At 48.5% G+C, this 71269-nt stretch overlaps 3 protein-coding genes across 5 annotated transcripts; 1 reads left to right on the forward strand and 2 right to left on the reverse strand.

Annotated features, from left to right (window-relative positions):
• Nucleotides 1–8499: 8499 nt before the first annotated feature.
• Nucleotides 8500–43646, reverse strand: hivep1 (HIVEP zinc finger 1). Of its 3 annotated transcripts, none has more exons than XM_047018527.1 (9): nt 43502–43646; nt 41141–41288; nt 20428–20481; nt 13200–19066; nt 12964–13100; nt 12681–12856; nt 11809–11907; nt 10557–11071; nt 8500–10274 (listed from the first exon to the last, which is right to left on the reverse strand). In XM_047018527.1, exons 2-9 carry the CDS (start codon nt 41178–41180, stop codon nt 9084–9086), a joined length of 8079 nt encoding a protein of 2692 aa, XP_046874483.1. In that variant the 5' UTR covers nt 41181–41288; nt 43502–43646; the 3' UTR covers nt 8500–9083. The 3 variants fall into 3 exon arrangements, with proteins under 3 accessions (XP_046874483.1, XP_046874481.1, XP_046874482.1); XM_047018525.1 differs by having other exon boundaries at nt 10557–11074; nt 43502–43645; XM_047018526.1 differs by having other exon boundaries at nt 10557–11074; nt 43157–43645.
• Nucleotides 43647–52539: 8893 nt separating this feature from the next.
• Nucleotides 52540–60121, reverse strand: tmem170b (transmembrane protein 170B). The gene is made up of 3 exons (XM_047019913.1): nt 59462–60121; nt 57174–57344; nt 52540–55616 (listed from the first exon to the last, which is right to left on the reverse strand). Exons 1-3 carry the CDS (start codon nt 59622–59624, stop codon nt 55486–55488), a joined length of 465 nt encoding a protein of 154 aa, XP_046875869.1. The 5' UTR covers nt 59625–60121; the 3' UTR covers nt 52540–55485.
• A 2724-nt stretch (nt 60122–62845) lies between these two features.
• Nucleotides 62846–67432, forward strand: LOC124467443 (extensin-like). Its single transcript, XM_047019727.1, has 4 exons — nt 62846–62966; nt 63087–63356; nt 63556–63804; nt 67359–67432. Exons 1-4 carry the CDS (start codon nt 62846–62848, stop codon nt 67430–67432), a joined length of 714 nt encoding a protein of 237 aa, XP_046875683.1.
• Nucleotides 67433–71269: the final 3837 nt, after the last annotated feature.

The following is a 71269-nucleotide window of genomic DNA, read 5'->3' on the forward strand; positions in this document are numbered from 1 at the left end:
GGGGGTATCTGAACCCTCTGGTGGAAACCCCCTCCAAGGCAAGCCTTCTAACTGCAGTCTCTCTCCTAGTGAAGGGCTGATGTTGCTGTTTCCACCGGCCGGCCTGGTCTGGCCTGGGTTTGGGAACAACTTCTACTGCTGGCAGCATAGCTTGTCTGGCTTGTCTACATTCTTCATGTCAACTGTATTTATTTTGTATATTTTTTTGACACTTTAATAGGTTTTTTATATATTATATACAAATAGTATATAAAGTAAAGCACTGCGGAAGATGAAGGATCAGAAGTGCAGAGTTCTAACAGTGTTCCACTGGTCAGAGTCAAGGAACCGTCTGCGTTTAGAGTTCTAACAGTGTTCCACTGGTCAGAGTCAAGAAACCGTCTGCATTTAGAGTTCTAACAGGGTTCCACTGGTCAGAGTCAAGGAACCGTCTGTGTTTACAGAAACTCAACAGCAGTTGTCATGGCAGTTTAACAACAGTGTAATCACAGTGTAATGATAGTGTAATAACAACATCACAACAGTGTAATCAATGTAATGATATTGTTATAACAATATATTAGTGTAACAACAGTGTAATTACAACATAATTACAGTGTAATAACAGTGTAATAACAGTGTAATAACAATGTAATAACAATGTAATAACAGTGCAATAAAGGTGTAATAACAATGTAAGAACATTGCAACAACAGTGTAATAATAACACAATTACAGAGTAATAACAACATAATAACAGTTTAACAACAGTGCAATCATAGTCATTGCTCCATGGTAGCTTCGTAGACAAGCTTACGTTTGTTGAATCAAATCAAATCAAATCAAATTTATTTGTATAGCCCTTTTTACACGCAAGCATGTCACAGAGGGCTTCACATGCGCCCATAGAACTGCCCCTCAACCAACCTAAACCCTCAAGGAAGACAAGGAAAAACTCCCAGAAAAACTCCCACCGGGAGAAAAAATGGAAGAAACCTTGGGAGGAGCAATTCAGAGAGGGATCCCCTCCTCCAGAGACGGTTGGTAAGAGAGAGGAGCAGAACACAAGCTAAACATAGTCATACAGTGTCAATGGGTTTTGAAACACCAAAATCCATTGTTCGGCTTTATAGACGTTGGATGGGACCGGGAAACTCGCTGTTGGCCGTCATGGAGACTGGATTCCGGCTGACGACCTGGTTCAGCGTTGGCAGACCGACGACCAAGCAGGTCCTGACAGCTCAAACCCCCCACACCACAGGGAATGTGTGGGGGGGGGACAGAGAGGAGAGCAGGGATTAGAGAATGCCAGGAGCAGCTAACAGTTACAGTCAAAATAGAATGAGATCCCCACCGGTCAAGTGTGGACTAGTGCAGCAATTTAACAGAGCAAAAAGGGTATTTGATGCAGCCCCACACACCAAAACAACGACAGCCCCCCTCAGTTGGAACATGAAATCTGTTCCAGGGGAAAGAACTCTAAAGTAGGTTATACTTATACGAATAAGGATGAAAACAGCCAGTCCCCCGTTGTCTCCAACTAGTAATAAAAACTATAACAGTAACAATATACAGCAACGGAACTATAATAATAATAATACTAACAATATACAGTAACAGGTTTACTTTATTTGTAACATCTAGCTGGGCAATGTGAACATAAGCTATAATTAAAATTTAAAAGTTACATGTGATACACACATAGGCAAGCACACATCCCAGGTTTACATAGAAAGTACACACATACTTCCCTTTAACAATCATAGAATTGACTAAACAAGAACGTTTTTAATCTAGTTTTAAATGTCGAGACAGTATCAGCTTCCTTAATTGAGATGGGTAATTTGTTCCAAAGAAGAGGTGCTCTATATGAGAACGCCCTACCTCCAGCAGTTTTTTTCTTAACTTTGGGTATTACCAGATAGCCGGCATTTTGAGATCTTAGAGACCTTGCGGGGCAATAGGGTGCAAGGAGACCGGAGAGGTACAGTGGTGCCAATCCATGCAGAGATTTGTAAGTTAGTAGTAGAACTTTGAAATCAGCTCTGGCTTGGATAGGGAGCCAGTGTAAAGAGATAAGAGTCGATGTTATATGATCAAACTTTCTAGTTTTAGTCAATAGTCTAGCAGCAGCATTTTGCACCCGCTGTAAGTTTTTTAGGTAGGTAATTGGGAGGCCAGAGAACAACACATTGCAGTAGTCCAATCGGGACGTAACAAAAGCATGTATTAGTTTTTCAGCATCATCCTTTGAGAGGAATTTTCGTATTTTGGCAATATTACGTAGATGGAAAAATGCTGTTCTGGTGATTTGCTTAATATGGTACTCAAATGAAAGGTCTGGGTCCATTGTGACTCCCAGATTTTTTACCAGCTGGCTTTGAGATACTTTGACGCCGTCTAAGTCTAAGGTTAGATGGGATAAATTATTTCGGTGTTTTTTCGGACCAAAAATTTGAACCTCGGTTTTATCCGAATTAAGAAGAAGGAAATTTGCAGTCATCCAAGTTTTCAACCCGGAAACACAGGTTTCCATAGCATAGCTGTTGAGCGTGATATCCGGGAAATGGAAAAGGCGCGCAATGACATGAAATAATATAGGTCATGCCCCCAAATGCAAATTAAAACTAAAGTAATGAGCATGGTTTGAAAATGTAAGAATTTGAAAGTATAGATATTAGTGTAAAACATGTAAGAATTAGAAAGTATAGATATTAGTGTACAAAATGTAAGAATTAGAAAGTATAGATATTAGTGTAAAACATGTAAGAATTAGAAAGTATAGATATTAGTGTACAAAATGTAAGAATTAGAAAGTATAGATATTAGTGTAAAACATGTAAGAATTAGAAAGTATAGATATTAGTGTACAAAATGTAAGAATTAGAAAGTATAGATATTAGTGTAAAACATGTAAGAATTAGAAAGTATAGATATTAGATATTAGTGTACAACATGTAAGAATTAGAAAGTATAGATATTAGTGTACAACATGTAAGAATTAGAAAGTATAGATATTAGATATTAGTGTACAACATGTAAGAATTAGAAAGTATAGATATTAGTGTACAACATGTAAGAATTAGAAAGTATAGATATTAGATATTAGTGTACAACATGTAAGAATTAGAAAGTATAGATATTAGTGTACAACATGTAAGAATTAGAAAGTATAGATATTAGTGTAAAACATGTAAGAATTAGAAAGTATAGATATTAGATATTAGTGTACAACATGTAAGAATTAGAAAGTATAGATATTAGTGTAAAACATGTAAGAATTAGAAAGTATAGATATTAGATATTAGTGTACAACATGTAAGGAGGGAATGCAAAAAGTTGTCAGAAAAATACTGATTCTAGAAAAATCTACTTTAGTACAGTATCAAAATATTTGTACACAAATATCTGTACTTTCTTCTTGCTACCATGAAGCAAGGCAGAAAGCAACACGAAGAATGGTTAACATTCTGGATGAGACAGAGGGAGTTAGCAATGTCGACATGACTGAGAATATAGACATTCCTGATCACCCATGGCCCAATTATCTGAGTCAAAAAGGACTCCTGTTGAATGTGCTGCGTGTCTTTCTGTATTCACGTATTACAGTTTTTTTTATTCACTTTGGTACTATTTTCACAAGTAAGGTGTACATTTTCAAAACTCTTAGTACAAAGATCCAAACTGATCACACTTGTAACGCAACTAGTCATTCTTTCAAAACCTGATGGAATGCTTTCAGTCCACATAATCATTGTTTCAAACACAAGATTAATGTAATATGTAATGGGAACATTTGATTTAATCACTGAAACACAACAGTGTGATCTTCTTTCAGTTTAGTACCTTTAACAATCAGTTCATCCAACAGCAAACAATGCAAGACACAGGTTTCAAATCAGCATTAGTAGTGCTGAAATTAATATGCTACAGTACTATGTAAAAGACAGATTACACAGTTTCACATTGGGAAATACCATTAGATTACTCACATTTACATAATTTATAATTTCCAAAATATCAATCCTATGTGTAATATAAGTGAAGGATCAATGCAGACATCGTCTACAATCATTTGGGCAAATTCGTTTTTACTATTTTTCAGATATACGTAAATGTAACATAGGTATACTTTCTATTACTGTATGTAACTAAATGAGAACAAAACATAACATTTAGAGGCCCCGTGCCCACCTCTCTGACCTCTATATTGGTGCCCATGCCCACCTCTCTGACCTCTCTGTTGGTGCCCATGCCCACCTCTCTGACCTCTCTGTTGGTGCCCATGCCCACCTCTCTGACCTCTCTGTTGGTGCCCATGCCCACCTCTCTGACCTCTCTATTGGTGCCCATGCCCACCTCTCTGACCTCTCTGTTGGAGCCCATGCCCACCTCTCTGACCTCTCTATTGGTGCCCATGCCCACCTCTCTGACCTCTCTGTTGGTGCCCATGCCCACCTCTCTGACCTCTCTATTGGTGCCCATGCCCACCTCTCTGACCTCTCTGTTGGTGCCCATGCCCACCTCTCTGACCTCTCTGTTGGTGCCCATGCCCACCTCTCTGACCTCTCTGTTGGTGCCCATGCCCACCTCTCTGACCCCTCTGTTGGGGCCTATGCCCACCTCTCTGACCTCTCGGTTGGTGCCCATGCCCACCTCTCTGACCTCTCTGTTGGGGCCTATGCCCACCTCTCTGACCTCTCGGTTGGTGCCCATGCCCACCTCTCTGACCCCTCTGTTGGTGCCCATGCCCACCTCTCTGACCCCTCTGTTGGTGCCCATGCCCACCTCTCTGACCTCTCTGTTGGTGCCCATGCCCACCTCTCTGACCTCTCTATTGGTGCCCATGCCCACCTCTCTGACCTCTCTGTTGGAGCCCATGCCCACCTCTCTGACCTCTCTATTGGTGCCCATGCCCACCTCTCTGACCTCTCTGTTGGTGCCCATGCCCACCTCTCTGACCTCTCTATTGGTGCCCATGCCCACCTCTCTGACCTCTCTGTTGGTGCCCATGCCCACCTCTCTGACCTCTCTGTTGGTGCCCATGCCCACCTCTCTGACCTCTCTGTTGGTGCCCATGCCCACCTCTCTGACCTCTCTGTTGGTGCCCATGCCCACCTCTCTGACCCCTCTGTTGGGGCCTATGCCCACCTCTCTGACCTCTCGGTTGGTGCCCATGCCCACCTCTCTGACCTCTCTGTTGGGGCCTATGCCCACCTCTCTGACCTCTCGGTTGGTGCCCATGCCCACCTCTCTGACCCCTCTGTTGGTGCCCATGCCCACCTCTCTGACCCCTCTGTTGGTGCCCATGCCCACCTCTCTGACCTCTCTGTTGGTGCCCATGCCCACCTCTCTGACCTCTCTGTTGGTGCCCATGCCCACCTCTCTGACCCCTCTGTTGGTGCCCATGCCCACCTCTCTGACCCCTCTGTTGGTGCCCATGCCCACCTCTCTGACCCCTCTGTTGGTGCCCATGCCCACCTCTCTGACCTCTCTGTTGGTGCCCATGCCCACCTCTCTGACCCCTCTGTTGGTGCCCATGCCCACCTCTCTGACCTCTCTGTTGGTGCCCATGCCCACCTCTCTGACCTCTCTGTTGGTGCCCATGCCCACCTCTCTGACCCCTCTGTTGGTGCCCATGCCCACCTCTCTGACCCCTCTGTTGGTGCCCATGCCCACCTCTCTGACCCCTCTGTTGGTGCCCATGCCCACCTCTCTGACCTCTCTGTTGGTGCCCATGCCCACCTCTCTGACCCCTCTGTTGGTGCCCATGCCCACCTCTCTGACCTCTCTGTTGTTGCCCATGCCCACCTCTCTGACCTCTCTGTTGGTGCCCATGCCCACCTCTCTGACCCCTCTGTTGGTGCCCATGCCCACCTCTCTGACCTCTCTGTTGTTGCCCATGCCCACCTCTCTGACCTCTCTGTTGGTGCCCATGCCCACCTCTCTGACCCCTCTGTTGGTGCCCATGCCCACCTCTCTGACCTCTCTGTTGGTGCCCATGCCCACCTCTCTGACCTCTCTGTTGGTGCCCATGCCCACCTCTCTGACCTCTCTGTTGGAGCCCATGCCCACCTCTCTGACCTCTCTGTTGGTGCCCATGCCCACCTCTCTGACCTCTCTGTTGGTGCCCATGCCCACCTCTCTGACCCCTCTGTTGGTGCCCATGCCCACCTCTCTGACCTCTCTGTTGGTGCCCATGCCCACCTCTCTGACCTCTCTGTTGGTGCCCATGCCCACCTCTCTGACCTCTCTGTTGGAGCCCATGCCCACCTCTCTGACCTCTCTGTTGGTGCCCATGCCCACCTCTCTGACCTCTCTGTTGGTGCCCATGCCCACCTCTCTGACCTCTCTGTTGGAGCCCATGCCCACCTCTCTGACCTCTCTGTTGGTGCCCATGCCCACCTCTCTGACCTCTCTGTTGGTGCCCATGCCCACCTCTCTGACCTCTCTGTTGGTGCCCATGCCCACCTCTCTGACCCCTCTGTTGTTGCCCATGCCCACCTCTCTGACCTCTCTGTTGGTGCCCATGCCCACCTCTCTGACCCCTCTGTTGGTGCCCATGCCCACCTCTCTGACCTCTCTGTTGTTGCCCATGCCCACCTCTCTGACCTCTCTGTTGGTGCCCATGCCCACCTCTCTGACCCCTCTGTTGGTGCCCATGCCCACCTCTCTGACCTCTCTGTTGGTGCCCATGCCCACCTCTCTGACCTCTCTGTTGGTGCCCATGCCCACCTCTCTGACCTCTCTGTTGGAGCCCATGCCCACCTCTCTGACCTCTCTGTTGGTGCCCATGCCCACCTCTCTGACCTCTCTGTTGGTGCCCATGCCCACCTCTCTGACCTCTCTGTTGGTGCCCATGCCCACCTCTCTGACCTCTCTGTTGGTGCCCATGCCCACCTCTCTGACCCCTCTGTTGGTGCCCATGCCCACCTCTCTGACCTCTCTGTTGGTGCCCATGCCCACCTCTCTGACCTCTCTGTTGGTGCCCATGCCCACCTCTCTGACCTCTCTGTTGGTGCCCATGCCCACCTCTCTGACCTCTCTGTTGGTGCCCATGCCCACCTCTCTGACGGATCCCTTGTCCACGAGCTCTTCCTATTCCCTGCTGTCTATCCTGCTCCATGTTGAAAGAAATTGCCAGTGTTTACGCCCCAACTTTTACGTATATCTAATGACCAATTGTGGTTACCCCAATTTGAAATCAAGTAGCAATAACGAGTATTCATCATGTGTGGTTAGAGTAATTTATATGTTCGTGCAAAAACACATTTTATTTCTGTAGTTCTCAAAATTAATATATACTGTTTATTGCTGAAATGAAAATATATAGGTTTACCAAAGTCACCAGTTCAGTGATTAACCATTAAAATCAGTTGGATTAAGTGTTGGTCAAATGTATTTACACAAATTAGAAAAGAAGCATATCAAAAGTATCGTGAGCATTGCATTGTGAAAGACAATTACTTCAAGGTATTTCTTTGATGACACACTGAATAGCTGTGGTGAAAAAGTGATTGTGTATTTTGTGCATTGTACTTTGTCAATTAAACATGTGATTACATGTTTGAAAAAACTGACTTTTTGATGATCTGCTTTGAGTTTTGTACTAACAGTTGTGAGGTTTTACCACATACTTGTGAAAATAGTACCAAAGCGAATAAAAAAACTGTAATATGATGTTTAGTCCAGTTACCAGCGTGACACAAAAACAGGAAGTAATGGCTCACCTAAAAGTGTAGTCATTACTTCTACTTTTACCATAGTCTTTTTTTAAATGAGTGTCTGTACTTTTACTTGATTGAAGGATGTGTGTAGTTTTGCCATCTCTGCACTGTTGTTACAGTGATGTTACAGTGAGGTTACAGTGATGTTACACTGTCATTACATTGTTATTTTGTTGTCAATTAAGTATTTGTACTTTGTTACTTCCCTTCTCTGTCGTGGGCGGCAGAGGTTTCAAACACGTTGCACCCGTCACTGAAGCTACAGTTTCCTACAATAAGAAGACTACTCTCTTTCCTCCACAGAGTAGTGCTATTATTCCTGTATGAAACACCACTGTCATAACAGACTTGGGGCTCCTTGAAGACGGTGCAGCCCCTTTGATGCAGCGACATTGCGACTCAGCCTCTACCAAGTTGTTTTCATTTTGCACCTCTTGAAGGTTTACGGCAGGTCGTCTGCCCACTAGGGGTCGCTGTTGTCTCATCTCCGTGGTTACCTGACTGACAGGAAGAAGACAGACGGATGAGTCATCGCTGCCCGGCGGAAGGAGGGGGGCTTTTCTGTAAACCTCGAGATGAATCCATAGCCATGCCTGGTGGATTCTTCCCCTCCAGGTCATATTTCCATGAGTTTGGTTGATACAATGTAATTTAATAATATACATACTGTGTTGGTGGTTCTGGACTACCATGGTTTTTTTTATAAATATCAGAGTGATGTGTAAACAGACCTAGAGAGTTGTGTGAATGTGAGCCAGGTGAGAATGTTCGAGAAAAAAGACAATTGTACCACTTGTACGTTTGTAAACAAAGTTTTACTGATACAGTTGATAATATTGATACCGCAATGTAAAGCAAGAATATTACACATAGCTGGGGACATGAATCATCACGGGCACTAGATGGAATATAATAAATAGTTGAACACAACATCTGTACACAGAAACATTGCCCCAAATCCATAGAAATATACATTTACCAGTACAACATTTAGTTTTCCATAAATTTATGAATGACATTTTTTTCAAAATAAAACTGATATCCTCTATTTCTTGTGTCTTGACTGCCACTGAAATAAACACAAGCAGTTACTGAATCTAAAAGGTTTTATTTACAGGGTCCTAAACAAGAAACTCCAAAAAGGCACAATTGTCTATACAACATGTACAAAAAAATAAATTGTCTGTTGCTGACAAAAAGTTAAAATAAAATGATTGGTCATAATCATCATCATAATAATTAGTCATTTATGATTGCACATACACTATGAATGTCAGAAACTGTGCTTTGACAGGTTGATTTAATCCCCTGAAGTGTTTAATCTTACAAAGTGACATTCCAAAAGGAGAAAAAAGAGCTTGTTCAGATTGGGGGGTTTCAGGTGGCAATGACCAGTCTGTCCTCGTCATCGCTGGAGGCCTCGCTGTCCTCAGTCACCGGCTGCCTCTGAGCCTGCCTCTGAGGCAGCAGCTCACTAGCCTGCCTCTGAGGCAGCAGCTCACTAGCCTGCTTCTGAGGCAGCACCTCACTAGCCTGCTTCTGAGGCAGCAGCTCACTAGCCTGCTTCTGAGGCAGCAGCTCACTATCCTGCCTTTGGGACAGCGCCTCACCAGCACCCCCTACTGAGGGCGTCTCAGTGCTGCCCAGCCCTGCTCTGGACGCAGCAGAGTTACCTGGTGTGAACTCAACCTCTTCCTTCTCTTCTCCCACCTGTGGTGACCTTGCCTCCCCCTCCCGTGGGCTGGGCCCTGATATCTGGGGGCCGGTGACCAGCGGAGGGCTGCTGCTGGGAAGGGAGGCTGAGGGGCAGTTCCCCCGGGGCCGGTCCGGAGCCTGCGGGCTGCCCCGCGTCTCTGAGGGTCCAGGGAGCGGGCTGAGGGCGGCCAGGGGGCTGAGGGCAGGGATGAGGGCTGGCAAGGCGATGTTGAGGATCTGCAGGCCGGGGATGTGAGCCTGGGGGGAGCTCTGGGAGGAGGGGCTGGTGGCCAGGACCTGCAGCCCCAGGGCAGCGTTGAGGGCGAGGCCTTGCTGGGAGAGCAGCTGGCTGGAGGCCAGGCCCGTGTTGGTCAAGCCCATGACGTTGAGCGGCTGCAAAGTCTGGGCCTGCAAGCCCGTGACCTGGCCCAGGGGGAAGCAGGGTAGGACACTACTCAGGGGCTCCTGCACCACCAGGGGCTGGCTGGTGGAACCTTCAGGCTGGGGAGAGGAGCTGGGGCCCAGCAGGGGGCTGGAGTTACGGTGGAGGACACTCATGGCTGGGATGGTGAGCTGGACAGGCCCCGCCTGGATGGGGAAGAAGGTGGAGTAGGCCGCCAGCCCAGCCGGCACCAGCTGGATGCCCCCCACTGGGATCATGCTGTAGGGGGCCTGGCAGGGCTGCTGGGAGTGCAGGGGCAGGTGGCTGAAGAGGTGAGTCTGGGTCTGGCTCCCAGTGCCTAGGTTGTGGCCCAGGCCACTGGAGGGAAAGTGCAGGGTGCTCTGGGGGGCGAAGGAGGCTGTTTGGGTGCCCCGGTCAACCGGGACACCCACCTCACCTGCAGGCAGAGTGGAGGAGCCCGGGGAGCCAGCCTGTTAGAGACACAAGAACACATTACAAACAGCATTATTACAGAAAACCCCAGGTGACACAATAACGGCCAGTGATGAAAACTGATTTTAAAAACAAGCCTTGCACAACAAAACCCCAAAAGCCAGCTGGATCCATATACCTTTCACAACAGCTCTGTGGAAGTTCCTTGCATGCAGGAGTCAAAGGAAGGGTAAGGATGTAAAAGCAAGCACAGGGAGGCAGGAAGGGAGGAGCGATGGAGAGATAGGGAGAGAGAGGGAGGGGGAGCACACGCGTCTCACCTGGCAGAGCTTGGAGCCCCACCCCGGGGGGGGAGGACTAGGGGGCACCTCAAAGTCTGGGTAGTCGATGGACATCTGCCTGCACGGCGAGACAGGACTCATCATGTGGACGGACTCTGTGTCTGAGGTGTGGGAGTCGGAGGGGAGGCCGGGGGCTGCAGGAGGGGGGGAGTAGGCCAGGGGGCTGGAGCAGGCTCCAGCGATGGACATCTGCCTGCAGAGGGACACTGGGCTCATCATGGGCACAGAGTCAGGGTCAGAGGGGTGGAGGTCTGAGGCAGGGGGCTGGGGGAGGGGGGCTGGGCTGATGGACATCTGGGCCAGGAGGGCGCTAGGGGCACCCTCGTGGTTGGAGGGGAAGTGCAGGGGGCTGGCGGACACAGAGGGGTTGGTGGACAAGCCCGACTCCGCCTGGCTGTCCTCTTCCTCCTCCTCGTTGTCGTCTTCGTCGTCGGGGCCTTCCGAGTCGTCCCCGTCCGAGTCGGGGCGGTCTGCGCTGCCGCCGTGGTAACGGTCTTCTGGGGAACCGAGAGACGGGTGTGTTAATATTCCCCGTTCCATCCCTTCAACACCACTATAATATTCCATTTACATTTTTGGGGGGGATTTTATCAATTGAGAAAGCAGCTATCCTGTTTTGTGTTTTACTTACACAATAACAACATCTGCTGGTGAACAGCATTTGAAAGGGTGGAGCCTTGCAGCAGTGAGCATACACTACCAGGGCCCATAGCCTCATCACAGGCAGATAGAGAAAAACAACTACGCTTTCAGCGCCAGGACCATAGAAAGCTTTCAGGCAGCAAGCAGCCTCTCATTTTTTTTTTTTCTAAAATTAGACGCAGCAATTTCCTCTCTGTAAACGCTGTGCAGGCTGCCCACGTGCTCCCAGTTAACAGGGAAGAAGCTGCTTTTAGAATTTCTAATTAGACCGTAGCACAGCTACTGATCAATGGCATAGCTGCAGAACCAAGGGCAGGGACATTCCACATCTCCTAGCCGTGAAGTCATTATCAGGGACAACTAAAGAAGGGGTGATTTAGTCTTCAGAATCCATAGGAGGTCTGTGCTGAACGAGTTATTCAACAACACATTGGCATATACAACATCTGCCAAATTCCTTTGATCCAGCAGACATGTGCTGCTGTTTCCTCAGGGGCATTTTATATCTGGGTTTGGTCTTCGTAACTCACAGGGTAGTCATGTCTTCATACGTGTACATGTGTGACAGGGTGTGGAGGCTGGAAGCTACCTGAGTCTTCAGCGTCCTGGTCGTCCAGAGACACAGACACCCCCATCTCCAAGCACTTCTTACTGTGGGCCTTGGACTTCATGTGCTTGGTCAGGTTTCCTGTAAGAGAGGAGGTGATGAGGCAGGAGGGAGGACACAGAACACAGTCCCTGTCTCTGGGCAAGCTGGAACGGGTGAGTAACTGACAAAGAAGCTTCTGCAGGAACGTGGGATGAACTGACACTGAGAGCTGCTCTGCAGATTCGCGTGGGTAGGCAGGTTCTAGAACGGTGAATCATCCAGACTTTTTTTTTTTTTTTTGAGAGAATAAAAAATCTTTAAAAGTATGGGCTTTCAACAGGAAAAAAAGATCAGAGATCAGTAACATTCTGAAGCGCACTGTGGCTTGTTATTCAAGTTAATGAGGTTGTTTTATACCGAGAGGATGAAACGTTTAAGGAACCCTATGTGCCCACACATCCTTTCAAATATATTATCTGTCGTATGATTGGCTCTTGGCCTTTCAGTATGTTCTCCTAAAAACCTCAGACTGCTCTCTGTCCAACCAATCAAACCACTCACTGCTCTCTGTCCAACCAAATAAACCTCAGACTGCTCTCTGTCCAACCAATCAAACCACAGACTGCTCTCTATCCAACTAATCAAACCTCATTAGAATCCTAAAATAAATAACTGATCAACAAAAGTTTAAATTGAAAGGGAGCTATGATTGTTAACTGATCCATATTTATGTAGTAGTAAATATCTGCAACAGCTACAAATATATACTTACTTATGCCCTGGTAACTAAATCATGTCAATAACTGAATGACTAAGTAATGCATTAATGGTTCTGACTTCCTTCAAAAGCAGCCATTTCGCTGAACTCTGACCTTTGGTCTTGAAGGAGAAGTTGCAGTGTGTGCAGTGGTAGGGCCGGACATCAGAGTGGGTTCGGATGTGTTTGCGCAGCATGCTCGGTTTTTTACAGCGGATTCCACACTCCTCACAGATGTATTTACCCCGACCTCGTCCACGCACATACACGTAATCCTCATTAGATTTGAACCTAGGGTAGGTAACAAAACAGCAATTTAACAAGATTACATAAATCGGGTTTATGATCTTTGGGAGTAATTCCACAAACGGTGAAAAGGTAAAATTTCGGAATCGCACCCTCCGTCAAATATTTTCACACGTCTTGGCTCCGTTTTCAATGCAGATTGATCCTTGTCCGACTCGCAACTTGGCTGAGTTTCAGTCTGTCCTTTGTTTTTTTTCTCAGAAGTTACTGATTTCTGAGAGAGAAGGACCTACACAGGGGGTAAAAAGACAAGTTAAGTCGTAATGTCAAACAACATCCATCTGGGGAAGCACATTTATGGAGGACGAAAATGTGTGGATGTAGATACCTTCGACATGATGTCTTTAAGAGAGCTTGAATAGGACAGGATGTCTGACTTGACGCTGGTGGTAATTGCTGGGGTGTAGTGAATTGTTTTGGACTTCTGCTTTGAGTCAAAGAGAGACATCAACACTTTGGTGGGCAAGCCCAGCGGGTTGGGGTTGTTGGGGTTGACAGCCCAGGAGGAGTAGGCCGAGATCTTCTGGTCTGTCTGAGGAACGTGGAGAGGCTTCCTCTTCATCAGGTAACACCAGGTGAAGGTGGTGGCTGTTTTGAGGCTGGGGAAGGACAGCCTGTGGCTGTCTCTTGTGTTGACTACAGACACAGACGAGGCCAGTTTCACCTGACCATGGAAGGTCAGCGGTCTTATGGGCGACTTTGACGCCGTCCACCTCTGCTCCTCACTCTTGTCCTGGGGTTTTAGACAAGCCTTGGTGGACATGGGCGATCCCTGGATACTTGGAGAGGTGTTTGACTGCTCCTGAGGAACTACGGTGAGTGGTTCGTTCCCTGGCCCAGTGCTGTCTGGTGACATCGGCTTGCTGTCATCTGCCGTCTCTTGAGACTCTGCCTCGTCGTCTGTCTTCTCGTGCTGCAGAGGCGGGGCCTCAGTCTCTATTGGACTGTCTGCTGGTTCAGTAGTGCACACCTGTCTGACAAGCATCAGCTTTCGCTGTCTTGTAACCTCAGCCATCTTGGAGTTTAGATAGTTTACCGACCTGCCGTCGGTGAGACAAGCGGCACCATGTTCATCCTTGACTCTCTTCTGGTGCTTCTCCATGGCGATGTCCAGGCTGTTGGCAGGTGAGAGCATTCTCTTGCTGGATGCAGTGGGCTCTTGGTGAGGGAGGAGGGTCACAGACGGCAGCTTCTGGGCGCAGTGAAGAGATCCATGCGAGGGCTGTCTTTGTTTTTCCGTAGTTTGGTTCTGGATGTTGAAAACGATACTGTGTTTTACTTGAGGACAAGCTGAAGGTTGAGGCCTGTCTTTACTAATGACCGGGACACTATGTATGTCACCATCTAGACTGTGTAAAGTTGAGAGGCTGCCCTTACCGACAACAGGGGGGGTGCAGCTGTTCTGTTCTTGAGTTATCAGGATTTGTGGCAGTGGGACAGGCCCTGTCTGGCTCTGGTCACTATGCGGACCCACTGGAAGGACAATGGACCCGGCAACCTGATGGCTCTGCTGAGCAATATAAACATTGTGGAGTACATCTGAAGACTTTGAAATACTCAAGATCTGATTGGCACCTGGTATGGTTAAGACTGGCAAAGCTATCTGAGTCGCTGGTGTGCTGGAGAAACAGTACGTTTGGCAAGTTCTCAGAGCAGGACACTGTAGTTGGTATTTCGGCACAAAGCTTTTCTTCTCCTGGGGGTCAGAATGCTTGTTCTGAGGATCTACTTGGCCCACTAAGATGCTGGCTGGAGGTTGCTGTGAAAGTTGGACTGACTGAACCTTAGATATCTGATGCCATGGATGAGGAAGGCCATGGATTTGAGGCTGTAGGGTTTGGCTTCCCAAGTTAATGCTTTGCACCATTTGTCCATTCTTTTGCAATAGTGCATCTCCAGAATGCAAAGTAAAAGGTTGAGCAATGGTGTACTTCTTGGCAATCTGATGAACCCATTGGTGAGATAGAGGAGTCCCACATGAAATAGTGAGCCTCTCCAGGGGAATGGTCTGCTTCCTGGTGTGTTGCTGGCTCTCCGGGCCCAGCTTCAGAGACATCTGGCGCCCTAAAGGGCCTCTTCTCCTCTCGATAAGAGGGATCGGTGAAACCTGGGAGGTCTGGACAGAGTTCAGTTGTTCCATTGGTGACAGCGACCTACTAGGAGAGACGCTGCCATAATCAAAGGATTTACTGCGGTAGTCGCATGATACCTCCACTGAGGGCTGAGTGCAGCTGATCTGCTCCGATGCTGCGCGCCTCATCACGCCAGGAACCCCGAGGGTGTTAAAAGCTGCGGGTAACCCTTGAGGCTCCGCGGTTTTGCTGACACTCTCAACTCTGGAGGGGCTCTCTGACCTTGTGGGTTCGTCTCTGTCAAAAGAGGCTGAAATACTGGAGCACCTGGACAGGCTACTGTCCCTGCTTAGGCTCCGAGACAGAGACGACTCAAAGCTGGATTCTCCTGACGAGTGGTCCATCTGCGCTAAACGAATCCTTTTCTTTTTCGGTGGAAGCTTCTCGGCAGGAAGCTTGGACAGACTTTCACTCCTCTGAGGCCAGTTGAACGTGTCTCCTGGTTTCTCTACTGCTTCCGTAATCTGGGCTTCATGGTCCCGATCAGGCTCCTCGGTGACAAGGATCTCAGGAACCTGAATGTTGTTCTGGCGAACCAGGCGAGACTGCTGTGCGGGAGAAGAGATCTCTTTGGTTGCTGCCACTCTGCCATCAACAACTTCTGTTCCTTGTTTTCCATGGTCGGCACACTTAGGAATGGACATCTTCTCATGGTAGCTCTCCAATGAAACTTCTGTGCTGGTCTTTACTAGGTTTTTGGAGTCCTTTTCAACAAAATCAACAGGTGAAGCTCTGTCGATAGATTCCGATGTTTCAAATGAACTGGGTCTGCTGAGGGAGTTGGTGTGTCTGATGACGGACGTCCCACTGCCTTGCCTCTGCAGCTCCCCACCCTCTTTACCAGGTCTCATCTGGGCCTCTCTTATAGGCGACAGCCGGGATTCTGAGGCGTCTGTGCCTCGGGCTACGAGCTGAATGTGAGGTACCTGTGTTGGGATGCTCTGTGGCTGCAGTTCAACCATGACAGCATGCTGAGAGAACCGACTTGCTATGGCTGTTGGTGGCTGGCAGGAGTCAAAACTAGCAGGACACGGAGGAGTGGTGTCAGTTGGGGACTGGTCGTCATCATCACCAACACTCTTCATTTTCCTCCTTTTTCGAATGGAAGTCTGGTTTTCTAGGATTCCCGGAATACCAGTTGTTCTGGGGGCCATGGTCTGCTGCATATTGGTCTGAAACACGTCATTCTCAGGGTGACTAGCAGTTACGGGCTTGTTTTTTGGGCCGTGGAGTTCGGAGCAGTAGAATTTCTTGTGGTTTTCAAAGTTTTCCAGTTTCCTGTACCTGTTTCGGCAGGTTTCACACTCGTACATGGTGCCTTTCCCCTGCTGGGGCTTTCGGCTGCGATCCAGAGCATGCTCAAAAGATCTGCTTCTTTGTATGACCTCTATGGACATGCCAGATCCATGGTACCCTTCATCCATGGAGCGCACCGAGGGAAGGCTGTGCCCGTCGCTTGTGGAGGAATCCTCCACTGCTATTTGCCTTACAAGAGTACGAGGATGTATAGCTGGGTTTGGAGTGGAGGGGGCAGAAGAAAATACATCGTCATTCAAAGAACCAATTTTGTCATCAAATGACTGACAGATCCGTAGTGGGTGTGGTTGAGGGGCAACGTTGGGAGGCAGGGCTGAGTGCCCCGGTGTTGTGGGCATGGAGTTGCTTCTTGTTATTGGTAAACAGTCCATTGGTGGATACTGAGGAGGAACGGAGAGCAGGAATACTGGTTTGGACTTGTCTGTGGGCGTGTACGGGGACTTGTCTGTGGGCATGTACGGGGACTTGTCTGTGGGCGTGTACGGGGACTTGTCTGTGGGCGTGTACGGGGACTTGGGGATGTCTGAGCTGGAACTTGATCTTCGTCCCATTGGTTTCAGGTCAAACTGAAAAGAGTCTTTAAATATGTAGGACTTGGGGGAGTCGATACTGCCTCTCCTGGAAAGAGACGTTCTTCTGGGTTTGACGCTGTCCAACTGTTTGTTGTCAACCACTGCCTCATTGTCAGATATCAACTTTGATATCCGCTCCTCCAGAGACAGAGCTTTCGTCTCTAGAGGGGGACGCATTTGTCCTAGTCCCACGCATGTCTTGTCCTCTGCGGTCACATGCATCACCGTGGAAACCACAACAGGGAGACTGGGAACTGCGTTTTTGGACACGTCCATGTCTGTTGGCGGGGTTATCTTCACGAAGGGGCTTGGGGGGCTTAAGGCCTGGTCAGCACTTTCAGAGCGCGAGAAGTAGCCCGAGTCTGTACTGCCCAGACTGCGAGGACTGAGAAGGCATTTGCCCTGCTGCTGCTGGGAGAAGTCCGTGGCTTGCTGCCTCTGGAGCTGAGCATGTCCACCTCCGAGAGGAGACTTGCACTGCGGGTCATCCTCCTCCACCAGGTCGTCCTGCAGAAGGTTGGAGCAGTCCACCTCCCTCAGGGAGGACAGGACAGTGGAATTGGACCTCAGGTTGGCAGTCTGGAAGTCTCGTTGCCTCTGGACAGCGGCCTGTTCCGGAGCTGACTCTGACACCCTGGGACTGTCTGCTCGCAGTGGGGACACGTTGACGGGGTACACAACCACTTTGGGAAGGGCGGCCGTCCCTTTGGGCTCATAGCCTCTCTGACTGGACGCCAGTTTAAGAGCCTCAAAAACGTTGGCGGGCTCTCCTTCCCAATGGCTGCCTTGCGTTGTCCCCGCACTCTGGAGGCTACTCTCGGACAGAGCGGTGACGCTGCTTTGGGAGGAGTCAGGGTCCAAGTCTGCGGTGCTGCTTTCCTCGTCGCTGTCTCCACTCTCCTCTACGTCTGAATGAGCTCCCAGCACTTTGTCAGACTCCTGCGAGAGGGATCCGCTTCCAGAGTCTGAGCGAGCCACGAGGCCCAGCTTTATAGCGTGGGCGTGGGACTTCTTATGCTTGTACAAGTTGCTTTTGGTCTTGAAGGAGAAGCCGCATGTCACACAGGGGTAGGGTCTCTCTCCTGTGTGAGAGCGGATGTGCTTGAGAAGCACGCTGGGTTTGGCGCATGCCCGACTGCAGTACTCGCACACATACTTCCCCTGCTTCTTGGGCTTGTGGTCTTTCGTGGAAATGTTACACATCTGGTCCGGCCCAAAGTTGACAACGGTTGCCATCTGGACCGTGTTGTAGCCTGGCGTGACGGGGACCTGAATGGTGCTGGGGACGCTGGCGGACAGGGACTGGCACGTGTGCACGACGGGCGGTTGGCTCTGAGGTAAAGTGCTGGAGCCGGACTGGACCGGAGCGTGGCTAAGCGTGGAGGAAGAAGGCCCGGCACTGAAGCTCATGTGCAAGCTGGGCTTGTCACGACCGGTCACAGAGGTTACGAAGTGCTGAGGGCTCTGCAAGTGAGCCGGCTGGGTAGAAGGCTGCATGCTCCTCGGTAAAGTGGATGTGATGCCGATGTAGTTCCCCTGTTTATCCACGTAGTATGTCTGCATGTGGGGCGATTGAGTTTGGAGTCCAAAATTCACAGCGGGCATGGCACTTTCGTCTCCACTGGACCGAGCGGGAAGAGGGTGCCGTGGTTTCTCAGCGGATGTGGCTTGGAAAGAGTTTTGCTGCTGGGTTAGTGTGCTGAAGTCAGGCTCCATCGCCTTGAGCAGCACCTCCAGGGGGGCGCTGGTGTGGAAGGAGGAGTCCCGCTCACAGCTCACCTCCCGGCCCCTGGCCCGCCCCTGGGACGCCCCGGTATCAGACGAGAGTCCGTCTGGAGGAGCGCCAGCAGGCTCTGGAGGCTGTGGCTCTGCAGGGGGAGGAGCCCAGGACTCTAGTCTCTCATGTTTGACCCCCTCTGAGGATGCAGCGACAGGCTGAGCATCATCAGCATTATGTTTCTGGGTTGGTGAGCTAGTGGGGTCAGGGCTGGGGCTGCTGGAGTAGGAGCAGGAGGGGGTTGTGGAGGACGGCCTCTGGGCCTCTGAGGTCTTGGCCTGCGGGGGCTTCTTGACGGGAGACTTGGGGATTTTCTTCAGCTGATTCTCTCCCACAACCTTTTTCCTCTTCAGCCCCTTGATGCTGTCGGCACTTCTTCCACTGCTCCCGTTGAACCCTGGGAAGATGCAACCACAACAGCTGAGAAGGTGAAATTATTAAATTATAACAACCAGATCTCAATGTAAGATTTACCATCCAGATCGCTTAAAATCATAGTTTGTTGTCATTTTAAAAGTCAAAGTTAAAGTATTACATCACTTAACATCGCCACATTATCATGATAGTTGAAAGAGGTTAAGTCATCTACAGCTTTATCATTAAAGGTAAATGTCTGTACTCTACCTGTGTTCAAAGGTTTTGCTGCTGGTTGAACATAATTAGCATCGGTGGACACCCCTTTCTCATACAGCTAAACGTTCACCATCATCCCTGCCTGCTGTCTCCCTCAGCATGCTTCTGCAGCCGTCTTGTTCCTGGGCTCTGGGAGATCTCCTGCACTGCTGCGTCTGAAGCCAAGCAGGCCCACGCATCCCTCCAGCTCTCATCCCCCCCCCTCGCCTTTCCTCCTACCTCTCCCTCTCTCTCTATCTCTCTCTCTCCCTATCTCTCTCTCTCTCCCTATCTCTCTCTCTCTCTCTCTCTACAGCACGCTCCTTCACCCGCTCCATCTTAGTCATGTGACTTGTGACTTTGTTAATGATACACAATTTATTTTAAGCTGTTGTTTACCAACAGAAATACTAAATATCAGAAAGATATGATGTCATTGTTGTTCTTCATAGGTCCTTTGTGTTCTTCCAAAGCCAATATGGTGAAATCATGATCTGTCCCTGTGCCACAGTCCCTTTCGGGGGCATTTTCGTCTTATTTGCTGTTGAACAGCAGCTCAACAGCTAAGCACCACTGTTTTAAACAGAGCAGCGTGGACTCAAATGACTTCATTGGGCTTATTTTAGGACCGAATGTTTTTCCAAAAACAGTTACATAAATTAAGCTCTGTTGTGTTTTTTTGAAGGCATTTCCCTGTGATTTAGACAAGCTGATGATTGCAGTGGAGTCCTTTTAACATCACGCTTGGATGATAGGAGCCAACGGGGTCCTAGTCTAAAGGTATGTGCTGGCATTGTAGCATGACAGCACTGTTGATAGAATGAACTACTTTAACAAGCGGCTTGCCAGAAGATTTCTGAACTGGTAGCCCTGGTGACAGTTCCCAGCTATCTTCATTCTAAATGGAGACCCAGAACCCTAACCCTAACCCATAACTCTAACCCTAACCCAGATCTGTCCAGAAATACCCTCCTGTAAGTGCTCTACCCCTGTCACTCACCCGGGAATGGGACAGGGTTTAGGTTCAGAGCCACAGCCCACAGCCCACTGTCCACTGTCCACGTTGTTCATACATTCCTATTAGAGCCTAGTACTGTAAATACAGGAGCCATCCACGTTACGAGTAATACGTTTTAAATGTGGTACCTTTCTGTGATGCCTTGGGATCTTTGAGTTCTTTCTGTGCTTCTTCTATCTTATCTGAAACAAATGAGGAAGGGGATTACTTTCAGAATGAAAAGTAGTGCAAGCGAAGCATTCTGAAAAACACCTTCAACAGCAGACAGTAACACATCACATGTGAATATGTAAAAGTTGAATATGGTCATTTAAAACTGTGTTTATTTATTCTAATCAATATTATAACCTTTAACACTGAGTGTTGACCAACGGATTGATTCAGTTGTTTATTTGCTTGTGTGGAATCTTGGTGGTGTGACTCTATACAGCTGCCTATCATACGTGAGCTGTAGGTGAGCTGGGTCACTTGCACTGTAGGTGAGCTGGGTCACTTGCACTGTAGGTGAGCTGGGTCACTTGCACTGTAGGTGAGCTGGGTCACTTGCACTGTAGGTGAGCTGGGTCACTTGCACTGTAGGTGAGCTGGGTCACTTGCACTGTGGGTGAGCTGGGTCACTTGCACGGCGGGTGAGGTTGGTAACTTGCACCACACATTCATGTGGGCGGAGTTACCTGGGAGCCCTGACTGTATGTTGCCATAATCAGTTTTAATTATATAAACAGGCTTAACGCTTCCAGCATGAAGAGGAGGATGGATGGAGAGAAGGGGAGGGAAGTAGACATGGAGGGAGGATAGATGGAGGAGGAAGGGAGGGTGGGTGGATTAAGTGAGGATGGAAGATATAATGCCAATTACTGCCCCCTGAAGGACACAGATTTTTTCTGTCTAGTTAAGAAGATTCTGGGCTTTCTAATGGTGTCACGAACGTGAACAACATCAGGAATATTTATGTAATTCCAATTAATTAAACAATAGATGGATAACTATAACAGATCAATAACTATAACATAACGTCTTGTCCTTTTTTCTCCGTGGGGGTTTGGAGTCTATAAAGGACTAGAGGTTACTGACGGTCGTGACTGACGAGAACTATTAGTCAGTCTTCTAAGATCTGACTTGAGTGTAACAGAGGATATTCTACGATCCACAACAAGCCTCCTCTGCCAAGAAGGCTCGGTGGAGGGAAACCCGACCAGGCCAGGGCTGTGGAGGGGATGATGTCACAGCCAGGCCAGGGCTGTGGAGGGGATGATGTCACAGCCAGGCCAGGGCTGTGGAGGGGATGATGTCACAGCCAGGCCAGGGCTGTGGAGGGGATGATGTCACAGCCAGGCCAGGGCTGTGGAGGGGATGATGTCACAGCCAGGCCAGGGCTGTGGAGGGGATGATGTCACAGCCAGGCCAGGGCTGTGGAGGGGATGATGTCACAGCCAGGCCAGGGCTGTGGAGGGGATGATGTCACAGCCAGGCCAGGGCTGTGGAGGGGATGATGTCACAGCCAGGCCAGGGCTGTGGAGGGGATGATGTCACAGTGTTTGCTCCAGTCATCCATCCCCCCTGTCCCAGGAACTCACCACAGGTTATATAACGCGTCCACACCCCAACCCAGCTGCAGAGCACAACAGAGAACCTCCATCAACACAAACACACCCAGCTGTGCAGTGCTGTTGCGCTGTGTGTGTCGCTGTGTCTGTTGCGGTGTCTGTCATTGTGTCTCTCGCTGTGTGTCTGTTGCTGTGTGTGTATTTCACAGTGTGTGTGTCTGTCACGGTGTGTGTGTGTGTCACGGTGTGTGTGTCTGTTGCTGTGTGTGTCTGTTGCTGTGTGTGTCTGTCACGGTGTCTGTGTCTGTCGCTGTGTGTGTGTCTGTTGCTGTGTGTGTGTCTGTTGCTGTGTGTGTGTCTGTTGCTGTGTGTGTGTCTGTTGCTGTGTGTGTGTCTGTTGCTGTGTGTGTCTGTTGCTGTGTGTGTCTGTTGCTGTGTGTGTCTGTTGCTGTGTGTGTCTGTTGCTGTGTGTGTCTGTTGCTGTGTGTGTCTGTTGCTGTGTGTGTATAAATGTCAGTGTAAACGAGCTCACACTGCCAGGGAGCTGAGCTTGGTGAGTCTCCAGAAAGATCAGAGAGAGACCATCAGTCTTGGGGCAGGATCAGAGAGAGACCATCAGTTTTGGGGCAGGATCAGAGAGAGACCATCAGTCTTAGGGCAGGCCTTTCAGCTCTGAGTCTTCTACTTCCGTCTTGTGTCTGATAACACTGTCAGCCTGGTCCTGATCCTCAGACCCTACAGCCATGAAAACCTTCCTAGTGGGAAGGTAGGGTCTGGGGCCAGGAAGGACTCAGATCAGATTACTCCTCTTACATAAGCCACAAACAGGACCTCTACTTGCCAGCACACAGTGAGCACAGCTAGACCCAGTCCCTGAACCACCCTCTGTACCTGAACCACCCCCTGTATGGAGGGTTTTGAACCATGAAGAACAAAGAACAGGGTGAACCGAGCAGAAAGTGGTGGAGGGAGGGCGAGAGACTGAGAGAAGGAGGAAGAGAGAGAGAGAGAAGAAGGGAGAGAGAGAGGAAAAGAGAGAGAGAAGAAGAGAGAGAGGAAGGGAGAGAGAGAAGAAGAGAGGAAGGGAGAGAGAAGAAGGGAGAGAGAGAGGAAAAGAGAGAGAGGAAAAGAGAGAGAAGAAGAGAGAGAGAGAAAGCAGGGCAGCACTTGCCTTGTTTAAAATCTGAAATATTCCATCAGAATTCAGGGGTTATTAAGACAGCAGGGACTGATGATGAGGTTGTTCATATTTGAGTGATTATGGTTGCGTGCTGCTGTGTTTATCACAAGGGTTATGACAGGAAGCATGTTTCTAGACAGGCTTTAATGATGTGCAGGTGGTCAGAGAGACCGCTACATCATGCCAGGGTGCAACACATTCGTCATGTGATCTCACATGCATGTAACTGTCCGATCCCTGGGAGACAATACAAAAAGAATCAATGCATGTTGCCAGTGAGGAAAAGCAGAACACAATTGAAACGTGATTCAATTGTGGATGGAATTAAAGAGGGGAGTGTAAGTGATATTTAAAAGTACAGGACTGAACTATGTCAGAACTATTGACGATAACATACCATGTGCCAAGCATCCAGTTTATGACAAACTCTCCAGCATGGCTTATTTAAGACAGAACAGCCTCTAAAATACTCAGAGACGCAGTAACTATTAACATTAAAATACTTTATGTTTGCACCAGAGGGTGCTCTGGAGAGTGTTGGGTAGCATGGTGTGTGTTTTAGAAAGACGTGTGTTGGGTAAAACATGTTGTGTATAGTTGCATTTGTGTGAGTGTATATGTGTGTGTTCTCCTGCAGGATGCTGTGGGCGGTGGCAGACTGGAGGCCACTGATTGTTGGGACTGCGTGGGCCCCTAGTGAAAATCTGATGTACTGTAACAAGTCAGATGTGTGTGTGTGTGTGGGTGTGTGTGTGTGTGTGTGCATGCGTGCGTCTGGGGGTCGGGGGCGGAGGGTGGCAAATGGCAGGGAAGAGCTGCCAAATGTGAACCTCCAGTTCCTCCAGAGGCATATTGACTCTCCTCCATACACACACACACACACACACACAGAGACTGCCAATGACAGCATAGAAACACCACAGAAACACCACACCACGTACAAACAAACCATAATCCTTCTACATGATAATGACCACTGCTGCAAGCCTACAGTTACTGCATATAGACACATCATCCTCTGGATAACAGTTAATAAAGACAATAATAATCATTTTTAAGAAACGGGGATAAAATATCAGGAAGAAGAATGAACCACTGGTTCAGACTGCACTACAGTACACAGCCTACATGCTAACCAGACTGCACTACAGTACACAGCCTACATGTTAACCAGACTGCACTACAGTACACAGCCTACATGCTAACCAGACTGCACTACAGTACACAGCCTACATGCTAACCAGACTGCACTACAGTACACAGCCTACATGCTAACCAGACTGCACTACAGTACACAGCCTACATGCTAACCAGACTGCACTACAGTACACAGCCTACATGCTAACCAGACTGCACTACAGTACACAGCCTACATGCTAACCAGACTGCACTACAGTACACAGCCTACATGCTAACCAGACTGCACTACAGTACACAGCCTACATGCTAACCAGACTGCACTACAGTACACAGCCTACATGCTAACAGGGACGTGCACAGGTACTGGCTATTGTTGCCCGGGCAACAGCCCGTTGGCCCTGATTGGCTGATCTGCCCCTCGAGAAAGTAAATATTAAAAAAAAATTGTGGTTGCATCAATACGATATGTCCATCATTAGTAAAGTTAAATACAATTAAATTGTGGTATCATCCAGTTCTGTGTTGATTTATTTTGACACCATAACGTCAGCGTTGCCCTCTGCCCCCAGTCACATGACATTGTCACATGACAGTTTGTATTCTGACCCCGGTGCACTGCGAGTGAAGGACAGACTTTTTGAAATAATGGAGATAATGACAAACGCCCTGTGAATAGTAAACAAATATATATCCACTTGTGTCTCGAATCACATGTTAGCCGGACAGGATACACAGAACTGCTTCAAAAGTATCTTACAATCCAAAAAGACTGGATTTCCAGATCTCATTTTCTATTTGAAACTGAAAGTACCGTTGCTTTAAATCCTCTACTTCAACCTGAACAGAGTACTGAGTTACAGACCCACTTCCTGCACGCACGCGCACACACACGCACACACGCACGCGCACACACACACACAACTGCCACCCAGGCCTGCAGGCGTCTAGTACACATGACTAGGGCTCGACACAAGCATGACCTCCCCTAACCCTACATGCTACACCCCTTTTTTGTCACTAAGTTTGTCTTAATCCCACAGTCCGTCCTAATGTCACCATAGAACAGCAGCAGCTTTCTGTTCTCATCCATCAACAGTCACCAGCTCTGCTGGCCAATCAGCTGAGGGCAGGGAGTTAATGCGGTTTCCTCAGAACAACTGTGACGAGGAGGGGAATTCCTGTAAGAGCAGGGAGGGGAGGAGGGAGGGGAGGAGGGAGGGGAGGAGGGAGGGAGGGGAGGAGGGAGGGGAGGAGGGAGGGGAGGAGGGAGGGGAGGATGAGTGATAGCAGGGAAGGGAGGGCTAGAGGGCCTGCCCAAACAAGCAGTATCAACATACTGCTAGAGAACCCTCCAGGTCTCCTTCTCCCTCCCTCCCTCCCTCCCTCCCTCCCTCCCTCCCTCCCTCCCTCCCTCCCTCCCTCCCTCCCTCCCTCCCTCCCTCCCTCCCTCCCTCCCTCTGCTTCTCTCTCCTTCTCTTCCTCCTTCCCTGTCCCTCTCTCCTTCTCCCTCCCCCCTGTCTGGAGGGTTCTTCTGAAGTGCCAGAGGGTTGTAGGTGGTTCATAAGTCCTGCTGACTGTTGTCTCTATCAGCAGGCTGGGAGGAGATACAGGTGTGCAGTAAGCTGGTTTTCCACACTAACGCATTTATGAACAACAGAAGCACAGAAGTGTGGAAGAGACATCACATGCAGACAAGCTGAACGAGGTGAGAGAGAGCAGGAGAACAGGTTTCAGTCCTCAGGAGAACCCCTTAGAGACGGAGCCCTGAGCTACAGCATACCGGGGTCAGGGGTGGTGACAACGTAACCCTCCCCCCCCCGGTCCCTCACATAGACAGGTACAGGAGAACAATCCCTCCTGTTCTGGTCTGGAGGTTAACTGGAGGGCTTCAGGGAGGCCAACTACCAAACAGGATTAGACAATCAGAGAATAACCCAAAAATGACCAACATGAGGAACAGTAAATGTGGCATGACCAAATACTTTCTGCACTGTCACTCTGAGTATCAAACTAAATACAGAACTTGTTGTTTAAGGTCACTGCCATTAAAGCAACATTTGTGCTTGTGTAAAAAGAAAACGTTTCTGAACAGGACATCTGGACTATAGATGTAATGTGTCAGCATGTAGCCTGCGCTTGTTAATGACTGAGGAGACTCAACCCAACACAATGAAGCTAAATGAAACAGCTGAAATCCCTCTTTCTGCTTCCCAAAGTTAGCATGTAGCAGCATGCAGAGAGAAGCTAGTATTACTCTCAGATCATATTCACATCGTCATCTTGCATTTCAAAAATACATTTACAAATCATCAAAAACGACAAAAAAGCAGATAAAAATAATAATAAAATGACAATAAGAATGTATTCCAGGAGCCAGCCCCAGCTCTGGTATGTTTCTGACTTGGTTTCCGCCAAGAACTTTCTACAATCCACAACTCACACCACCATCCGCTCCAGAGCAGAACCATATCAATATACACCACCTCCAGACGCTCTCTCACGCGTCTGAAACCAGAAGCTCTCCAGCAGGGAGTCCAGCCCACGGGAGCCAACATGGCCGCCTAGCAGCCTGGAGGAACGCTCCACATGAACAACACCTCCCATGGTCTACACCCTCCAGTGCTCTCACCTGGGTTCGACGGTGATGTCACGCAGGTATGTAAAAAAACACCCTTTCAGCCAAGGGCTGTTTTCACATCCGGTCGGCTGATGTTGTCATGGCGCCTCAGAATGCAGTCAGTCTGGGACAGGTGTTGTCAACATGCACAGACACACCTAGCACTAGGGGTGGTGGAAAAAAATTGATTCACATATGAATCGTGATTCAGTCTTCTTGCGATTCATGTTTTGTTTTTCAATAAAAATTAAAAAAAAGATTCGTAATTGAAAAAAAAACGTGAATAGTTTTTTTATCGAATCGTGACCCCAAGAATCGATTTGAATCGTGAGGTACCAAAAGAGTCCCATGTAGCACCTCTGAACTCTCCCCCAGCCTGGGGTATTACATCCACAGCTGGGTAACAGGGTAGAGGGAATCATCTACAGCTACAACCAGGGGATGAACAGCATGTATGTGTTAGTAAGTGCGTATAATGTGTGTGCGTGTGTGTATGATGTGTGTGTGTTTGTGTGGTGCTACATCTGTGCCCCGTGCTGAGAGCTCCCCTAGGGAGACTGCTGGCCGGCTCAGAAGCCTCCCTCTGGGCCTGCCTCAAGCTGCCTCCCTCTGGGCGTGCTTCAAGCTGCCTCTCTCCCTGCCTAAGCCTGCCTCAGTCCCTAAGCGTCTTTCGCCAGCCATTAGCCCAGTCTGTCTGTTCCTCGGGTAAACAAACAGAAACCCATAAGGACCCTGGAGGATCAGGACCCTGGAGGTTCAGGACCCGGCTGTGTCCAGGCAGTCCAGGCTGTGTCCAGGCTGTGTCCAGGCTGTGTCCAGGCTGTGTCCAGTCAGCCCAGGCTGTGTCCAGGCTGTGTCCAGGCTGTGTCCAGACAACCCAGGCTGTGTCCAGGCTGTGTCCAGGCTGTGTCCAGACAGCCCAGGCTGTGTCCAGGCTGTGTCCAGGCTGTGTCCAGACAGCCCAGGCTGTGTCCAGGCTGTGTCCCGACAACCCAGGCTGTGTCCAGGCTGTGTCCAGGCAGCCCAGGCCGTGTTCAGGCAGCCCAGGCTGTGTTCAGGCTGTGTTCAGGCAGACCAGGCTGTGTTCAGGCTGTGTTCAGGCAGCCCAGGCTGTGTTCAGGCTGTGTCCAGGCTGTGTTCAGGCAGCCCAGGCTGTGTCCAGTCAGCCCAGGCTGTGTTCAGGCAGCCCAGGCTGTGTTCAGGCTGTGTTCAGGCAGCCCAGGCTGTGTTCAGGCTGTGTCCAGGCTGTGTTCAGGCAGCCCAGGCTGGACTGATGTGTCCCTGGAAGCCAGGAGAGCCAGAGGACCACAGTCTAGCAGGATGCAGAGGACGAACCATGCTGCTGCTGCTGCTGTCTCTGAGGATGTTATGACTTGGTGCTTTCTGCTGCCATGTCTGACGACAGGAGGGGGCGTTACGCAAGAGGAGAGGAACACCACTGAGACCGCTGTCGACATCTCTCTCTCTCTGTTCATCCCTCTCTCTCTCTCTGTTCATCCCTCTCTCTCTCTCTCTCTCTCTCTCTGTTCATCCCTCTCTCTCTCTCTCTCTGTTCATCCCTCTCTCTCTCTCTCTCTCTCTCTCTCTGTTCATCCCTCTCTCTCTCTCTCTGTTCAAGTCCTCTGGATGTTATGCAACACCCTGGGTTACCCAGCCTGAGGTCATGTCTCTCCCTACGTCACTCAGAGCTCTAAGCCAAGATGAAGGAGCCACCAGAAGTTCACCAGCAGCCTTTAGCCTGGTGAACACCTTCACTGTCCTACAGAACCATGCCACTCACTAGCCTACTGATGCACATCACCATGGTGATAGACTCCACCCAGACACACTGCTGTCTGCTAAAATTATTCACCTAACGTTTACAAAATGAGTTCAATCTTTATAAGACCAGATTTTAAAAGCCAGGCCCCGTATTCCACCTGGACGTGATCTGGTAAGAGGTCAACTCTGCCCTACCTCAAGGTGGCAGGAAAGAAAGAGTGGGAAAAAAAGAAATATAGCAGAGGGACAGGTAGAGAAAGAGAGAGAGTAAGAGAGAGAGAGTAAGAGAGAGTAAGAGAGAGAGAGTAAGAGAGAGTAAGAGAGAGTAAGAGAGAGAGAGTAAGAGAGAGTAAGAGAGAGAGAGTAAGAGAGAGAGAGTAAGAGAGAGTAAGAGAGAGGGAGAGAAAGAGAGAGAGAGCAAAGAAAGAAAGAAATGAAAAGAAAACCAGCGCCCACGTTGGTCCCCCAGTAGGACAGGCTGTGTAATCCCTCACACACACACAGTACCAAGATAGACGCTCAGAACAGAAGAAAACAGAACAGAACGGTACCTGTAAACTCTGCTGCTGCTTCAGTGTCGACATTCGTCCAACTGGCTGCTTTCAGACTGGCTGCTTTCAGACTGGCTGCTTTCAGACTGGCTGCTTTCAGACTGGCTGCTTTCTCACACTCAGTCTTCCCCCAGATTCAGAAAGCTCGCAGGGAAACACCTGACATTACACACACACACACACACTCCTGACCAATAACCGCTGGTATTCCTGCCTCCCTCCCTCATTGCTCCTCCCCCCTCCCTCATTGCTCCTCCCCCCTCCCCCCTCAGGGAGACTCTGAACACCACTGCGGAGCGGAACTCTTCAGAGTCTGGCTACCGTCTGTCTGAGAGCTCACTTCAACCCAGAACACACGCATGTACGCGCATGCACGAGCTCCCTCCTCCCCTCCCCTTCAGTTCAAGGCGGCCCTGACTAATCTGCTCCTCCCTCACCAGGACAGCTCTGCCCAGGAGGAGCACCTAAACAAACCCAAGCCCTGGTGCCTGATTCCTCTGTACTTACAGGGACACACAGACACATCCCCAGCCCACAGCATTGTCAACATGAGATTAGCCGCTAACCCACTGGCCTCCCACGCCCCCAGGTCTATAAATACTCCAGCGTCCGTCCTGTATATTAACCCTGTGCTCAGGCGTTGCAGGTCTGCAGTTTACACAATAAACCTAATGAATGTACTAACAGACACAGCTCATAAACACAGTCAGTGGCACACACACACACGAAGGTGAGGGAATGGTGAACATGTGTACCCTGGCTGTTTATCTCCCTCTCCCCCTCTCCCCCTCTCCCCCTCTCCCCCTCTCCTTACCGGCAGACATGACACACTGCTGAGCCAGTATTCGTCATGTTGCACACTAAGTTCTCACATGTTCACTGGAACCAAGTTCACCTGTATAATCTTCACATCACACCTGAGGCAGTACTCACTCACATCACACCTGAGGCAGTACTCACTCACATCTCACCTGAGGCAGTACTCACTCACATCACACCTGAGGCAGTGCTGACTCACATCACACCTGAGGCAGTACTCACTCACATCACACCTGAGGCAGTACTCACTCACATCACACCTGAGGCAGTACTGACTCACATCACACCTGAGGCAGTACTCACTCACATCACACCTGAGGCAGTACTCACTCACATCACACCTGAGGCAGTACTGACTCACATCACACCTGAGGCAGTGCTGACTCACATCACACCTGAGGCAGTGCTGACTCACATCACACCTGAGGCAGTGCTGACTCACATCACACCTGAGGCAGTTCTGACTCACTTCTAACGTGAGGCAGTTCCCACACAAACTATATGAACGTTTTCCAAATATGCACACGTCTTCATTACAGAAGAATGTGTACAACGGCGTAGTATTGGGTCTGGTGGTTATAAGGTGTAGTATGGGTCTGGTGGTTATAAGGTGTAGTATTGGGTCTGGTGGTTATAAGGTGTAGTATTGGGTCTGGTGGTTATAAGGTGTAGTATTGGGTCTGGTGGTTATAAGGTGTAGTATTGGGTCTGGTGGTTATAAGGTGTAGTATTGGGTCTGGTGGTTATAAGGTGTAGTATGGGTCTGGTGGTTATAAGGTGTAGTATTGGGTCTGGTGGTTATAAGGTGTAGTATTGGGTCTGGTGGTTATAAGGTGTAGTATTGGGTCTGGTGGTTATAAGGTGTAGTATGGGTCTGGTGGTTATAAGGTGTAGTATTGGGTCTGGTGGTTATAAGGTGTAGTATTGGGTCTGGTGGTTATAAGGTGTAGTATGGGTCTGGTGGTTATAAGGTGTAGTATGGGTCTGGTGGTTATAAGGTGTAGTATGGGTCTGGTGGTTATAAGGTGTAGTATTGGGTCTGGTGGTTATAAGGTGTAGTATGGGTCTGGTGGTTATAAGGTGTAGTATGGGTCTGGTGGTTATAAGGTGTAGTATGGGTCTGGTGGTTATAAGGTGTAGTATTGGGTCTGGTGGTTATAAGGTGTAGTATTCGGTCTGGTGGTTATAAGGTGTAGTATTGGGTCTGGTGGTTATAAGGTGTAGTATGGGTCTGGTGGTTATAAGGTGTAGTATTGGGTCTGGTGGTTATAAGATGTAGTATTGGGTCTGGTGGTTATAAGGTGTAGTATGGGTCTGGTGGTTATAAGCATACGTCCATCAGGAAGTGTTGCGTAGGGCTGCAACTAACTATTATTTTAATAATCGATTAATCTGTCAATTCTTTTTTCGATAAATCAATGAATCGGATAAATAAGCGGGGAAAAAAAGCATTAATTTCCAACCCTTTATGCAAAAACAGAACTGACAGTGCAAATTCACAGGGCACAAAATCTTCAAAATGTGCACAAACAGGCACACAATTTTGAAAAAGTTATTAATATTAGCGTGGATTTAATGCTATTTTCAGAGATTAGCAATTTATTTTAGTTTTGTTTAAAACTTTATTGAAAATTGAAAGGTTGTGGAAGTAGGCCAGACTATATTTGAATAATCTGGTGTATATTTAAGATTTTTTGACACAATTTTGAAAAAAGTTAAGATTTGCGAGGATTAAGCTATTTTCAAAGATTTGTGATTTTCTATCATTTCATTTGTTGAAAAGGTAAAGGCTGTGGAAGTATACCAGACATTGTTAAGATACTCTGGTTTCTGTTTGAGGTTTTATATTCATAAAAATATTATTTTTCAAAATGGTATGGGGGTAGTTTTCTCCCGGTCCCTAACGCGACGCTGCAAAGTAGCATTTTCCGAATGTGAGACGCATGTCGAATATGAAAATAACTTCACTTCGGTCAATTAACACACTGGTTTGATGTATTTAGTTTGAAATGCTCCCACACCTTGGATGGCTTGGGTCGTACTGATTTCTCTGCCTCCGCCATGTGTTTCAGAACAACGTTACTCAACAACGTTACTCAACAACGTTACTCAAACAATGGTCTTTCCTCTACCTCTGCTCCGCGCTCAACTAAACTTTTTTTTAATACTCAAACATCTCCGCGACTTATTGAGAGGCGTAATAATCGAGCAACACAACGAATTGATTATGAAATTCGTTGCCAACGCTTTTCATATTCGATTTTAATCGATTCGTTGTTGCAGCCCTAGTGTTGCATATCTCTCGTCTATCCCTATGGCAACAGCAGCTGAAGGACGGGGTGACATGTTATGAGCTGTCCCCACTTCTTCCTCCTCCTCCTCCCTCTTCCTCCTCCTCCCTCTTCCTCCTCCTCTCTTCATTCTCCTCCCTCTTCCTCCTCCTCTCTTCATTCTCCTGTATACTTCTGAGAATGTCCCTCACTGACACCTTTGACCTCACAGTAGGTTCTGATGACTCACAGCTTTCAATCTTTCAGAATCGTCCGGATGGAATCAATCAGGTGGACAACCAAGGACAACCCTCTGACACACACACACACACACACACAGGCTGAACAGAGAGGAGGGGCTGAACAGCCTCTGGGAGGCTGGGAGAGGATAGGCTGGGGGTAAAGAGGCTGGGGGAGGAGAGGCTGGGAGAGGAGAGGCTGGGAGAGGAGAGGCTGGGAGAGGGGAGGCTGGGAGAGAGGAGGCTGGGAGAGGAGAGGCTGGGAGAGAGGAGGCTGGGAGAGGGGAGGCTGGGAGAGGGGAGGCTGGGAGAGAGGAGGCTGGGAGAGGGGAGGCTGGGAGAGAGGAGACTGGGAGAGGGGAGGCTGGGAGAGGGGAGAGAGGAGGCTGGGAGAGTCCTCTGTCCTCTCCCCCCCTGTCTTCAGTCTGTCCTCCCCCCTCCTGTCTCTCTGTGTGTGAGAGGATCTAGTGGAGTCCAGGCTGTGACAGAGGTCAGGACTGGAGCCAACAGCTCTCTTATGTTTCTATTTCTCCCTCTCTCCACTCTTTTGCAATGCTCTGCTATTATAACCTTACATTTATTATTTTTCTTTTAAATGTCCTCTTTATACTAGGGCTCTATTTATCATTCCGCTCCCCTCCTGTCCCCCTCCTCTCCCTTTCCCCCCCATCTCCCCCCGCCCCCCCCCCCCCCCCGCCCCGCCCCCCCCTCTGGTTTCCGTGGTGCCCATAGAAGCTTCCAGCACCTGCAGACCAAGACTCTAGCAGCACCGTTTCCCTGGCAACCACTACATTGGGTTTTGCCTGGGAAAACCATTAAGCATTGCCAGCACTGCTCTGACACACACACATACAAACACACACACACACACCCAACTACCCACACACAAACACACACACACACACCCAACTACACACACACAAACACACACACACCCAACTACACACACACAAACACACACACACACACCCAACTACACACACACAAACACACACACACTTGAAGGGGTTCCGGATGGGGTGGCAGCTTCTCCTATTCTCTGCTCATTTGAGCTGTTTTCTAACAGGATTCCAAACCGCTTCACTTCTCCCCAAATCAGGAACAGAAACCTTGAATCCTCCAAACTCGTCCACAGTGCCTGTGATGACACATGCCTGTCTAGTGTATGTGTACCTCTATGATAAGTCTCTAAGAATCTCTCTTCTGAGGTACTGAAGGCCCTCTATCTCTCCCATCAGCCCTCTATCTCTCCCATCAGCCCTCTATCTCACCCAGCGCCCCTCTGTCTCTCCCATCAGCCCTCTATCTCACCCAGCACCCCTCTATCTCTCCCATCAGCCCTCTATCTCTCCCATCAGCCCTCTATCTCACCCAGCAGCCCTCTATCTCTCCCATCAGCCCTCTATCTCACCCAGCATCCCTCTATCTCTCCCATCAGCCCTTTATCTCACCCATCAGCTCTCTATCTCACCCAGCGCCCCTCTATCTCACCCATCAGCCCTCTATCTCACCCATCAGCCCTCTATCTCTCCCATCAGCCCTCTATCTCACCCATTAGCCCTCTATCTCACCCAGCATCCCTCTATCTCTCCCATCAGCCCTCTATCTCTCCCATCAGCCCTCTATCTCACCCATCAGCCCTCTATCTCACCCAGCGCCCCTCTATCTCTCCCATCAGCCCTCTATCTCACCCAGGACCCCTCTATCTCTCCCATCAGCCCTCTATCTCTCCCATCAGCCCTCTATCTCACCCAGCATCCCTCTATCTCACCCAGCAGCCTCTATCTCTCCCATCAGCCCTCTATCTCACCCAGCATCCCTCTATCTCTCCCATCAGCCCTCTATCTCACCCATCAGCCCTCTATCTCACCCAGCGCCCCTCTATCTCTCCCATCAGCCCTCTATCTCACCCAGCACCCCTCTATCTCTCCCATCAGCCCTCTATCTCTCCCATCAGCCCTCTATCTCACCCAGCATCCCTCTATCTCACCCAGCAGCCTCTATCTCTCCCATCAGCCCTCTATCTCACCCAGCATCCCTCTATCTCTCCCATCAGCCCTTTATCTCTCCCATCAGCCCTCTATCTCACCCAGCATCCCTCTATCTCTCCCATCAGCCCTCTATCTCACCCATCAGCCCTCTATCTCACCCAGCGCCCCTCTATCGCACCCATCAGCCCTTTGGGGTATTCTGGGGTACTGTATAGTAGTATATAGTACCATATAGTAGTGTATAGTACCATATAGTACCATATAGTAGTGTATAGTACCATATAGTAGTGTATAGTACCATATAGTGGTGTATAGTAGATACCCAATGCGAGCTGGGTGAGATGCATTCATTAGCGTACCAAACACACCTTCTTGTCCAGGAGTCTGACAGCTAAACGTCTCGACTATAGATAACTAACCCTGTCCACTGCAACTGAACAGAACATTTTGTTTCAGAAACAATAATGTATCTTTCCCTGCCTCCACAGTGGGATGTAGGCAGCACACACACACTGCACAGCAACACACACACACTGCACAGCAACACACACACACTGCACAGCAACACACACACACAAAGAAAGCCTTTGCACCAACAGGTGGGTAGTGTTAGATCTGGTATTAGTCACCACAGTCTGATAAACAGTGAATGTTTGACAGACACTGAAACTGAAAGTGTGAATGAAGCGCCCAGTTTCTGATGAGGTGGGCGGAACACCTTCAGCAGCTGTCCTTAAACAAAGAGAACACCAGTACCAACCTCTTCAGAGGTGAACCAGTAGCCCACATTCACCAAACACAGCCGTTGCAAGGTGTGACATAGGCCCTGACCCAACGGCAGATCTTACATGAGTCCATCAACCACTCAGTCCACATCTCATCCTTCTCCAGAGGAACACCCAGGCCCAGCTGATGAAGCTGAAATGATCTGACTAGCTGCAAAATGGCCGACTGACACATGGGTGTCGTGGACAGCAGCAGGACGATGGGAGATCTGCTCTCCCTGGGGGGGGGGGGGGGAGTCGGTGGGTACCTCCCTTCTCACCCAACACCTACCCACTTCTGTCTCAAACAGCCTACTGGAAATAAGACATGAGATATGTTGCTAGCAGTTATGAGTTAGCTAATAAAAAAATGATGATCTATTATTAAAGTCTGCATTTCTCTCATTTTCAGAATCGTTGACAGCCTGAATACAAAAACATACTTTTGCTTCCCTCTGGTTAAGAGAGTAACGGCTTGTTGAGCTACATTCAGGATGGTCAAATGAGCAGTTTCTTTTTTTACCGAGTGTATAACATTTCAACCATACAAAGAAATGACCATAAAAATTCCTTCCCACCCTTTCCAGTCCTCCCTCCTTCCTCCTTCCCTCCTTCCTCCCTCCTCCCAGTGAACCCTTCAGAGGTTCCTACAGTGAGCCCAGCGCCCGTCCTAGCCTGTCTGTTGTAGTTACTGTTGCTAAAACCCTGCTCCTTCCTGCCTGCAAGAGAGAGCTGGGACTGAGCCTCTGTCACGTCAAGGAACCGTACGGAAAGACTGGTTTAGCTGCCTGAGCCTGACACAACATGTCAAACTCCTCTCACATCAGTCTGAGCGGCCTCTCTAGCGGATCCTCAATAATCATCAACACGTATCAATACAGGCCACAGGCTTCCAGCACACGTGTCCTTTCATATCATATGTGATAATGGGGTCAGATGGCTGAGCGGTTAGGGAATCGGGCTATTAATCAGAAGGTGCCGGTTCGATTTCTGGCAGTGCCGAATGACATTGTGTCCTTGGGCAAAGGCACTTCACCCTACTTGCCTCGGGGGGAATGTCCCTGTACTTACTGTAAGTCGCTCTGGATAAGAGCGTCTGCCAAATGACTAAATGTAAAACACAGCTTCCTGTTCTCCACATAGAGCAGTGGCCTGGTGTGACCTGAGGGCACTGCAGGGAAAGAGGATATCTGGAGGAGATCTGATATCAGAGCCTCAGACCTGAAGGGACTATGTGAAGGCCAGGCCAGGCCAGGCCAGGCCAGACCAGACCAGACCAGGCCAGGCCAGACCAGGCCAGGCCAGACCAGGCCAGGCCAGGCCAGGCCAGGCCAGGCCAGGCCAGGCCAGACCAGACCAGACCAGGCCGGACCAGGCCAGACCAGGCCAGACCAGACCAGACCAGACCAGGCCAGGCCGGACCAGGCCAGGCCAGGCCGGAGCAGCAGAAGCTCAGGGGACAGCTTCCAGGACGGCCCTCTGCTGCTGTGGACACACAGCACACAAGAGGAACACACTGTGACTGTAGCCTGACGTCACTCACCCTCTGGAAACAAACAGAATCTAATGTGCGGATAAGGAGAAGAATCTGCTGTCTCTGTTTAACTCAACTTTAATCTGCTAATTACAACATGCATGTGTAACTGGTGATGAGCACATGAATACAGCCACGACTGAGTTGCTGTGTGGTCTGTCCGTCCACCAGATCTCAACTCACATCCCAGCCTCCAGACACTTAGGAGAGCTGCTGATCTCCACACAGACCTGACACAGACACAAGTAGGGATGTCACGAGAACCGATACTTACGGTACCTTCCGATGCTAAAATAACAAAACACCGACGATGCCCATTTTTTTGAAGCACCGTAAGTACCGTGAGCGCCGATGCCAGATGTTAGCATCGGTGCTGCGCCTTCAGGAGTGTTCCAGTCGACGTTTACATTAAGAAAAACAAGATAACAACTGCTGCTTTAGCGATCGCCCCGCTTCGACTTGTTGACAAGAAAGGCAAAAAAAGTAGTTTGCGTTTGAGGCAGATGACCGTGGCGTTATAATTAATCCGCAGAAGCCATTATGCAAAAAATGCTACCGCAGTCTTCAGACCAAGGGGGAATACTTCCAATTTAGCTAAGCACCTGAAAGATCGTCATCTGGATTTGTTTAAAGAATTCAAGGCATGTTCTGATTCAGTTCCAGAAGAGGCGCAGCACCGATGCTAACATCTGGCATCATACAAAATAAATCAATGTTCGTTGAAGTTGCGGCGAAATTCTGAATACATCCAAAGAATGCTCTTTTTCTGTTTGTTTAATCTGTCATACTAAAATACACGTTACATGATGTTTGAGATGGTGGGCACGTGTGTTACAATGGCTTATGTACATAGTTAGCTTACAGCAGGTTAGCTGTAGTTTTAACGTTAGCCCATAGCTTAGAAGGTAAATTCATGTCATGTTCATCTTGTTAGCTGAATGGCTTAATTGCACTTTATTATGTTGTGCTATGCTCTATTGCACATGTTTTGTATGTCTTTGTAGGACGTTTTGCTATTTTTCAAATATTTTAAAGAAGTTCATGGTTCAAGTAGCTTACATGGAATCTTAGACAATCCTCTTTTTTTTTACCATGGTATCGAAATTGGCATCGAGAATCGTGTTATTTTAATGGTATTGGCACCGACTACTGAATTTTTGGTATCGTGACACCCCTAGACACAAGCACTCCACAATATTACTGTTCAGTCATTCATTCATTCTTCTTGTTCAAGTGACTTGGCCTACCGAGTTCAGATGTTGGCGTGGTGTCTGAACTTGTGAAATCCTTCTTTACTATCTCCGTCCATTGAGGATGTTTGATGTTAGGGGTTTGACCTTACAGAAAAACCATCCTGGTAGGTTTCTATAAACTATAAACAAACAGAGATGAAGTGCCATATCTGTCTCCTGGTGATCAAGGAGCTCTAAAGAGACACGTGTCTGTCTGACCCTTGGATCACTTGGCAGAGTGACGTTGTGTTGGGGCGAAGGGTCAATCATTGACAGAATGCTGTCACAGTCCTGGGAGGTACCACCTGTCCTGGTGAAACTTTCACCTGACAGACGCATAGCTTCCCAGCTCGTGAAAAAAAGAACGTTTATACACATGCCCGTGAATGTATCGTAATATAACCAGGAACATATAGTTGAATACAACAAACCTTCACATGAATTAGCATGCTTAGTTATCCCACACAGGTGTTATAAACTCTCTCACTGCTGGGAATGGGTCTCATAAAGGAGTAGATCATCTTCTAACAGGGAAGTGTACATTCCCTGACTTCTTTCAGCCTCACACAACGTTATCAGCCAAACAACAGACCCAACATAGTGTGTGGGACAAGCCCTGGTCCTGCGGGAACCACACGCTGGTGCCTAAAGCACAGAGAGGCTCACCGCTCTAGACGGAACAACACGCTGGTGCCTAAAGCACAGAGAGGCTCACCGCTCTAGACGGAACAACACGCTGGTGCCTAAAGCACAGAGAGGCTCACCGCTCTAGACGGTTGTCAGGAAATCAGCTGGGGTGTAAACCGCTAAATAAAGAATAGAATCCGACCGATTTATCGGCGGGACGATATTATCGGCCGATATTAGACATTTTCCAAACTTATCGGTATCGGCATTTATATTGGCCGTTAAATTATTTTTTACGTGTATTTTTTTATAGCAAGAACAAAAGGGAACAAAGGTTCAAGTATATATATATATATATATATATATATGAATATAACATACTCTTACAGTCAGATGTCATATAAAGACAATATTGAAGTAAAATCTCCCCCCCAAAATTACAACAAATTATATATACACAGAAACACAGATAAATGAATTATATTTTTTTTTTATAAAAACGGACCAAACACCCTTTAACCATGTTATGAGTGTTGGCGTTGCATAGTTTGTCCACCATAGTGCACTCTACAACGTTCCTGTTCAAAGGACTAAGTTTCATATCTTAATTTTCAGAACTTTAATATATTTTGCATAAACTGCATTATCATATTATTTTAGTGAGGACTCATAAATAACTTATGTTAAGGAAATCTGTTTATGTTTTGTTACGCGTTTCTGGATTTAAAAAAATATATCTAATATATATATTGGCCGATATATCGGATTTTTAAATCACCACATATTCGTATCGGTCTTAAAAATCCTTTATTGGTCGGGCTCTCATCAAGATCCCATCAAACAAACTGCAGCACGTTCTAAAAGCGTATGTTGAGATTGAGATATTCAAACACAAAACATCCTGCTGTCACTATGCAGGTTTTCTATCCTGTAACGCTGATATCAAATCTAACACTGCTGCTGGAAGCGTAATCAGGTTCTCCTGATGGCAAGGGGAGGTGGAGAGGCTAGCTGACACCTCGCTGGACGGATGCTCTCTGGACAGAGATGGAAACTGATGAACAACACCAGACAGGGCTGCTTGGAAACCAGCTGTTTGAGGAAAGTAAACAAAAGACTTGGACCGAGAATAGGAGTTCCTTACTTCCTCCCTCATTGCCCGCAAACTGCGTCACAGCATTCTTCAGATCACACAGACAAAACACACACACACACACACACACTACACCCAAAATAATGCCACCCTCTCTTATGTTCACCTGGAACCACCCCAACAGGCCAGCTGGGCTCGTCTACAAAACAGTCTTTACAATACATAGTTTTGTCTCTTTAACATCAGAACTGACTAGCTAAAAGTGTGGATGGAGGGGGAAGCCAGTGACAGTAATAGTACTTAGAGAAATCCACCATTTGTGTTATTTGTACTAGTTAAGCCTAAATAATGTGCTCCAACAGGAAACCATCAATCTTTGTGACAGGCCACACATTGTAGTCTCTGAGTTATGAGTTATGCTTGCTGGGACTACTAGTCGATAAGATTTGCTTGGATTGTCTAGAAACAGACAGAGGTTGTGGCGAGTGGAGAAATATTCATGTCAGAGGAGCATGTTAGGGCACGCCAGATCTAACATCAGAATCTGCGTTTCCTGTTGAACAGAGCTGGGTGATGGGGAGGAGGACAGGAGGAGGACAGGAGGAGGACAGGAGGAGGACAGGAGGAGGAGGAGGAGTAACATCAGGAGGACGGGGCGCCCCGGAGCACATCAGCAAAATCGCGTCACTTTCAAACTAGACTGACGAGCATCCTGACGCTGTGTCACAGGGACACCCGCATCACACACACTGATCAGATAACCTCACATGAAGTACAACCACGTCGTCACACAGCCTGTGCATGGATCAACATCTGTGTGACCCCTGAAAATCCCACCTCCAGCCGGGCTGTAAAACACAGCAGAAACCACGCTCTCATATCTCCCTTCCCTGCTCCTAATAAAATAAGCGAATCGTCTGTATTTTTTTAATAGTAACTGGTGTAGTGTGTCTAGGGATATGTCTCCTTCTCCACTCCTCTACTGGGCGATGTGCTGAAAACTCAATTATTCATGTTGTTTGGCCAAGTAAGTTCAAAGCAATAAGCAGGAAGGGGGGTTTATATCATAAACAAACAGTAAAATCTGGGTTGCTGCATCACAGTGTCTTCTACTGGGTCCACAGCAATGAGAAACACAAATAGAAATGTGTGGACGTGGACCCGTCTATCTAGCACTGCTTTTATTCCTGAGGTATTGGAAAAGTGTGTAGGTTTAATGCAATAATTAGCATTACAGCCTTTAGTGGAGATTAAGTGCAACAACAAAAAGCTTGTCTTTGATTAAGAAGCATCCCTTTGTAAACATGCAAAGTTGTAGCAGCCATCATAGCAACAGATTAAACCTAACAATGAACCCAGTCCACTAGGAACCACAGGTAGGGGACGCAATACTGCGCAACACAGGTCTGAACAGGCAGAATGACCCAAGCAGGAAGCAGGCAGCGGAGAGACACAGACAGAGAAAGAGAGACTGACCTTTGAGGTTTTTGGGGTGGTTCTGTTTGGTACGCGGCATGTTGATGGTCCTGTTCACTGACACATCTTCTGGAGTGGTCTACTGCAGGAGAAGCTTGTGATGAACCGGGTGCAGATGCGCACAGTCAACACCACCCTCTAAATTCATCTACGGAAGACGGAACACACACACACACATGTTGGTTAGAGTCGTCTCAACACACACAGGATCAGTAAGCAGGCCCTCCCATCCAGCTGCAGGTCTGGAGGTACGCTGTCCTCTCAGATCTGAGCCCTCACTAAAACTATGGTTCCTCTTTGGTCAGACAACAGACCATAATAAGCCCTCACGGCACAGCTGAGGCAGGTAGGACCTAGCTCTGAGGTGTGTTGCGTCCCACCTCCTTATAAATACCCCCCTGACGTTGCATCCAGGCAGACCTCAGGTGAGAGGGCTGCTGTTTATAGTGAACGACTGATTGACAGGTGTGTGTCTGATAGGCGTTGCCTGCCCTTTGCTTTGACGAACACCAGTTTGGATGACGAAAGGTGCAAACAATAAGGTCCTGTCTCTCTAGGAGAACGCTCCGGGGTGTTAAGCCTGTTAGCAGTCATGCTACTATCACACTCATCTCACTGTATAAGCTAACACTCAATAGATCACCGAATCAGGGCTATGAAAACATGAAAAGGGCAGCATGAACTTATTCAGCTATTGTTTTTTTGTTTCCCTCTCTCGCAGTGGTTGAACAGCGGACCTATTTTAGTCGTTATGCAAATCCTAGTCGTCTAAAAGACCCACGAGGGGAGGAGGTGTTGTTTAAGCTAAATGTTAAACTAAACCTCAACCTTTCAAACCCACGAGCACAAGCTACAGGACTGCTTGATATTCAGGACCAGCAGCCTCGCTCTGGACCAGCGCTTGCATGAAAACAGCTCAAGTTCAAATGATTTCATCAATATTATTTTACCTGCATGCTTTTACAAACCCCCCCCTAGTCTTATGAGTGGCTCCTGATCATGGAGACGATCAACCTACTCCAATTCCATACACGTGCACGTTCCTTGTGTGTTTCATGGTCGCGCCTTTGTTACTTTGCAAATGTTACATAACGTCTACTACAGGAGGATTTTCACCATACAGTTGTACATGTGCGCGCTATAGCTATGACATCATCTCGCAACCGATACGGCAGTACACAGCGCATGCACCAGGTCACACGGCTCGTAAGGACGACGAAAGTCATACAATCAAACATCAAATATATGTAAGTGTTGACATGGCTCATACAGTAATAGAAACTCCAACAGTTATGATGACAGCACCAATTAAAAGAAGAAGGATGCAAATGATGAGGAGGAGGAAGAAGCACGCGCTTAATGAATGCAAATAAACATTTCTGAAAGCCATCCAGAATGTATGTGAGCAAGCACAACAATGACTGAGCAAATGATGCTGTGTACCACACAGTAAACCTGTCAGCTGTCAAAAGTGTTCGCTGATGATCGACTGCCTTTATTGACACACAGTTAAAATATTTAATTTACATTCTTACCGCAACGTGTTATCGAAGCCTTGTGAAACAACGCATGACATGCGCTTTGAGATATATACCCCTGAGACTGTAACATGTTTCTCATAGGCCTATATGTAATTATCTCATATGAAACGGCAATGTTTATTGTCGTTTGACAGTGACATGGAGTCAAAGTGAACTACGCAGGCTAGAAGGAGCCGTACGTGTTGAATTGAGGTGAGAATCAGATACAATCTGACTTCACCTTAATGCTAATAGTGAGGCGAAACAATCAGCAAAACAGTGTGTGGGAACAGTATTTCTCTGCCTGTTGCAAGACTAGAACGCCCTGCTACAGAGGGCGGAGTCAGGAAAACCCCTGTCTGCAACAGCGCTCGAATGGGACGCTTCCACTGTTCAACTAAATATTCAGCATTGTTGTCACTCGCACTTTTGCATTTTTCCATACAATACGCAGATTAGCAAATTCATAAAGTGATCGAATGTAAATTAATCTTACCTGGGGACGCCAAAGCCAACGCGATTGCAGAAGGTTACAATTAGTGCTTGTAAGCGCGGCCAACAAGCACACATTAGAATGCTGCAGACGTCTGTAACAACGACGGGATGACAAACCGCGTTGTATTACCCAGAGACGTCCTAACGAACCAGACCCAGCTTAAGAAAGCACACCGAAATAAGAAGTAGCTAGCTGACGGTACCAGCTAACGTTAGCCTGCACCGTCCGATAGGGGACCACGAGCGCCCCATCAAAGCACTGACCAGAACACGTTCCTGGTTGACCGAAGTAGTAACCGTATTAACAAATAATAAATACTCCAGTACTAAATGTTCTCATACTCACAAGTGCAGTCTTTGTTATTGTAAGAGATTTCTGAAGCAACACGCGTTAAAGGCGGCGTAAGATCTGTTTTTTTTCCTCTCTTCACCTTCTCTCTCACTTTCTATTGCAGGAAACAGACAGGCCCACTGACGTCAACGGGGGTCCCGTCTCTGCCACCCAACCACAGGATGTCATCTCCAGGAGGTCTGCGACAATCGCACAAGCTCGTTCTCAACTTCTGCTACTGATATCAATCACGCTTTACATTTCACTGTATTGATTTACATATACTGCAAATGTAATTCCTAAACGATTAGTGTGCTCCTGAGGTTCAGAGCAGCCTAATTTTACGTACATTTGAAGTGTCGCTTGTCGTGAACCCCCCTCGGGGTTCCCCTTTTGCACATACTTTAGGACTGACGGTTTTCCCGGAGGTTCCTTGTTGTCAGGTCACGTTGTGCTTCTCCACTACCGACTGGGCTTTCCCATGCAGATCTCTCGGTGCAATTACCAACGGCTGTACTTTGGTTTGGTTGGTGGCGATGCGGGGGCAGTCCAAACAAATGTAGCCTCTACCAACCAAGTAAACAGACTGCCGAGCGGAACGTCGAATTAACAAATGTGGTGTAATAGACTTTTCCACAATGTGTTAGAAAATAACATTTCGCTTAATTTATTATAATATTATGTCTTAGGGTTATAGCATACTAATGCTAATAAAAATACATAATTTTCAGAAATGAGCATAACTCTTACATTGTGAGAGTTATGAGAGAGCTAACCTACATTGTGATAGTGGACGAGTCGGCTAATATCGTAGTAAATTATTGGAGGTGATAAAATGAGCTCATATCGACTTAGCAATAATGTGGATGGTGTATTTACTTGTGCCAGACCAATTATGTTTTTTTCTGATGACCTGATTTGTGTGAGATATGTGAGGTGTGTGACTCACATCATGCCAATAGGTAGGTTCAGTGGTGACACATCAGCATCACCTTCTGAAAACGTTCATGATATGATTTTTCAGACTTACAGAAATCAACAACGGACGTGGGATTGGAGGCTGTTCCTTCTATGCGGTAAAAAATAATAATACAAACGGTGTAAACAAACAAGTGATGTTACTAGCGTCGATGTTTCTAAAACTACAACTGAATTCAGTGTGAAAAAAATGCAACAGTGTAGAAAGTCTGACAGGGTTATTGTTAAGGCAAATACTTTCTCAGGTAGGCTACTGTAAATCCGCCCCAGCACCACGTGATCCTGTAACTTTTGGAGAGGGACCACTCCTGTCCCAGGCTGAAAGAAGGACCTGCACTGCATTCCTGCAATTGCCGCCATTTAAAAAACAAAAAACAAAATCGTACCTAACAAAAGAAGGCTTCCTTGGTCTCTCTGTAGACACTTTTCTACTAAAGACATTCCCTACTAAATACATTCTCTACAAAAAAATATATCAAATAGTAACATCACAAAGCTAACAGCGATTATGTTCCTCTACTAGCTATATTTCCGCATGTTTAATTCAAGAGATGACACGCAAGGCTATCAAAATGCTCCTGCTGCTGTAAGGCATGCGGCTACAATGTCCACTGAGTGATTTGTTGACAAACGGTCTCTTAATCACATCACTGCATGAAAGAGTTAAGCTGCTTTAACTGCCAGAGCTGGATGTGTTGTACTAGCATGTTGGGAGCTGGATGTGTTGTGGTAGCGTGTTCTGCTGGCATATTTTAAGCGGCCTGTGTTGTGCTTGCATGTTCTGAGATGTAATTATCCTGCTGGCGTGTCCTGCTGGCGTGTCCTGCTGGCGTGTCCTGCTGGCGTGTCCTGCTGGCGTGTCCTGAGCTGTCTGTCATCTCTCCACTGTGCTGGGAGCCTGCCTGCTCTGTTTACATCAGCATATGATGTTACATCACGGAGACGGTTACCCTGGAAACCCTCAGACTCCACAGTCAGCCCTGCTCATGTGAGAGGCCGTTCTGCGGCCCACCGGCTGACTGAGCCCCCCCGTCTCTGGAGCCTGGCCACAGGGTTCCTGGGGCCGCCTGGGGGAGACCAGCAGCTGGCTTGGGTCACCCTGGAGTCACTGACAGACACATTTAACACGTTTCTGGTTCATTGTTGTTGATTATGTATTTTTGAGAGCATGCTAGAGACTGCAGTACAGGACAACATGAAAGTACAGCAACTGTTGTCTGGATTTTTGTGTTGTGTGTGTTCCTGCTGTGTCATGTGAGCTGGTTCGTAGTTCATGGAGAAAAACCTGCCCCCTGGATGATCTGTAGCAGGATTATCATCTGTGTTCTAAGCATCTTATCAGTGTCAACAGTGTCGTTTTTTTTTCATTAGTTTGAGTGTTCAAGTCCTCAGCAAGACACACTCCAGGTCACACTGTCTCCTGAGCCACACAGAGACAGCAGATCATGAGACCAACAGTGAAAATACACCATACGTGAAAACCTGCCTCCTCAGGTCCCTCCAACCCTCCATCTGCCATGATGTCCTGCCTCTGGACCAGACATTAACACCCAGAGACGGCACAGCAGACACTGAAGGGGAGGACAAGAACGATCTTGTGAACAACAACATGATTTGAAGTGCTTGTAGTGAGGCTTGGGTATTCCCATCCCAGCTGAGATGTTAATCACAGTTACAGTGAAATGGTTATCTTTCACTTATTAGTATTATTATTTATCTTTCAGTCGACTGCGAGAAAAAAAGATTTTGTCTCCGGATAATCCCTCCGCCATCTTTAAGAACATTTCTTACAGAAGTCTCCTTGTGATAAACCCTGACTCTACTTATATCGACCCACCGTGTCTGAATCCAGCCCTCCTATCCACAAAAGCTTCGGGGGAAAATGAAAACTCTGTTTGACTGTCCTCATGTGACCCATTTACAGTCACAAGAAATAAACCAGAAGTGGAAAGCTGGAGTTTTTTTGGGGGCGCTCTCAAGATCTGGGATAAGATTCTCTGGGAATTGCCCTACTTAGGTGTTTTTTCACCCCTATTGAGAGTCACTGCCGCAATCATGGTGCCAGTGGATTACTGCAGTCATGTGATGTTTCCATTCAGCTCCTGACAGGCATCCACGGAGCAGCCAGGCGGTGGTGGAGCTGGACTGTGCTGTGGAAACGCCTCAGCAGCACCACACAGGGAGGGGAACCTCGCTCAGGGCACACAGGAGGCTGGAACTGGCTGCTCGGCGTATTTTGGGAGAAGCCTGACGTTGTGTCAACATTTCCAGCGACATTAGGGGAAAAATATAGCTTGGTGAAGCCTGTCTGTGAGGAATGTTCTATATTAGGAAGCCTCGAGGCCTGGAGAAGAAGATGGACACAGAGAGACACCAGTCTGAGATAAGAGAGAGCTTAGGGACTAACAACATGCTTCCCAACACCTTTACTTAACCTTGAGGACCAAGGAGACACGGCTACAAAGATTGACAGATTGATTAACTGTAACAGTATGCAGGCTCTGCAGTGCAGTAGACATGCTGGCATGATGAGACAGGACAATACGTGTTGTTGAACATCTTAGTTTGAGCAGTGTGCAGGGGAGCATTGGGGTTCTGTTCTGGAAGAGCCCATCACATCACCCTGCACTAAGTGCTGTCTTCATTTTTCATGTGTTTTTGTGTGTTCTTGTCTAATAGACAGACCGATGCACAAAAAGGAGTGTGTGACAGGAAGTGGTGGTGGTAAAACCAGGAAGTTGTGGTGGTTAAACCAGGAAGTGGTGGCGGTTAAACCAGGAAGTTGTGGTGGTTAAACCAGGAAGTGGTGGCGGTTAAACCAGGAAGTTGTGGTGGTTAAACCAGGAAGTTGTGGTGGTTAAACCAGGCAGGAAGTTGTGGTGGTTAAACCAGGGTTGTTCCATGTTGTTCCACACCATGTTCCATGTTCTTGCACCCTCTATGGAACCATAAGAGAATGTTCTGGCTGTGTCTCAATAGACAAAGAATGCATTCTTTTATTTATTTGGGAAACCTTCACTAATTAAAAGATCTATCTCCTCTGCTATGCCTGTACAAAGTGTTTGACCACATATAACAATATCTTGTTTGTGCTAAATATATAAATTCAATTATTTTATTCATTCAGTTTTTTTCTGGATTCTCTGTACCGCAGAAACACATGAGTCTAGTAGGACGGAATCCCACCAACTGAGAGTGTGTGTGAGTGTGTGTGTGTGTGTGTGTGTGTGAGTGTGTGCGTGAGTGTGTGTGTGTGTGTGTGTGTGTGTGTGTGAGTGTGTGTGTGTGTTTAGAGGGAGGGGTCTATCTGTCTTGTGGATGGAGCACGATTCAATCCCACGTTGATGAATTCTACATGCCTCACATCTCACTTCCTACGCATTCGCTTATGTAATAGCGACCGCGTGTGGAAAGCGCATGGGTGTGTGTGTGTGTGTGTGTGTGTATTTATATCCAGACTGGGATTGAGGGAGTGGTGACTCATCGTCCTTGCTCTTTGTTTTTACCCTCCTTCAGAAATCCTTCATATATCCAACAAAAAAGGAATATTGGTTCAGACAGTTCCCAATTGTACCACGCTGTTATAATACCATTACTATCTTTATCTGAGCTTGCTTATCTTTAAATAGACTGGAGATTAAAATATAATCAGATATGATGAGAAACTGGTATTGAAAAGGTCCTGTTTCAAACCTTGTCTCTTCTATGGTCTCCTTCAGTCTCAGTCTTCTTCTATGGTCTCCTTCAGTCTCAGTGTTCTTCTATGGTCATGGTCTCCTTCAGTCTCAGTCTTCTTCTATGGTCTCCTTCTGTCTCAGTCTTCTTCTATGGTCTCCTTCAGTCTCAGTGTTCTTCTATGGTCATGGTCTCCTTCAGTCTCAGTCTTCTTCTATGGTCTCCTTTAGTCTCAGTGTTCTTCTATGGTCATGGTCTCCTTCTGTCTCAGTCTTCTTCTATGGTCTCCTTCAGTCTCAGTGTTCTTCTATGGTCTCCTTCTGTCTCAGTCGTCTTCTATGGTCTCCTTCAGTCTCAGTGTTCTTCTATGGTCTCCTTCAGTCTCAGTCCTTGATTTCTTGGACCGACTTGTCAGACCCAGTGACGGCTCCCACAGACTCATCATGATCACGCTGCTATGAGAGGGAACGCACCTAGCACCAAGTATAGCTGTTATTTGAAGAGGCTGAAAGAAGCAGCAACCACAGACATAATCTGACACCTGACGAGAGGCTGGGTCCACCTGCTGCCTCACATCCAACCAGCCTGTCCAGGGAAACAATGAGAGCTGCCGTTTACCTCTCACCAAGAGACAGGGGCACGGTCAGCATGTAGCAGGAAGGCTGAAGGGATTCCAGGGTTTGAAAGGACCCCCCTCTCCCCCCTCCTGTTGTGATGGCAACAGGATGGTAACCATCTGGAATCAGAGGATTGTTAGCAGACCTCAATCAAAATGCCAGCCTCCGGTCAGACAGGAAGGCTGGCTGCGGGCAGGCTGAGGAGGGTGGATAGGGGGCTTGTATTGTTGCAGGCTGAGGCCCTGCTCCAGGAGGAGGGCCACCCTGCCCTGGGCCTGGAGGAGGGCCACCCTGCCCTGGGCCTGGAGGAGGGCCACCCTGCCCTGGGCCTGGAGGAGGGCCACCCTGCCCTGGGCCTGGAGGAGGGCCACCCTGCCCTGGGCCTGGAGGAGGGCCACCCTGCCCTGGGCCTGGAGGAGGGCCACCCTGCCCTGGGCCTGTCTGGGACGCTCCATCACACCCTGGAGTTGCGCAGCCCGGAGAGGGAAGTCCAGATAAGTTGAGGAGCAGGGCAGACGTTTCATCATGGACGCAATGTTGAGTTGTGTAACGTATTTATTTATATGGATGTTAAAACTAGGTTCTCTGCTGATTTATCTGTAGCGACTGGGTCTTAGGATCACAGTTGAGAAAGTTGTCACCTCATCCTGATGCTAACCCTAACCCAACATGTTTCACCATCCTTCCAGGAACAACGACCACACAGGGCTGGACCGTGTGGTGGTGTAGCCCAGGGAAAGACCTGGGCCTGGGCCAGTCCATCAGCCCTCAGCCCCTGGGTGAACATGGGGCTGATACCCTCACGTACCTAGCAGCATCCCTGACTGGCTGCTGATTGAGTGAATGCGTTCTATGACTCACTGTCAGCCCTAGCTATGAAGATGAGTCAATGGTTCAGGCTGGGTAGAGCTGCCGGATGATGATACACTGCTGCCCTCTGGTGGATAAAGGGATGTGGTGTATGTCAACGTTTCCAACGCAAGGGACTTCCTCATTGTTACACCTCAGCTCTGCCTATGGTGTCAGAGCTTCCAGGTTTTAAAGGTTGAGAAAATATGTTCACAAACAAGTTTCGAAAAACAGCTTTTAAAGGCTGGGAAAAATATATTTACCCAAAAAGTTTCAAAAAACATTTTCGAAGGATTCGAACGCTGGTCGCTCCTTGCACGCGACCACCAGTGGCCAGACACCGGCCTCCTTCCTCCTCCTCCTGGCGCTGGCCTTCAGGAACAAAGACACCCTGTCACCCCTCCCTGTCCCCCTCCCTGTCACCCCTCCCTGTCACCCCTCCCTGTCACCCCTCCCTGTCCCCCTCCCCCAGCGGCGCCTCGCGGTGGGAGCATCCCTCTCTCTCCGGGGGAGGACATGCTGAAACAATGGTGTTGAGGACAGAGTTCATTTGTCATGCTATTTATTTATAGGATGAGTCGTAAATCTGTCCCAGAATGCATTGTGTGGCCCCAGCAGGCTTGAAGCCAGACTCATAATGAGGGGACTTGACCCTATGTAATACGTCTTCACCCACACACAGACTGTAGGCACTGGGATGACAGCTCCTGTAAGTTGTCTGTGATGGGCCAGTCAAGCTGCCAAGCATTCAGGCCAGGTCAATAATGTGAGATCTGAGGCTGAGGCACCTGGTCTGGCTCCAGCCTGTTTCCTCCTTGTCTCTACTCACTTGACTCTGGAGTATTTCCTCTGGAGGAAACAATAAGACAATAGGAACACGCTGCAGGCTGATCTGCAGACCAACAGTAAATCCTTTTCAATTTATGACTGGTGTGTCTGGATGCATGAAAGGAAATGCTGCTGTTGTGTCTTTGCTGTCAGATGTAAAGTCCTGTTGGGGTGCACTCTGAAGATAGTGAGATGTCATGTTGTGTGGCTTGCCTGGACTGTATACAACAATGTCATGTCCCAGGTGATTCACAAGCCAGTGGAATATAGCCTCCCTGAGCTAATATTCACATAACAAGCCCCAAGCACTATTCTTATGACCAGTAATAAATAAAGCATATAGCTTTAGTTTGTTGTAGCACTTGTGCAGTTCATTACAGTTCATGTCTCAGCAGATTTCAGTGATGCTGACAGTGGAAGGTGAAGACCATGACCAGTCACCAACCTTCAGACAGAAAACCTTTTCTGAAGTGGCTGGCAGAGAAGGGACTTGCAGGTTAAAGACGTCCGCAGAAACCAGACCTGCTTCCAGTAGGGCCAAGATGAGGGGATTCAGACGCAGGGATTCCAGTGTCAACTACAAAAAAACAAAAAACACAGAATACAAGCACACCTCCTGTTTAGTTAACAAGATGAAGTGTCTGACAGGAGACCTTTGGAACTGCACCAAACTGAATATACACGCACACACACGCACACACATGCACACACACACACACACACACACACACTTGACCTTCTGTGGATCATACAGTAGCCAACACTTCCTGCTCCGCTGGGGTCAGAGTGAGCCGTTTACTCTTATCAGCTCTGCTCAGCCAGCCTCCTACTGGTCAGAAAACAGCCATTGTTTGGAGCCTTACTGGAAACCAGAAACACAGTTAGGACACTGTAACAAAAACACAGAATAACATGGTGATAACCATTTAGACCTGTGGCCTTTTATTCCACAAACAACTGATAACATGTTCCTGTGACCTGTCCCCAGTGCCTGTGTTGCCTGGAGATTGCTCCAACCATGAGACAGATAACATCTTTGTGTGACATTGTACAGGTGACAATTCCTGTAAATATAGTTTATAATAAATTTTCTAGCTTGCTTGGCTGTAGCAGGTTTGACATGACACTTGAATGGTCCTCTATATACTCTTTATACCCATAACTCACATCAATTAACTTCAGTCATTTGATAATGACAATTACAGTCTGAATGGTCAATCTTCTCATTGGATTCTAGTGTTAAAAGTTCTATCCTTCATCCTGTGTGTTTTTTCCAGACTGGGGTCTCTCAGACCACGTAAGCCTGGTGAGTGAGGTCTCTCAGACCACGTAGGCCTGGTGAGTGAGGTCTCTCAGACCACGTAGGCCTGGTGAGTGAGGTCTCTCAGACCACGTAGGCCTGGTGAGTGAGGTCTCTCAGACCACGTAGGCCTGGTGAGTGAGGTCTCTCAGACCACGTAGGCCTGGTGAGTGAGGTCTCTCAGACCACGTAGGCCTGGTGAGTGAGATCTCTCAGACCACGTAGGCCTGGTGAGTGAGGTCTCTCAGACCACGTAGGGCACGATCAAGGCAGCGCCAGGCGACAAGCATTAACAGACACCACATCCAAGAAACAATGAAGCCATTCTGGAAACAATGGAGGTCTGTAGCGTCTTGGGGGCATGGCTGGGGGGCATGGCTGGGGGGCATGGCTGGGGGGCATGGCTGGGGGGCATGGTTGGGGGGCATGGTTGGGGGGCATGGTTGGGGGGCATGGTTGGGGGGCCGGCTGGCACAGCCCGTCTAGGTGGCAGACTGGGGGAGAGGGATGAAAGGAGGAGGGGGAGGACAGAGGGGAGAGGAGGATGTGGAGGAACAAAGGGAGACTGGAGAGAGTAATAGTGAAAGGAAGAGGGGAGACAGGCTATTATGGTCTGTTTACATACTGTCAGGAGGGAGTCTGGAGACCTGAGAGAGAGAGGCACCGGCCCAGAAGGAATCTGACACTCGATTCTAGTCACAGTCAAGTACAAGAAAGGTCCTGGCGTTATATACACAGTATATACTGAACAAGTTTACAATACAGCAGACTGACTTTTTATGCAAAAACATTTTTATTTGAACAGACCGTTGAGTATGTACAGAATAGTTGTTTACATAAATAGGCAAGTTATAAACATCAGCTGTTTGCTGGTACAAAATTTAAAAATAACATATCATACATTATCTTACATGTGCCACCATTTATAGATGTTTTCCACTGTCTCTATAGTGTCCGAGATCCTGTTGTTGTGGAGGGAGCTGCGTTGCTCAAGCTGCAGTTGAGAAGACCTCCTCAGAGAAGCTGGGGCATTTCATCCACTACAGATCCGAGAGGGGGTTGTTGGAGAAACCCAGGACAGGGTTTAGACTGGGAGCCAATGCCATGTCAAACCCAGGAGAGAGGGAGAGGGGCAGTGAGGGTGGCCACTTACAGAATGTCCCTTTGGGTATTTCAGGAGGCCCATGCTCATCCACCCTAGACCACAGGAGCAACTGTCAGCGTCTCACCCCACACAAACATTCACATCGCTAAACGACAGCAGGGTCTTCATGTGAGAAGCTCACGTTTGGTCCATGTACCAAGAGATCTCTACAGCCAAGAGATCTCTACAGCCAAGAGATCTCTACAGCCAAGAGATCTCTACAGCCAAGAGATTCTAATGATTAATGATGAACTTACACTACCTGGGGTTACCACCGTTACACAACACATCAATTCAGTGGGTCTCTGCTCTGGGAAGCGTAATGATTTGAAGTCATTCTACTTTCTAAATGTACTTTAAACTTGAAAGAGGAGAACTCTTTGAATTTGTTATATTAAGGGACAACATTTTAAAGTTGAACAACAATTTAAATCAAATAGAAAGAATAGAAAAGATTGGTCATATTTATAATCAACAAAATCTTTCTATGTATTCTGCTGATCAAGACTTTCTGCAACCTCTGGTCCACTAATCTGAACATTGCTGCCCCCTATGGGCCAAGCCAGGTGTGACCGTTACATAAGACTGGAAGAATCTGAACAAATGTCTCTGCTCCAGTCACAATCTGAATTTCAGAATTCTCTGCATACTGTGAATCCATAAGTGATTTGAAAGAGTTTTTTTATTTTTATTCGTGAACTCAACCATTGTGCAAATAATGGTTCTGAGACTTGATAATGACATGACGTAATTGCTCAGCAATAATCACAATAAAAAAAACTACAAAATACATATTGAATAAAGCTAAAACTTGTATGTGAGAAGTCCTTTGGCATAAAAACAGACAACGCTCCATTGTGGGTCAGGATCCAAGCTGTGGCTCAGAGGTCTTCACTCTGTGGTTTTGGAGAACAGTGACTATCATCCTATTGGACCACATCAGTTTTTGCTGACCAATCAAGAGGATGGTGGCATGTGAACGTTTGGAAGTTGTTGAAAACAGAAGCAGGTCAAAAGGTAAAAACCTTCCAAGGTTTCTGACCCCCACTGTGGTCTGGAGTGACATCTTCTCACTGTTTGTTAGTTTCAATAACACGCCACAAACACATTCATCAAGGTTCATCCTCAAGGCTCTTCTGACTCTCTCCCTTTCCACCTTGTGTAGCTTCACATGGGACCACAACCAGTTCACACTCTGCTTGAAGAAGGCAGGTCGTTTTCAGTGCAATATGCAAAGATACATTTAAAAAAGTAACACAACAAAATATATACGGTAGGGTTGGCAAAACATGAAGCCATAGAGAGAGGCTGTTTCAGTAGCAGCTAGCGTCTGGTCTGAACTCTGTGGAAGTCCTTCTCAGGGGATATAGAGCACTGTTACGAGCCAGGCTGCCTTCCAACCGCCTACAGGAAATCTGCATCATAACACCTCGACAGGGAACCCAACCAGCATGAACAATCTACTCCAAGGAGCTATGCAGCTCCAGTTCAACCCAGGTGACCACACCCCTACTTCTCCACAGTTAAGAGGGTCACACAGCACACCTCCAGAAAGGATGTGTGTTACGAGGATAACCACATGACAGGAAGGATGTGTGTTACGAGGATAACCACATGACAGGAAGGATGTGTGTTACGAGGATAACTACATGACAGCGGAGAGGCACCGGGGGCTGCTGGGGTTTTAACATCTTAACACTGACAAGGATGATCTCTGCTGTACAGGAGCTCATTGTGGGCGTGGCTTGCTCTAAGCTCTTCAGAGCTCTGTGGATGTTCCCGTCTCGCTAAAGTGCGACACAAAGTGAATCAGGAGCTCATTGCACCATTTAAACAGACAGCCTTCGAGGGACCTCCCCTTGTTGCAGCTGTCCAGGAACCGACCCTTCAGCCCTGGGGGGCGCCACCCAACAGAACATGGGGATATCAGTGCAGACAGGAGGACTGGTGTGGGTCCCGTGACGCTGAGATGGAGGGGTGCTGGACTGGAGCAGGGCTGGACCAGGGACGCTGAGATGGAGGGGTGCTGGACTGGAGCAGGGCTGGACCAGGGACGCTGAGATGGAGGGATGCTGGACTGGAGCAGGGCTGGACCAGGGACGCTGAGATGGAGGGATGCTGGACTGGAGCAGGGCTGGACCAGGGACGCTGAGATGGAGGGGTGCTGGACTGGAGCAGGGCTGGACCAGGGACGCTGAGATGGAGGGGTGCTGGACTGGAGCAGGGCTGGACCAGGGACGCTGAGATGGAGGGGTGCTGGACTGGAGCAGGGCTGGACCAGGGACACCTGGAGATGTCTTCAGACTGGAGCCTCGAACATCCACAGGATGGAGGACGACCGCTCACCATCCCTCCCCTCCTCCAATCAGACCGGAGGACGACCGCTCACCATCCCTCCCCTCCTCCAATCAGACCGGAGGACGACCGCTCACCATCCCTCCCCTCCTCCAATCAGACCCTGCGGTTGGCGATCTCAGTTGCCACCCCCCCAAGTCTCTGGTTGGCTTGTACATCCTCGAGTTCAGTGTGTTTGTATGTGTGTGAGAGTGTGTGAGTGTGTGTGGTGTGTGTGGTGTGAGTGTGTGTGAGTGTGTGTATATGTGTGTCCTCACAGCGTGGCCAGGATGCGTGAGAAGGAGATGAGGAGGGAGAGGGCCGTCTGGCCGACACCAAACACCAGAGCCTGGAGAGGAGCCATATCCTTCCCTGCCACACGGTACACCCCTGCTACAGCTGCACCTGGATACACACACACAGTACACACACACAGTACACACACAAGATACAATTGTTAACTTGCACACAAAACAAATAGAATAGATTTTTTGGAGAAAAAAAGTTTAGAAAGGATGAAAAATAAAAGTTGGCATCATTGATGAGTGCTTGATGAGAACTCTACTACCCTCTACAGTCACACCTCCCACAACATGCCTGGGACCTGGTCACCAACATGCCTGGGACCTTGTCACCAACATGCCTGGGACCTGATCACCAACATGCCTGGGACCTGGTCACCAACATGCCTGGGACCTGGTCACCAACATGCCTGGGACCTGATCACCAACATGCCTGGGACCTGATCACCAACATGCCTGAGACCTGATCACCAACATGCCTGGGACCTGATCACCAACATGCCTGGGACCTGGTCACCAACATGCCTGGGACCTGGTCACCAACATGCCTGGGACCTGATCACCAACATGCCTGAGACCTGATCACCAACATGCCTGAGACCTGATCACCAACATGCCTGGGACCTGATCACCAACATGCCTGAGACCTGATCACCAACATGCCTGAGACCTGATCACCAACATGCCTGGGACCTGATCACCAACATGCCTGAGACCTGATCACCAACATGCCTGGGACCTGATCACCAACATGCCTGAGACCTGATCACCAACATGCCTGGGACCTGATCACCAACATGCCTGGGACCTGGTCACCAACATGCCTGGGACCTGGTCACCAACATGCCTGGGACCTGATCACCAACATGCCTGAGACCTGATCACCAACATGCCTGGGACCTGATCACCAACATGCCTGGGACCTGATCACCAACAACCAGCTTCATACGGTGTCAGAACATCTGACAGAACGAGATGACATCCTTGTGCTGGGTCAACATGCCACAGAACAGGGAGGGGAAGATTACTGTCTGTCTCAGAGTGTTAACTCTGGGCAGGTTATAAAGCACAACCTTTATACTGTCACCTGGTGAACACACACACAGTAGCTCTTAGCTGCCTTAGCCAAAGTACCGTACGCATGGGGCGGTCAATAGAGTGCTCGCTCTGCTAGATGCACATTCATAATAAAGTGTCTCCTATTTTAGGTCCGTCTCACATCTGTGATTGAGTGTGATTCATGCAGCGTAGCAAGGATGTCTGGCGGCTGTTAGAGAGAGAAACAGATCCGTTTACACATCCCACAGAAAGAGAAAAGACTACCTTCCACGATACCGCTACTGGAATGCAGATGATCTGCCTGGAGAATCTAGAATCACCTTTCATTCTCGTAACTGCATCAGACAATGGACCACAACGTGGTACACAAACATACAGTATGCTGGGAGAGTACAACTGTAAGACAGACAGACAGACAGACAGACAGACAGACAGACAGACAGACAGACAGACAGACAGACAGACAGACAGACAGGAGGACAGACAGACAGACAGACAGACAGACAGACAGACAGACAGACAGACAGACAGACAGACAGGAGGACAGACAGAAGGACAGACAGACCAGAGCCACAGAGCAGCCAGAGCAGCAGGGTCTTACTTGTGATGACCCCTCCACACAGGGAGGCCAGGAAGCCAGCACTCAGCAGCCCCAGTGTGATGAGACGCCCCCTGCTGTGTCGCTGCAGCATGGCCAGCATCAGCAGCCCCACCGCACCATGCACCAAGAGAGACGAGAAGAGACTCCACAGGAACACCCAGTACCACATCTCTAGAGGGGGGAGGAGGGGAGATGTGTTATCATCCAGTGGTGGGTCATCAGTGAGATGCTGAAGAATACAGAACATGAGCCCTATCACATTCCTCACAGCAAGACAGCACGCTACACTATTCAACTGATGTGGCTCCAGAAACATATATAACATCCCGGTTGGTTCAAACTGTAACCTGGCGAACACACAGGAGTCGTCCCAGATCCCACTGTAACAGATACTGTGGCGGGGTGGTCACTGTACTCGAGAATGGAAAGTGATAATGGTTTAACACAGTTCTTCACCACCTTGATGAAGTATAAACCTGGTTACAACATCAGGCATGAACAAACTGCACCAGATCTCTGTTAACTGAGCAGTGATCCAATAGAATCCCAGAATTCCCTCTCCCCCTCCTCCTCCCTCTCCCTCTCGCTCTCCCTCTCCCCTTCCCCTACTATAGCAGGCAGGCTTAAAGAGCATCTTGTTTCTTTCTGCCAGCGAGAGGCAGCATGGCAGCAATGGCACTGGCCACCGGACAAAGTTGTGCTGGCACAAGATTGTTCTAGAAGAACAAGGATGGATGGGAGAATGCAGATGTGAGGTTTTGGCACAGGTGGTATGCTGTGATTCAGACTGATGACATCTCAATACGCTCTTGCAAAGCCAACCAGCTTTGATATGGATCTGCTGGTTCTATGATCTTTACAGGACCACATCCATTGAGTGTTGTAGTGGCTACCTCCAGGACTGACCCAGCGAAAAATGTGAAAAACAACACATACCACATTGTGTGTGATGAACTGAATCTTGCAGAAATGAGAAGTAAAGGCCAGCAGTAAACAAACACAGGAAATACTATCAACCTATTTCTGCCTGTCAGGTCATGTACCGTCTGTCTGTCTGTCTGTCTGTCTGTCTGTCTGTCTGTCTGTCTGTCTGTCTGTCTGTCTGTCTGTCTGTCTGTCTGTCTGTCTGTCTGTCTGTCTGAACCTGGCTGGCTTTGCACCTGGAGGTAGAACTCTGACACTGTGAGGATTCAATGTTGGTGCCATCACACAGGATGCCAACCCCTGGTGTCTCTTCTCACAGTCACCTTCCCCTCCCCTCAACACAGCAACACTAGTTCTGCAAACTAGCGCCTGCTAGCTACAAACAGCTGACTTTACTGTTGAGTCTGCAATGAACCAACAGGAAGTCTGCCTGGTCAAATATTCTTTGCCTACTTTAAGGACCAAATATGTCCATATTTCTGCTTTCTGAATTTGTTCTGAACACACCCCTTCCAGCCCTGAAAAAAACAGCTACTGGTGTTCCGGCACATTACAAACATATCCAATTGTACTCAAATAAACCAACTACACTTATTCATCAACTGACTGAGCACAACGTGAAATTACATAACTTCTGTATTTCTTCATTATATTGGGCTAAAGGTCTGCTTTATGACTGAAGATATTACTGTAATTATTGATTTGCCTCACCTGAACTTAACTAATGACCGATGAAACTGGAACTTTGATTCATCTTTTAATCTAATATCGCTTTCCTCTTTAACACGTACTTCCACTCCAGTGTTATTAAACACACTAGCGCTGGTGTGACAGGCAGCCGCGGTAGGCAGATCTCATAACCCAGACAGCCCATCCAGGACTATAGGAGCCGGTTGACGTTAATTACCCATGATTACCTATACAAAGGACAGGGGGTTGGCTGAAACGGAGATGACAAGGATTCACTAACTGTGCCAAGCGCTTTCACGCAGCACAAAACATTAATTAGACGCATTTGGTGATTCATCAGTCATTGACTCCGCACGCGGGGAGCATGGACCGGGAGGGCGATGTTGTTTTAACGCAGCCTGCAATTTATTCTTTATGGATTTTTTAAATACATATTTTAGTCACGGCCTATTGTATGACAGGTGAGTTTGTGTACTGTATGAGTAATTTAGTAGCTGTGCTGCAGCCACTCTCCCTTAAATAGTGTCCTGCAAAACTGCCCACGACGTCCCCGTCGCTATCCAACAGTACACGTTGTGGACGGAAACACCGGCCGGCTGCATTTATATGAACCCAGACAAAGCCTGAGACCGTGCCGACAACACAGCATCAGCATGTCATTAAGCTTCTGTTACCTGTGAAGTGTTGCAGCGTCGTGCCCTGAACCCACAGGCTCAGCACTTGCTGCACCGACAGGTTAATCGAATAATCCCGGTTTGTGTTCATGTTTCCGCCGCCGCCCCCCGGGTTTGCGCCCCTCTTTGTTAGATGGCTGTAGGTGGATTTTGACGAAGACATCGAGGAGACCGGGGTGGCATGAGGAGAAATTTCCCCCGGCGTGCTCCCCTCTACCGGTGCCTCTGTTTCGGCTTGACTGCCGTCTCCGCTCGCGGAAGGAAAGGGCCACTGGCTGGTCTGCTCATTGTCGCTCGCAGCGGTGGCTGTACGGAGGCCATGATGAGGTGTCAGCGCGAGCGCAGCGCAAACCGTCGTCCTACATCAGCCAGCCTTCGTACATAACTCTTAAAGAGACCGTAGCTAGTTGAAGGAGTTTGAAATAGGATATCGAAGCCTTAAATGAAATTAAAGCAAATTCTGTATCTTGTCTAATCAGCAATTACATATGCACGTGCGTAATCATTGTCGGGTGAACAAATAAAATAAACAGGAAAAACTTTAAATACTGGTAAGGAATCGGGTGCAGGTTATGCCTATTCGTTCATGTGTCTTCTGTACGTGGAATCCAACATCTTCGATTGTATTTCGTTTGTCAGTTATCGCTAAACATTTATACTGTGTAAATGAACAATTTGCCTACTGTGTGCAACATTCAGGGCGTTGTCCGTGACGTCTGATCAATGCTGGTCGTTGTCCGTGGTTCTGATTCGTCACCGAGGCGTCAGTCCCCAAACGCCTGATAAACCAATGGTTATTCAATAGTTACTCCAGAACGTCACACGTAAATCTGCCAGGAAGTCCAATCTTGTGCAAATTCAGCAAAGAGCTTAGGATATATATGTCACATGAGGGAATTCATTTCTAAAAGCAGTCATATTTCTGCTTGATGTGTCTCCTTCTAGACTAGTATAACTGGCAAACCGTGGCTTCGACATTCGGATAAAAATGCTCATTGCCTGTTTCTAGAGCATGCAGGCACCATTTACACAGAGTATCGATCTCATGCCTGGTGTAAACAAAATGTTGGTGTGTGAGTCAGAGAGAGAGAGAAAGTGAGAGAGGAGGAGAGAGTGAGAGAGAGAGAGAGGAGAAGGAGAGAGTGAGAAAGTGAGAGAGAGAGAGAGAGAGAGAGAGAGAGAGAGAGAGAGAGAGACAGAGAGAGGTGTTTTGAATTGGAACAATTCTCCAAAGGATCAGAGTATTTTAAGATGTGTTCCAGATCCAAGGTATGACTGTTGACAGAAAGGCAGAGTGACGACAGAAAGGCAAGGTGATATCTGAGATCTTGAGTGAGTGTAATCCTCCAGTGTTTCGTCAGGTAGCACAACTGGAGAATCACTCCCCTCCTTGTGAAGCCCGGGTTACAAGGCATCTGCACCTGTGAATCTACACCTGCGACAGCAAGATGACACAGTCCAAGTAAAAAAAAAACTAAAAGATCAAATAAGATCCTCTTAATTCTCTGGTGTTTCTCTGTAGGTGTTTTCTGCAGGTAACACTGCACTTGAACAAGCATTCCTCTTGTCTCACTACCACAGCAGCGCATCATACGTATGTTGACAGGTAAGCAGTCATTGCTCCCCAACCAGTCATCAATCCCCTGTGACATCATGGCACGCTCTACACCTGTGACATCGTGGCACCCTCTACACCTGTGACATCATGGCACGCTCTACACCTGATCCATAGCGCTGTTGCAATTACATCAGGAATCCATAAGACATGTGAGTTTGAAAACTACAAGAGTTGTGTGATTTGTGTGAACAAAGTTGAAAAACAGTAGAATCCACAACAAATTAAAAAAATAACTAATGAGCCAAACATTAAAAGGAAACCCCTCAAAAAAGCTTTAAACAAAAAATATTGCAATGCATTTTGTTGGATTGAACATGTATTACTTCAGCCAGTAGATGGCATCCTTTCCCCATGACTCTCAGATTAACACTTTGAAACGTGGTCTCTAGATGTCCACCAGCCTGTCTCAAGCACTGTAGCTTGTTTTGACTAACACGTTTATGTATTGCCAGCCCCAAATTTCATCCAGTAACATAATGTAATACACATACATAGATGATAACTAGTAATTGCTTCTCAATCAAATATTCCTGAACAACCAACAGATTACTGTGGAATAAAAAATAAAAATGATCTTACTTTTCATGTTATTTCAATCAATCAGTTTCAGTTATGCGAGGGGTCAGTGGGATTCCATGACTAGAACTTCTGTTTTTGTCAGAAAAAGGGGGATTTTGGGGAGAACCTGAGAAGTGGCTGTGTGCTAGATTCGGTCGTCATTGTGCTCACCCACAGTCAGCCTGCAGACACACCAGCCTGTTTGATCTCATTCATTTGAAACCACTTTGTTTCTACCGGTTGTAACTGAATCTGTGAGGTGAGATTTCACCCTCAAAATACTTTCAGTAATTTTCATTCAAGTCTGGCCACTGTGGTCTCCCTCATTCTCCTCCTCTCTCTTTCTTTCACTCTCTCTTTCTCTCAACCTCTCTCTCCCTCATTCTCTCTCCATCTCTCTGTCCCTTTCATTAGGTCTCTTTGCCTGCTGGCGGTTGACCTTTACACAGGTGAGTCATCAGCAAGCCTGTGATCTGGTAGCGTCCCTGACGAAGGGAAGAGATGAACTGGAACCAGTCGGCTGAAGGAGAAGTTGAAACAAGGGTCTGTTCATGGAAGGACACATTCACTACTTTAACATATGGTTTAACATATGACTGTCGATGTACTGTGTGAATCGAGGCTGTGGTAGGGTTCACTGGAATAGATAGACAGAAATCCTGGAAGTAAAGTAACACTTTGAAACCTTTTCTGTGAAGTGGCCCAAAGTTCAGAGTGGATTCTCCCCCGTCTCAGGTAGTCCCACTGCAGTGTGGACAGGAGGACCTTCGGGAACCTTCTAAAGGCAGGTGTCCCTCAGTTCTGCTACACTGACTCATTGGCTGAGGTAACAGCCTTTGATGTGGTTCTAGTGGCACTAAGGGAACCAATCCGATATCAGGTCCCTTTGTTGTGTGCACCTGCGTTAGAGGAGAACACAGCAGGAACTGATCTGCTCCAAGCTCAGCTGTCCCCCTGGTCACCTAGGAGACAATGCTAGCTCACCTGTCCCCCTGGTCACCTAGGAGACAATGCTAGCTCGCCTGTCCCTTTTACTGGAGATGGGATCTGGTGTGTGAATAATGATCCAAGTGAGTTATTTCTGCATTTGACTCGATAAACATGTAAATTACATACAAGTTTTACTTTGTCAATATTCGGTCATTATATGTAGCCTGGTAGACGACTGTGTCTACTAATGACTGGGTGTTATGTAAAGATGGTTGTGGATGAACAGAATCCAGGTGGACAGGGAGTTCATGCCGGGGGTGTGGATGAGGGTTGCAGGGTGTGGTGGGAGGAGAGGGATCCAGTTCATGCCGGGGGTGTGGATGAGGGTTGCAGGGTGTGGTGGGAGGAGAGGGATCCAGTTCATGATATGGGTCTCATGTAGCACCCTGTCCCACCCATCCAGCCCCGCCCACTGAGCACCCTGCCCCGCCCACCCAGCACCCTGCCCCACCCATCCAGCCCCGCCCACTGAGCACCCTGCCCCGCCCACTGAGCACCCTGCCCCGCCCACACAGCACCCTGCCCCGTCCACTGAGCACCCTGCCCCGTCCACTGAGCACCCTGCCCCGTCCACTGAGCACCCTGCCCCGTCCACTGAGCACCCTGCCCCGCCCACCCAGCACCCTGCCCCGCCCACCCAGCACCCTGCCCCACCCATCCAGCCCCGCCCACTGAGCACCCTGCCCCGCCCACTGAGCACCCTGCCCCGCCCACACAGCACCCTGCCCCGTCCACTGAGCACCCTGCCCCGTCCACTGAGCACCCTGCCCCGCCCACTGAGCACCCTGCCCCGCCCACACAGCACCCTGCCCCACCCACTGAGCACCCTGCCCCGCCCACTGAGCACCCTGCCCCGCCCACCCAGCACCCTGCCCCACCCATCCAGCACCCTGCCCCGCCCACTGAGCACCCTGCCCCACCCATCCAGCCCCGCCCACCCAGCACCCTGCCCCGCCCACCCAGCACCCTGCCCCGCCCACTGAGCACCCTGCCCCGCCCACTGAGCACCCTGCCCCGTCCACTGAGCACCCTGCCCCGCCCACCCAGCACCCTGCCCCGCCCACCCAGCACCCTGCCCCGCCCACACAGCACCCTGCCCCACCCACAGCAAGTATCCAGCTACAGTGGGACCCAGGGACCCAGGCCCTGCTCTGGGTGTGTGGAGGCTCTGCTCTGGGTGTGTGGAGGCCCTGCTCTGGGTGACTGGAGGCCCTGCTCTGGGTGTGTGGAGGCCCTACTCTGGGTGTGTGGAGGCCCTGCTCTGGGTGACTGGAGGCCGTGCTCTGGGTGTGTGGAGGCCCTGCTCTGGGTGTGTGGAGGCCCTGCTCTGGGTGTGTGGAGGCCCTGCTCTGGGTGTGTGGAGGCCCTGCTCTGGGTGACTGGAGGCCATGCTCTGGGTGACTGGAGGCCGTGCTCTGGGTGTGTGGAGGCCTTTCAATGAAAGACAACAAAGGCAGGCAACAGTACGTGCTGCTGTACCCTGGGGCTGGGGAGTTCATGTCCCTGACTCACCACAGTCGAGGGCAGGGCTGGTCATGTCCAGTCCTGTGAGTCTGCTCTTTCATTGAGGGAATGTTTTCCCTCTGGGCATGGGTTTTCTGAGGAAATTACCTGAGTCAGTCTTGATCGTTTACAAGAAGATTAGGGGACATCAACTAATGTTGCAGTTGCCTTGCATGTTTTCATTGGAAAACTTGTGTGTGAGATTAAGTTGATTTTGTTTTTGCTTTCGCTAAATGGAAGGGTAAGCTGTTCAGCTGCCATGTAAGCCTGGTTCAGAGCCAGTTTCACTATGAGCACTAAACCATAGGAGGCTATTGTCATGTCGTTAGTGGCAGGATTTCCCAGCAACAAATCATAACTGCCTTATCAGAGACTAGGATCTCAGGAAGTGGGCGGAGTCAGGGGGGAAACAGGCTCCTGTAAATGTTGAAACCCTGAGCAGTTATGGAAAACAACCTTGCTTGGATCTCTGAACACAGAAAACAGTGGACCAGTTACGTCTGCTCAAATGTCACCAGTTTTCTACCAGTCAATACAGGATGTTCATGGTTCAGCTGAGTTGTACTGTAACAATACAGGATGACCATGTTCATCCTCGGGGTCCAAGATTTAAGATAAGGTGTCTCTAAGGAGAGTGAGGTATCTTGTCGTCTCTGCGTCTGGACAAAGCACTCTCTCCCGATCACATCTGAGGGATTCAGTCCTTTCAAACGGTTTCTATCAGAGAGCATTTCCTGTGTTTAGGAAAACCTGGAGACTTCAAAAGCAGCCAGTTCCTCAGTGTTGTTTATGGATTTTTGTGTTCGTTACAGCATCTGAGGTGTGATTGTGTGCGTATTGGTGTGATCAAGTGCGTAGAGGTGTGATTGTGTGCGTATTGGTGTGATTGTGTGCGTATAGGTGTGATTGTGTGCGTATAGGTGTGATCGTGTTCGTATAGGTGTGATTGTGTTCGTATAGGTGTGATTGTTTGAGTATAGGTGTGTACGACACCGTTTCTGAGTGTACACCACTAACACAATGTATGACCATCCCTAGGATGGACCATCCCTAGGATGCTAATAATGATGTCCAGGAAACCCATTGTTGATCTGAATGCCTAATCCCATTGAAATTAGTTGAGTCACACTGTGGCCAGAACCAGGGCCAGACTAAACAGCCAGTACAGACTAAACAGCCAGTACAGATGCTCTCGTCACAGACTGTCAAGTTCATCTCCAAACTACAAGAGATGGGGTTTAAAAAATAAATAATACAATTCACTAAAATAATCCCCCTCCCAAAAAATCTAAATTCTTTTTTCAACCTTTTGAAACTTTTTTGTAAAAACATTTTGTGCATTTCTTATTAAAAAGTATAGATATTTGTCTAAAACTTTTTTTGTAAAGTTTGTTTAGCAAATTTCTCAACATATAGAATTCTTTTATTTTTCTAAAATGTTTTTTTTTTACCTTTTGAAACTTATTAGAAAGTATAGATATTTGTGTAAACAATTGAGTGAAAGTAAAAAGTTGTCAGAAAAAACATCTGAGTTCTAAGATTGTAATGAGAAGACTTGTAACCAAGAACCGAACAACTTTACTGTAAATGGAATGCTACAAACATCATTTACTGTAAATGGAATGCTACAAACATCATTTTAGGTCATGCGGTTCTCTAAAAGACATTATTTTGGGGAAAGCAGTTTAAATCTCTCTTTACAAAAGCATGTTGGGCCTGATAGTAATCCTTCTAGAAGACCCAAACAAACTAATGTACAAATACATGGAAAAGCGTGAACTGCAGTGTAACTATGTCTGGATCTTTATATGTGGCTTGCTTGATGGGTCTCTGTGAGTTCATGAGTGTTTGAGTGTGTGTGGGTGAGTGTGTGTGTGAGTAAGTGTATGTGTGTGTGTGTGTGTGTGTGTGTGTGTGTGTGTGTGTGTGAGTAAGTGTATGTGTGTGTGTGTGTGTGGGGGGGGGGGGTTGTTGGCTGGGTTGATGGATCTCTGGTGAAGGAGAGGAGGAAATGGAGAAAGGACTGCTCCTACCACCTGACCAACTACACACACTCACAGACACATCTGACCTTACCTGGACCTCCGGGGCTTGGAAACAAGGCCTGCATTATCACTTTCTACACCCTCCTCCACCGCACACACACACACACACACACTCTCTCTCTCACACACACACACACACAAACACACACACACACACACACTCTCACACACACACACACACAAACACACCCACACACACTCTCACACACAGACACACCCACACACACACACAGCTAAGAGCTAAGTAAGGGCTCAAGAAAGTAGCGGAACTTCAAATTCATCAAGCATGAAAATCTGGGTTTAAAAATTACATTTCCTTTTCCTTTGAGAGTCTTAAAATCAGCAAATCAAAGAAATAAGTTGGTTTGGGCTGGTTGGAATTATAGATAACTATGTGTGTGTGTGTGAGTTTGTGTGTGTGTGTGAGTTTGTGTGTGTTCTGGAACAGAAACCTTCTCTCCCTCAAAATCTGATATGTTTAGCAGAGTGCCATGCCTCTAAACCTCCAGACTGCCCTGCCTCTAAACCCCCTACAGCCCTGCCTCTAAACCCCAGGCTGGCCTGCCTGTGTGGGTCTGCATGGTCCTGGTTTCTGCCTGGTGTCAGGGTGCGTGGCTTGCAGAGGGCCAGAGAGAGACAGCTAGGATCTGGGTTAGGTATGTGTCAGACCATACTCTATGGCTTACACATGTTTAATACTGCACAAACAGCTCCTACCAGTTTTCCATCGCTAATTCCCCACATGCATCAAAGGATCCTCCTCAGACCATAGCCAGGCAGCACATCTCATCTCTCACACTCACAGACACCACCCGGGTCTCACACTCACAGACACCACCCGGGTCTCACACTCACAGACACCACCCGGGTCTCACACTCACAGACACCACCCGGGTCTCACACTCACAGACACCACCCGGGTCTCACACTCACAGACACCACCCGGGTCTCACACTCACAGACACCACCCGGATCTCACACTCACCGACACCACCCGGGTCTCACACTCACAGACACCACCCGGGTCTCACACTCACAGACACCACCCGGGTCTCACACTCACAGACACCACCCGGGTCTCACACTCACAGACACCCCCTGGAAGCACCTCCTTGTGGTCCGAGGCCCTTGATTCGAATCCAGCCTGGGCCCTATGCTGCATGTGTTCCCCTCTCTCTTTCAGGTCACCAGAGCAGCCCTGGAGAGACAGGCCAGCTGGACCAGAGCAGGGGATCTGACGTGGAGCTGCTGGGTTGAGGCGAGGCTGTTTGATGGGCCTGGAAGCACAAACTATATTTGTCTCCAACAACCATCCGATGATCATCAATGCCACCCCACAATCAGATCCACAACTGAGTGTTTACACACTGCGCTCCAGAGACCTTTTTAGAAAGTTCCTGATTGCCTCCTCATTAAATGGACTCATTTACATGTCATTATGCATCTCGCTGAGGAAACCATGTGGGATACTTCAGGACGGGGGACAGAGATGTGGAAATAATCTGTCTTTACTCAGAGGAAATGACACGGAAAATGCAAATCAGAACCATAATGAATTTTGGAATGATGCTCACCATGCAGGACCCACTTCCTCTGCAGACGAGAGGGAACATCACTTCCTCTGCAGACGAGAGGGAACATCACTTCCTCTGCAGACGAGAGGGAATATCACTTCCTCTGCAGACGAGAGAGGAACATCACTTCACTCAAATTACACCTCCTGCACACATTTACAAACACACACACTGCTGCATGGTCCTTTCAGAAGGGAGTTAACTGTTTATTTTTAATGGTTGGTGGTTTGCTGGGATTAGTCAGAATGTGAACTAAGAATGGGATTTAAATCAGAGAGATAGTTAGTGGGTTGGAGCTTGGATCAAAAGAGGGTGAGTCACTGGAATGACAGACAGCCATGTCAAGCTTTTTCTTTCTCACAACTCCGTGACAACATCTGCAGCAACACCAACGTGCTGAACTTCACACAGCCTGAGTCTCTCTGCTCCATCAAGTCCTCGACAGGATTCTAAAAACACCTCTCCAACATCGCACGGTTGCTTCACCTGCTCCTGGCGTCCCGGGCCTGGGTGTGGAACACGCTGCGGTCGATGTGAAGACCCCCAGGGCCTGTCTGGAGGTGTGAGGGAACACAGGTAAGGAGAGGGGGCAGGTACAGCTCTCTCCAGGCAGGGGACAAGATGGTTCTCTGTCAGGACACAGTATGAGAAGTTAGGTGTTTAGACTTAAATGACGCTCCCACACATGACCTCTGACCTCATACATGACCTCTGACCTCACACATGACCTCTGACCTCACACAAGCAGAGATGCTGTGGTAGAGGACCTGTCTAACAACACGCTCCCACTAATACATTCAAACGAGGAAAAGTACTGTTTCTTGAGCAGCAGTATTTTACTGTATACGCATAAGGAGCACACTGTACCTGGTAAATGTAAGCATCCGATTTGTCCTCCCTGCCATGTTACATCATGCCACACGTGTTGACAACGCATGCTAGCTGATGATACTATTGCGTGACAATCGTCGTGCCTCCCGAGCCACACCAGGCCAGCCCATCACCTGGGGGACACTGCTGTCACTCGAGCTCCCTGATCTGAACAGGAGCATCTGTCCTCCCTGATCTGTCTCCCTCTCCCCACCCCTCCCTCTGTGCCCGGGGGGCCTGGAGACTCACTAACGAGGCGACGGATACCTCGGCTCTGTTGTGTGTTTAAGTAGCTCTGTCTCCAGTTACAGGCTCTGCTGGAGGTGGGGGGAGGGGGAGCGAACTTCCCACGGAGTCACAGAGAGGAGAGAGGGATATTCCTTGCTGTCCTGACAGGAACATTGGGAACTGGACACCCCCCCCCCCCCCAGGGCCCAGCCCACCCCCACCCCTTCCTCCTCCACCTCTCTTAATTAAGATACTAATATCATTACTAGATAAAATTATTGAACCTTTTTTCCCCTAAATCTGCAGAGCCCTGCTTGTGTTATAGAACATTGTGTGTTCCTCCCCCCTCCTCTGTGACAGCTGATGAACACCTGGCTCAACAGTGCATTGTGGGTCTGGCTCAGAGGCAGGAAGTGGACCAACACAAAGGCCGTGTTTTCTTCAGCGAGAAACAAAGCAGAGAGAAGGCTCAAGTGAGCGTGATGATGTGTGTGTGTGTGGACATGAACAGAGTACTGACGTACTCAAGGTTTTCACCAGTAGCAGAAATGTGTGACTGACAGCTGTTAACAATGGCGAGCTGTTTGAAAAGAAAAGAAAACATTAAAAGACGTCAACTGCAGCACCCCTCCTGAGGAGGACCACAGGGCCCAGCGGCACCCCTCCTGAGGAGGACCACAGGGCCCAGCGGCACCCCTCCTGAGGAGGACCACAGGGCCCAGCAGCACCCCTCCTGAGAAGGACCACAGGGCCCAGCGGCACCCCTCCTGAGGAGGACCACAGGGCCCAGCGGCACCCCTCCTAAGGAGGATCACAGGGCCCAGCAGCACCCCTCCTGATGAGGATCACAGGGCCCAGCAGCACCCCTCCTGAGGATCACAGGGCCCAGCAGCACCCCTCCTGAGGAGGGCCATGGGCTCCTGAGGGATCCTCACCGATCGCTGGGTTGTCTGTCCATCACACAATCAGCTCCATGATCTCAACATGAAACATGAGTCTCTATAAAACAGCTCTTTACAAGGACAACATGTTTGGGTCGGAATCAATGAACAAGAGGTGGAGAGACACCTGACTTCTCTCTCTCTCAAGAGGTGGAGAGACATCTGAGTTCTCTCTCTCTCAAGAGGTGGAGAGACATCTGAGTTCTCTCTCTCAAGAGGTGGAGAGACATCTGAGTTCTCTCTTTCTCTGATCATTATCCACTCTGATAATCAGATGATAAACGGGAGGAGATTGAAAGGTTTCAGGTTCAAATCCCCCTCTGTGCATCACTTTGGATATTTGGGTAGGTATGCAAGTGTCTGCTAAATTAATACATTATTTATATTCCAAAGGTCAAAGTCGCAAATAATGATGGTTATACCCCTTGTAATGACAGCAGATGACACAAGTAACCATGAACTCCACCACTACTTGCAGGCCTTGCAGCCTAATCGGAAACACTCCCTCGTTCAGAACACTGTCGAGATCCCAGTGCCAGCGGGCCTGTTTTGTCACATTAAACTCAGGAGGCTAAGCTGGTGTCCTGCCTCTCACCTTCACACTGCCATAGGTAAGAGCCTAAGGGTGTTGTCTAAACATCTCAGCACTGAGTCCCAAACAGACAATACTCTGATCCTCAGGTCAGATCTGAATCCTCAACGTGACTTTATGCTTTTCTAGAGGCTTTGTCACAGACGGAAACCCCAGCATGATTAGCACACAAACAGATTAACTTATTTAACATTCATTTGGTCATATAAGGTAGTCAGAAAAAACATGAAACTCTAGGTTCAGATCCCAGGACATCCTGACCTGCAGATATGACCTCCCTGTGGCCTGCTGCTGGTTGACCGTGAGAGGCAGCAGTCACACATAGCTGTTGACCCCCTGGTCTCCCCTGGGACCAGGCACACTGCCTGAGACCAGGGGGAGGGAGGAGGAGAGAGGGAGGAGGAGGGAGGGAGGAGGGAGGAGGGAGGTGGAGGGAGGAGGGAGGAGGGGGAGGGTGGGTTAAGTGATGAACAACTTTGTGATTTGTCCACGCTGTCTGAGCTGTGCAGTCAGGTGGTAGTTCCAGCATGGGTCCTAGAACAGCTACTGTAACAGAGTTCAATATATGAACAATATTGACCAAAAATGCCCTCATTCCGAAAACAAGGAGGAAGATACATTTCAAGACAGTGTGTCCTCTGAGTTCTAACCCCAAAAGAATATCTGGCAGAAAGGCTGAGCCGAGGGGAAATGGATGTTGGCAGGAAAGAGTTTTTTAGGGATGAAAACAGAGCGTGGATGCCTTGACCCACTTTCCTTCTCCTCGTAGACCGTCAATCATCTGTGATCGCCTCAGATATGACCAGCTGATCCAGAGCAGACTAGACTAGCAGACCCAGAACAGACACAACCAGCAGAACAGAAGCCAAGCTGATTCCAACAGATGTTT

Source organism: Hypomesus transpacificus, chromosome 4, assembly GCF_021917145.1.
Source record: "Hypomesus transpacificus isolate Combined female chromosome 4, fHypTra1, whole genome shotgun sequence".
Classification (NCBI taxonomy): domain Eukaryota; kingdom Metazoa; phylum Chordata; class Actinopteri; order Osmeriformes; family Osmeridae; genus Hypomesus; species Hypomesus transpacificus.

Bases quoted from the DNA above. Each gene is read 5' to 3' on its own strand.
- hivep1 (XM_047018525.1), bottom strand. From the start codon at position 41,180: ATGCCGCGTACCAAACAGAACCACCCCAAAAACCTCAAAG. The intron at 20,482-41,140 runs GTCAGTCTCTCT...CATTTGTTTCAG, and splicing joins CCACCCCAAAAACCTCAAAG to ATAAGATAGAAGAAGCACAG. The intron at 12,857-12,963 runs GTGCGATTCCGA...TACCTACCCTAG, and splicing joins GTGAAAATATTTGACGGAGG to GTTCAAATCTAATGAGGATT.
- tmem170b (XM_047019913.1), bottom strand. From the start codon at position 59,624: ATGTCTTCGTCAAAATCCACCTACAGCCATCTAACAAAGAGGGGCGCA. The intron at 57,345-59,461 runs GTAACAGAAGCT...TCCCCCCTCTAG, and splicing joins GACGCTGCAACACTTCACAG to AGATGTGGTACTGGGTGTTC. The intron at 55,617-57,173 runs GTAAGACCCTGC...GTGTGTATCCAG, and splicing joins GTGTGGAGGGGTCATCACAA to GTGCAGCTGTAGCAGGGGTG.
- LOC124467443 (XM_047019727.1), top strand. From the start codon at position 62,846: ATGAACAGAATCCAGGTGGACAGGGAGTTCATGCCGGGGGTGTGGATG. The intron at 63,357-63,555 runs GTCCACTGAGCA...CCACCCATCCAG, and splicing joins CCCACACAGCACCCTGCCCC to CCCCGCCCACCCAGCACCCT. The intron at 63,805-67,358 runs GTGTGTGGAGGC...TCTCTCTTTCAG, and splicing joins GTGTGGAGGCTCTGCTCTGG to GTCACCAGAGCAGCCCTGGA.